Source organism: Eschscholzia californica, unplaced genomic scaffold, assembly GCF_041429995.1.
Source record: "Eschscholzia californica isolate CP2 unplaced genomic scaffold, dmEscCali1.0.p SCAF_5, whole genome shotgun sequence".
Lineage (NCBI taxonomy): Eukaryota > Viridiplantae > Streptophyta > Magnoliopsida > Ranunculales > Papaveraceae > Eschscholzia > Eschscholzia californica.
Genome location: NW_028238472.1, coordinates 43816948 through 43887790, shown reverse-complemented (window position 1 = coordinate 43887790; position 70843 = coordinate 43816948). Strand labels below are relative to the sequence as shown.

Sequence of the window (70843 nt, the reverse complement as noted above, 5' to 3'; positions counted from 1 at the left end):
ATAAATCAAATCATTTAAGAAGACGATGATAAATCAGATTAGTAAAACAATGAAACTACCACAACTCATATAAAAGTCTAGTTTTGGATCATCTCGAATGCAACACTCAACTTAAAAAACTCAAACTGACACATAGGATTACTTGGGATTTTAGCAAAAACACTCTCCAATGCAACACTCAAGTTGAATTTCAATATGACGTGGCAACAATAAATGTTGACTGTTAATTGTAGAGTTTTCTTTTGAGTGTCTCAATTGGCCCACATCATCATTTTATATATTAAAATAAGAAACAAAAGTAAATCTAAAGTAAAAGTTGAGTTTTTTTGGTGTTGCATGGGAGAAGTATTTTGAATACTCCATCTCAATAGTGTCACCTGGAAGAAGGAATTTAAATCTAGACCATCACTTTCGGTAAACTTTTTTTTGACTCCCCTATTTATGTTGATATATTATATGTATTATGTATGGAAAGAACTTAACCTTTATCCCTTAGAGCTTTAAGTAGTTTCATGTAGTAATCAATTCCCTTGGCATTGGGTTCTGTTCCGACACCGTCTGCAAACATAACATTGAAATGGACCCATATATAATTTAACGAAGCAATGAGTATAAAAGAGTATGTCTCAATCTCAAAGATTTTAGCAAAAAAGGAAGAAGGAATTTGAATATGTACCAGGAAATATACGTGGCCATGATATAGAAAAGCGGTAAGCTTCAAACCCAAGTTTGTACATAAGGTCAACATCTTCCTGTGTTATAAAAAGTTGAGTATATTTTCAGTTTGGAAATACTTAGTGTACACAGGATTTTTGACAAAACCTTTGACTTAATGAGTCACGCGGGTAAAAAAAAGATTTAGATGAAAGTCAAACTTTGAAAAACTTCGTCTTTTAGTAAAAGTGAGTCATTAAGTCAAGAATTTTGTCATTGTATCACTCCTCAAGAGAAAGATAATGGCACCATAATTCAAGGATTTTGTAAAAGATTTTTTCTACCCAAGATGATATTTTCATTCAAAAGACATGATTTTCTCTTCCCCCCCTCATAGTTTTGTGACTCATTGACCTATTTCTTTTTTAGTACAAGTACTCCCCCTAAAAAAAGGTCCCTGAAAAATAATTTGAGACGAATCTAATGGTTACTTGGTATTTGTGGTATTGATCAGCTGAAACATCTGCATTGCTTCCATCGCTTATGTTTCCTACAGAAAATCATGACGTCAATAAGTTAAATACATTTAAAAGTGCAGGTTGATTTATCACCTTCACAGTTGACAAAATAATAACTAAAACTTATCGGAAATGCTAAATGTACAAAGAATCTTTGACAAGATTCTTGACAAGATGCTAAGTGAACGGTCCCGATCAAAGTCAAACTATGATCAACTTTTGTTTTCTAGTGAAAATGGGTCATTAAGTTAAGAATTTTGTCAAAGACTTTGTAAATGTAACACTCCTGAAAACTTATTCGCCAAGAACAAAACTCCACACCTATAGACTTAGGCATGGGATGGTAAAAGTGGTCACAATCTCGATAATTGTTAAGGCTTTGGTTGTCACTAAAATACTTTGATTCAACAATATAGCCACTAGCCCATTACATTTTCAGTACTTCTGTCATAGACTCATACATGAACAAATTTTTTGTTTGGAATGTGTATAAATAGAACTATATTAAGATGTAATTTAGTTTTTCTTGAGCCAAATGATTTTTAGCCTTGACAAATTAAGAACTCTACAGACTAATTTAGGTAGTTTGTGTATGTGTTAAGTTCTTAAACATATACTTATGTTATTATGTATGTCTGTGTGCATACCAGGTATACTTGCAAAAGTATCCCAAATACCATCCTCCCTGCCATCCTCGCTTGTAGCACCTTCAACCTGAAAAACAAGAACAAAATTCAGTTCTAATCTCTAACCAACGTCGATTGAAGAAAAGAAGAAAATCTTCTCACCTGATAATTCGAAGTACCAACACCGAAGATAAATCCTGGTGGAAATTTTTTTCGAGAGAAAGGTGTGAACTCCATATATTGATCTGTTTTGATAATTCAAGCAGAGGTGATTAGTTTGTCTGTGTTGTTCAGTTGGGTCCTTTATATATACCCAAGTCGGATTTGTTATTTATAGTAATATTTTCATGACTTCAGATGGTGGGTGCATTAAATTAACATTTAATACTAGTTAAGGCAACTAGCCTACAACACCGGGTCTTTGTAGACTATTTAATTACTGAGGCATACATCATACCCCATGTTGTATTCACTTTTTTTTTTTTTTTTTGATGAAATATGTTGTATTCACTTGGGTGTTTTGATTGGCTTTTCGTATAGGAAGACCACACCATTTATATATAAGTAAAAGCAGTGCGTTAGAAAGGTCAATTTAGATATTTGCTCTTCATTTACCAAATTAGTTTAAGGAGTCCAGGAGGGCGTTATAAGGATCATTTAATAAATAATGTCAAAATATAAGGATTTAGATAAAATTAATAATAAATCTAATATTTTATTCACTTGTAGTTTCTCTCACATAAACAACCAAAACCCTAATATCGTCACTACTATCAACATCACCATTAGTATTAAAAAACTTGCAAAGTTTACCATCACTATAGTCTTAGTTTCGAATTTTTAATGATGCCTCGAGATCTCATGGATGAGAAACCACCGTTAATGAAGGAGGCAACCTACATCAAGAAAGAAGATTCCTTTGACTTAAACGTAGACATCGACTTAAACGAAACCATCGACTTAAACAATGACATCGACTTAAACGAAGTTATCGACTTAAACGAAGATGATATTTCTTGTCTTCCTCTATGGTTGAACAAACGATTTAGGGTTTTAGGTCGTTTTTTTTTTCGTAAAGAATTTTCGGTTGGATCGACTGAAAAGACAACAAATTTCGGTAGGGTCGGCTGAAAAAGACAACAACTTTCGGTCGTAACGGCTGAAAAAGATGACAAATTTCGGTTGGGTCGATTGAAAAAATAACAAATTTCAGCCGGTCCCGCTGAAAATAGCAATAAATTTCGGCTGAGATGGTTGAAATTAGTCTGTTTTTTCAACCGCTCTGGCTGAATTTTTTTTAAAAAATTCAGTTGGTATTCCTGAATTTTTATTTATGCTAAGCGAAATTTCTTTTGATGTAAATGTCACTTATATATTTTTCGAGTTACATCCTTGTTTGTATTCTTCATTGCAACATTGATACTTGAATCTTCAAAAGTTACTTTAATTACTGTTAAAACCCTAATCTACGGAGAAATCAAGCAATAACAAGAATTACAAACTCTCGCTGGAGCATCTAGGGTTTAGGTTTCTATCTCTATATCTCTCTTTTTGATAGAATCAAACAGATTTATGGTTTTTCTCCTTTTCAGGATGTTTATCTCTCTTCTCTCTCTTTGATTTCATCGAAGGTTTTAGGTCGAACAAGACTCTCTCTTCTCTCTCGAAGGTTTTTAGTCGAACATGAGGATACTCTCTTGTCTCTCTTTTGGTCCAAAATAGTTTGATGAGAGTGACCAAAGTATAAATTTGAGATATTTAAAAGAAAAAATGTTTATCCTTCCCTATTCTAATGCACTGTCTTTGCTAAAAATGTTTTTCCTATACCAAAACCCTTTTGATTCCTTTATATTATACCAAGTCCGATTTGTTATCATCTCATAAAAAAGAAGTCGGATTTGTTATTTGTAATAATTTTCATTATTTTATTTGCACGACGGTAGAACATGGAATACAAATTTAAGCATAAAATGTATAACATCATAATGAGAGTGCTTTAGTCAGACCAAATAAATATTTAATACTGGTTAAGGCTACTCGGACTTTGTCGTCTACTTAATTATTTAGACATAAAAATACCCCAAGTTGTATTTAGTTGGGTCATAGTTCCTTTATATAATATCCGTCCGTTTTTTTATTTTTAATATTTTCCATCACATTTTCCAACTTTCCAATTATGTTTTATTGTTTTTTTTACTTCTTTACCTTATCTCTCTCCCTTTCTAACTTTCCATCTTCATCTTTTTTATTTTTATTTAAGTCTAAACTAAAATAAATTATATATTTCAGCCCTCTCTAAAAAACACTATCACAAAAATTTCCTCAAAATAAATTGTGTGTTTTGGTTTTGTTATTGTTGAGAAACTAATATCACTTATTTCGTTTTGGGTCCATGGATATAAGGTCCAAAATAATCTTCTAAAAAGATTTATGATTCAATCTTCTCAAAACATGAATATTTAGTCATTTTGCTTAATGGACGAAATTATCCATACTTTACAAAATACATACCGTCCATGACCCTCGTTCAAAACACGCGGGTGTTAATGAAGTCGGGGGTTAAAGCGTAATTTCCATCTTGTTCCAGCGTGATTTATGGGATTTAAAACAAGCAACGAATCAATATTTTCTCTCTTTTCTCAACCGTTTCAGAATCAAAATCCAGATTCAAATCTTTTCAAAACCGAAACCTTAAACAATCGTACGCACATAAAAAAGGTAACATCGTTTTTTCTTCACCACTCATCATTTATCTTTTATTGAATCTGGTATCAGGTGAAAAGGTAAGTTGCTTCATATAAACGATTTCGTTTCCTGATCTGTTCAAATTCGAATCGTCATTAACTTCAGGTAAAATCTTTAGAAATATGTGTTTGCATATTCATTCTACTTTGTAAAGAATATAGTATTTTATCGTTTTGGTAATGATTTCTCACAAAAAATATTAGGGTTTGATTCGAAAATCTTGATTTTGGTAATTGTTTGTAATATGTAAAAACCTAATTTTTATTTGAAAATCTTACTTTTGTTTGAGATTTAGACAAATTTCAGTAACAAAGTACGCATACTTTATTAAACATGTAATGTAATTTTTGGGGTTTAGGGTTTTATTTGAAAATCTTACTTTTTGTAATTTATATATGATAAAGTATGGATAATTTATATATATTGTATCTAAGTGTTTATGCTTTATGCAACATTTATATTTTGATGTGGTAAAGTTGTATTCCAAAATATAGCTTACATTACAGGTCGGAGCAAGCTCAGCCACCAAGAAAGGGAAAACAAAAGAAAACACTTGTCTAACTGTATATACAGTTTTATTTATAATTTAGAATAAATTATGCAAACTTTACGAAACATAATGAGACATTTATCAAAAATAATAAAATTTTATTCATTAGATTGTCAAAAATAGAACCGGAAGAACATAGTGAATACGGTAACTGAAGAAATAAAATCAATTATGAACATAGATACGCATTTCAATGGTGTCCATCCATGCACTCTCCATTTGCAATCTTCAACAGGACACACAGCAGTAACACGCTTCGAATCATTTTTTAAGAATTTGAAATCATGCCCTGTATCGATACTATATTGCCTGAAACTCCATCTGTAAATATCTTATCTCAACCCTCTGATTTCAGTTTGATTTGCTTATTTTGATTTGATGATTCTGCCTGAAACTCCATCTGTGATAACAAATGGAGAGAGATTAATACATATAGTTTTTATAGAAAAGTATATTATTTACAATAAATCACATGAACATTTATGTAAATTATATATAATATATTTCAAAGTACACTAGATTTTCATATATAAAGCGAAGTTGTTCTAATAATGAAACGAGTACTGTTTTGAGATTAAAGCATACGTAATGTTCTATAAATTACGCATAATTTATGACCAATAATACAATATTCATGATATTCCTGATAAAGTATATATAATTTGTTAGAAAATACATATATCATGTTCTCATTTTGAAAAACCTCGTACGGGAGATGTTTGCATAATTTACTGTAAATTATGATAATTTATGGTAAAGTACATGTAATGTTAATTCTGTTATGAGGAACCGTACGAAAAACGCACGTTTCATAAATCCGTACATATTGAAAACCTGATCTGAAGAAAAAGTGTGAATATCATTAGGCTTAAACTACAAATCTAAAGATATCTGATATGATGATTGATTGCAACAATAAGTATACTCGATTTGTAGGAATCAGTAATGAAGGATTATCTCATCAATATCAAAAACATTAAGGAAATTTTAAGAGAGAGAAAGACAATAATAACATACTTGATTTGAAACAGAATCAGTAAAGAAGAATTTTGTTTACCTGATTTACAATTAAGAAGATGATTTTCATAAGCTCTAATGAATATGAAACAAGTTTTCTGTTTTAATGGAAGATTTTCAGTCGATTAAGATGTAGAGAGAGAAGCAACTATAATAAACTGAAACAGAATCAGAAAACTTATAAATTGATTTGTGTTTTACCTGATTAATAATGATGAAAATGATTTCAGCAACTCAAATGAATATGAAACAAGATTTCTGATTTAATGGAGGATTTTCATTCGATTAAGATGTAGAGAGAGAGAAAAAAACAGAAGGTTTCGGTTAAGATGTAGAGAGAAAGAGAGACAAAACCAGAAGGTTTCGATTACAAAAAGCTAATGAAGATCACGGTTTCTTTGATTAGAAACGTGATTGGAGAGAGAAACAGGGAGATAAAAATGGAAAGATATTTGGTGAATTTGAGCTTAAATGTGTTTTTATATTTAAGGAAGGTTAGTTTAGGTATTAAAATTTTATAGTTATTCTAGGGATTTGTGTTTTCTCTCTAAATGGACCCAAATGGACTAGATATCCATTTAGGATATTATTTTGATTTTCAAACCCTCTATTGGATTAGAGAGGACTAAAAGTCCTATTAGGGTCCGTTTTTTGGGCTAAAAATTCAAAAAAACTTTCGTTTTTGTTGAAAACCTTCTCCCTTAAATCACCTAATAAAATCATATGCATCTTCCCCATAAAAAAAAATTTACACTAATAAACCTTATTTTCTTCAAGATGCCCTTTTTTTTCTACCCCTATCTGTTGTATCTCTCTGTATTATTCTTCTTGCTCAGGTAAGTAATATAATCTCTCACATCGAGCAGATTAGTTAAGTGTTCGGTATAACAAATTCTACTATTAGTTAGTTTCTTATTTCACATGATTTCTGGAGAGTGTTCAGTATAGGGCTAAAGCTAACTTAAAGAGAGAATATCAAATTAATTGCTCGGGTTTATGAAATAAAAGAAATGCTTCTTGATCTTCGACAAAAGCAATCAAGTTTAGTCAGAGGGAAAGAAAGTTAAGCTAATTCCAAAGCTTAACTATCGCGTTATTAGTTTGTGCATGTGATATTGGAAGTAACTTATGTTAGATAGTAAACGTCTGAGATTCTCTTATAACATTAGAATACACCAAATCTCTACAAAAGTCTATGACCATTACTCTCGATTTTAGCATTCAAGGTGATACTAGAGTTTGTCATTTAAACAAATCATTATATGATTTGAAACAAGCTAATAAGGAATGGTGTGCTAAATTTTATTCGGTTTAAAAGTCGATGGTTTTCCCAATCTTCATTAGTATATTCTCTTTCAGTTGTATTAATGGTCCGACTACTTTTTACATTTTTGTCTATGTAAATGACATCATCTTTACGGGCATGACAACAAAGAGATTCACTCCCTTGGACAACGTCTCGAGAGACGATTTTTACGTAAAAAACTTGGACGACTTCAATACTTTATAGGCTAGAAGTTTTTAGGTCTCTTAAACGTATTCCCTCTATCAAAGATGATACACTTTGGACATTATCCGCACTTTCTCGAAGCCAAACCGAGTTTATTTCCTATAGAACGCCATTTGAAATGGTTACCTATGGGTAAAACACTTCCGGACGATCTCACTTCATTCTAAAGTCTCATTGGTCGCCTTTCCTATGCTACTGTAACGAAATTGGTATCACTTTTTCAGTAAATTATTTAAGCCAATCTATGCAGCATCCTCGTTCAACACATATCATCATCAGCGACTTCTACTTATTTTCCACCTTCGGACTTCAATGAATTTGATTGGGATAGTTTCCTGTTACTCATCTTTCCACCACTGGTTACTTCATAATATTTAATGTGAGTCATTTTTCTTGGAAATCTAAGATTACCGACCATTTCCCGTCGGCTGCCTTTGTTATCCTTACTGTCGAGTTCCAATGGTTGAAATATCGGTTTCATGACCTTCTGCCTTCCCTCCCAAAACCTTTTAAGGTTTTCTGAGGTGGCTATGCATATTGCGATCTCATTCATTAATATTCGGTTGATTATGACCAATTCTACCAAATAATTTTTCAGTTAGGCTTGACTCATATTTCTTCCTCATCTCTAACTTGCGCGGGAAGAGGGGTATTGATATAATATTGGAGGTGCCTATAGTAAAAGACACCCCCCTTTCATTGAAAGAAAAGAATAAAAGGAAGATATACAAATATATTACCCTCCAATCTAATTAGAATAGTTGTTGTAATTAGAATTATTATATTTATCTTTGCATTTAGAGTTAACATCTACGAATTTCCATATTATATTATCGTAGAATTCTATAAATACCTGTACATTATCAATGGAAATCACCTTTATTATTGTGCAAGATTTCTTATTTTCAGACATAAATAAATCGGGAGTGCTACATGTACAAAATGTTTGACAAAACTCTTGACTTAATGACTCATTTTTATTAAAAGACAAAAGTTAAATAAGTTTTTCAAAGTTTGGCTTTGATCCGGATCGTTCTTTTAGAAGTTTGTCAAAAATTCTTTGTACACTTAGCATTTCCCTAAATAAATAGATCTATTAGAAAATGAAAATGATAAATTGCACTCAAATTACACCTCCTACTACAAAAACACTTTGAGAATCAAAGGGGGAATGAAAGTTGTAAAAGAAAATATTGCACAATACACGCCATGGCCATATGATGTACATATGACTAAAATATGAAATAAAAGAAGAGAAATGTTGCTTGGCCCGAGTGGCAGTCCGACCTGGGCCCGAAACCTGACGTGGACTGCCAAGTCGGACCAAGCTGGCACTTCTCGTATTAAAATGGATGGATTTTATGCATTCTTATACTTTGGTCCTTCAACTTAATATTAAATTTCGTCTACATCCTTCTCTCTTTTCATCACAACAGGCTAGAGAGAGATAAAACTCACAAAGAAGAGATAGAGCACGAGAGAAAGAGAGCCCGAGCAACTGAGAAGACGGATTTGGGTAGGGGATTAGCTTCCAGCTTCTTTCTCAAGGTAATTGATTCTTTCTTAGGATTTACTCATCTACCTCTAACTTTTGTTATCTGTATAAAATTGTTATGAATTAGGGTTTATGATACTTTAGATTCATAAATTTGTATGATTACTTACTGAAACTTTTAGGGGTTTTGATACCTAAAGTTTATGATTCCATATGTTTTATTGTTAGAACTTAGAATATGAATTTTTATGGTTTAATTCTGTCATAGTTAGGATTCCAACCTAAACCCTAGAGTTTAATTTAGTCAATTGTTTTTCATCTTCTCTGTTAAAGTTCAATTTTTTGGGGTTTATTTTAGTCATTTATATGGTTCCAAACTAAACAAGTTATTCGGGTTATTCATCTTTATTGTTAGGGTTTCAAAAACAAGTCTGCCTCACATACATAGAGATGATATATTCAAGTTCATATGTATGATTTTGTTGATAATTCATGTTTATTGATATATTCATGTTTATTGATATATTCATGTTTATTGATTCATTTGGAAAATAGAAATGCAATCGGAAAATGAAGAATTAGAACTTTCTGAGTCATTGTCAGAGAATGAGAACGAGAACCTGGAAAAAAGAGATGTTGAATCAGAAGTTGAGCACCGAGAGTTGGATTAGAATTCAATGATGTTCAAGAATTGTACCGATATTGTCTGGCGTATGCTAAAAAAGTTGGATTTCCAGTGAGAAAGAGATCGACAAAAAGAATAGACGGACTTTTAAGATATGTTACGATATCATGTGAAAAAAATGGCAAACAAGGAACGGGAGGAAGCAATCCAATGACACCATATCCTTGTAGTAGAACCGGATGTAAGGCTAAAATTGGGGCCAAATTACTAGATAATGGAAAGTGGGAAACAAGTAAAGTCAATTTAGAACATAATCATATCCTAAGTCCGGGGAAAGTTCGTCATTATAGATGTAATAGAAAGATCAAACCATATGTTGCCAGACAACTTCAAATTTGTGATATGGTAGGAACTAAAGTGAGCCAAAGTTATAGACAACAGGTGGTAGTTGCCCCATTACTCGTCGTTCCACCATCGGCTACTTCATAATGCTTGGTGTGAGTCATTTGTCTTGGAAATCTAAGATAACCAGTCATTTTTCGTCTGTTGAGACAGAATATCGTGCCTTTGCTATTCTTATTGTCGAGCTCTAATGGTTGAAATACCTTTTTCAGGATCTTTTAGTTTCCATTCCAAAGCCTTTTTAGGTTTTCTAAGGCGGCTATTGAAGGAGATGTCTTTCGATCAAATAGGACAATTGATGAAGAAGATCATCAAGTCCGGACCATTTAGGGGTCGTAGTGTTAAGCTAGAAACCAACTACGATCGTCGAATTACGAAGTAATTCGCGGCTAACTTCGACCGGATCCTACATCAGGTTACACATAAGAATGTCTATTTGATCGGATGGTATGACCAGTGGGATGAGACATATAATCATGGGAGAGTCCCATAAACATGTCTTATAGGCCTAAAAGAAGTTTAGGCAGAGATAGCACAAAAGACCTGAAAGAAGGGATTTTGGACCGGGGAATTTGGGCCCGAAAAGGGACCGGCCTTGACTGGTCGGTTACCCTAATGAGGCCGGCCAGATCAGCCCAATTGGGCATGGTTTGGGCGGCCACAACTAAGGGAATGAGAAAATAGAAACTATTTTCGAGTATTTCCTTAATCTTATTCAAAGGGGACTTTTTGAGAAACCTAATTAGGGTGAGACTCTAACTTAGGGTTCTATATAATGCCTCTTAGGGGCTTGAATAAGGTGGGAAATTTCTCAAGAAGCTTCAACCTCTACAACATCAAGTAGAGAGAGAAAGCGAGATAATTCCCAAGTTATCTAACTAGTCATAAAGAAGAAGGTGTTCTTCATATCAAACCACCATTTGAGTTCTAGCTAGCTACAAAGTGGGAGGTCAAATTGATTATTCGGGTGTCTTGAGTAGAGGAGCAACACGTGGAGCTCTTGGTCTTCGCATTCGATTGGAAAGGTTCGAGAGAAAACTAGCGATTAAGGTAATCCTAAACTCTTAATTAATTACTAGCTTATGCATGATGATCTTGGGACCTACTAATGTTAGACATGGGATGTCTGAGATTCTGCTTAGAACACTAGGTGACACCACAACCCAACAACTATCGCTGCAGATCACATTCATTAATCGGTTAATTTTCATAAAATCTCTAGAATCAGACCATTTCTACCGGGTAATTTTCGAGTTAGGCTTGACTGATATTTCTTCCTCATCTCCAACATACGGGGATATTCATGTAATCTTGGAGGTGCCTATAGCAACGGGCATCTCCTTTCATTAACGGACAAGAATAGAGGTTGACAAATATATTACCCTCCAATCTAATTAGAATAGTTGTTGTAATCAAAATTATTATTTTTTATCTTTGTATTTAGAATTTTCCATATTTATGTTACTCCCTCCGTCCCATTTAGTTTGGTTGTTATTCCTTTTATGGATGTCCCAAAATGTTTGATCACTTTCCTTTTGTAACATTCATTTAATTACTCCGTATTAAAAATGATGAAACTTCCAAGACTACCCTTTAGGTTGAATACCATTCAAAGGTTCTAATTGGTTCTACGCTTCTACCAATGTTGTATTTAATGAAATACTTCATACTAAATGAGGGTAGTTTAGGAAAAGTCTTTATATTTTTCAACAATAAATACCATTCCTTAATAAGTTGAATTCCCCAAAACTACAATCAAAATGGGACAGAGGGAGTATATTATTGTAAAAGTCTGTAAATATCGGTACATCTTATCAATGAAACTCACATTTGATTTTCAGTTATTATTGTGCAAGGATTTCCGGACATAAATAAATAGGTTTATTTCAAAACGAAAATGATACATTGTACTTAAAATAAAGTTCCTACTCCACACAAGAGAGTCAAATCGAGAATGAAAGTTCCAAAAGGAAATATTGCACGCTACCACCATGGCCATATGATATACAGATGACCAAAATATGAAATAAAGGAAATGTTCTAAGTACCCTCCCGTTAATTCCATCAGTCAATCAGAATTCTCATTCCACGTCTAAATCTGTCATTGAGTTGTAAAGAAAACATTAAAACAATTCAGGGAGACCACTCAAAAAAAAAAAAAAAATTCAGGGAGACTGCGAAAGAATAGAGTACTCATGACGAACTAATTATCAATTCAATATATAAAAAAGAGAAATCAATTAGAGAGAGGAGTTCGAAAAGATACTAACCATAAAGTAGCTAGGGTTTTTTCTTCTCCATGAACTCCTTAACTATGCCATCCCAGATACTAAGATCCGTGTACACTCCTGATGTCCTAGCACTCTCTATGCGAGCCGACACACGAGATATGTACGTGTCCACATCATCTACACAGGAAGCGTAACTATCAAAAATTGTTATATTTGAGCATGGATCATGAGTTGGTTTGTACATAACCCCTGACCATATGAGATTATGAGATGAGGGTTGGGAGGTCGGGCTTATTCAATAATTTTCCCCTCACACATTAGCTCTTAACTTCAATAATTGTTGGGTCTGGATTTGTTATTTCCGGACTCTGATACTAGTGTTGGGTGATCTTGAGCCTCTTGAGCTAGAGCCACTCTCACTCCAAAAAGCTAGTTCAAGAGGTAAGACTTTTTCTGCACTTATAAACTCACTCTCTGCCCCTTCCACAACTAATCTGGGATTATCCCAACAGAATAAGCACAGATGATAATGAATAACTTTGTGTACGCTTACCTGTTTCGAAGAAAAAACGAAACAACAATGCCGAAAATTTAGGATGGCGGCTGAGGTCCTTGTGCTCCAAATAAACCAAACCAAAACGTTTTGTGTAGCCTTGAGTCCATTCCCAGTTATCAATATATGACCATGCAAAGTACCCCTTCACATTTACTCCATCCCTGCTTACATATCCTTCATCAGTATGGAATAAAGCTTATAGATATTATGTTGTTAGGTTGTAGAAGAAGAAGAAGATGACTCACTTCATTGCGTCAACAAGTGCAGCTAGATAATCTCTATAATATTTAACTCTGTTCCAGTCAAGCCAACCATGAGCTGCTGGATTGTTATTGTTTTCGTCCATCCCTATATGTATATTTACAACCCACCACATGCATTTGTATTTCATTAGAACAAGCTAGACTACCCACTAGTTACCAATCAAAATAATTAGAAAAAAAAAAATGAGTTCTCTTTGTTTACTAACCATTCTCAATAACATATATAGGAGGAGGGTTGTCATAACTATCACGTATGTGTTTGAGAAGCTTTTCGAAACCCCAAGGTACTATATAGAGCCAGTCTGATGCGGCCTACGCGGTTGACATAAATAACATTGTAACGACCATGTATTTAATGTCAGTATATGAAACGTGAATAATATAAATTACCCAAAAAGTTGAACTCCTAATATAATGGAAAATGCTAAATATATGGCCCAAAATTTGGGGCAAACCGCGGGTTGAATGGGGATGTAGCCGGTTCAATTAGTGGCGACCATGAGGAGAGAGAAACGACCTGATCAATTGGGGCGGCGACATCACCGTCCAACCTGTGATTAGCCCCAAATTTCAAGCCATGTAGCATTTCTCTAACACAATTTGTTTTGAGGTTGAAGCTTACAATTTAATATTATATATTAGTACTAGGCCCTATATATATATGCATAATGGGTGCCACAGTCACTTGTTATACTTGACCAAGCAAGAGCATCTCCAATGGGACACGCAAACTCTAAAACTTACCTAGGACTTTTAGAGATTTTGTTAAAAAAATTTCTCGAGTAGGACACTCCATGATGATGTAGTAGCATTTATTGTAGAGACACTCTAACACTCTCAACTAGAGTGTCATCTTGAGACTCTAAACGTCACTCTAATTAAAGTTTAAATCATTAGAAACCCTATTGTTTTTAACTATTGTTCTCCTATTGAATTTAAGAGTGATATGTCTATTGAGTAAAGTTATTTTTTAGATCTTTATTGGAAACAAAAAAAAGATTCAAGTGTCTCTTCATTGTCACTTAAGAAAAAGAATCTTTATTGACACATGACAACTAAGACTTTTAGAATTTTTGTTACAGTGTCCCATTGAAGATGCTTTAAGACATGTGAGACTTGCCCGCTATGGGTCCTAGTTTTACGAGGATTCCAGTCTTGTTAAACTTCCAATATATTTCAATCTAAAGACATGGATGTATGGATGGATGGATGGATGGAAGAGATTAACACGATGAGCAAGGCATGAAGATCAAACAATAATCTGCTCAAATCCTTGTCTCTCTCTAGATATTTTTTTGTACTTAGACCACTATTTTTACACATTATAGATATCAACAATGATACACCACGTCCTCTTAACAAAAAAAAAAAAACAATGATACACCACGTATCTCCTTGACAACTACTTAACAAAGGGTATTTTTCTCTTTTCACCTAGAGGAAATACCAAAATGCCCCTTGTCTTATTCACTAGGTAGGCAAAGAGGTCATCAAAACAATACTTTTATCATTTTTGTATAGATACTCGTAAAACCCTAGGATAGTGATCACTTGATCAAAGGGAATTAATGTGATCATATGCTGATTAGTTGTCTAAAGTTCTTTCTTGATCAATTACTAATTTTATATTACTCCCCTTGACCATGCCTAGAATAAAAAAACATTTGCATGTAGCCCAAGTAGAGTGAGATGTGTATACCTTCTCACCAATAACCTTGCCTTCAGAATTTTCAGCTGCCCACAAAACACACAGTAAGAAATTAGAAAGAGTGGGGCTGATAAATAGATAACAAAATATCCTTTAAAGTCAAAAATATTGTAACAATTAACTTACTGTGCTGCTTTATTTGTTGATCTCGAGTGAAAAAATTTGCGTCGGTACTATGTTCGTCATCCGAAACATATCTAGATGTATAATGATTAATACCGAGAAAGTCTACAGGATACTTCGTCAATAATTCTTTTTCAGCATCTGAGAATTTTGGAAGACGGTCTTGAAGTTTTTCACGCATGATTTCAGGATAATCTCCTTTAAGTATTGGATCGAAAAACCTTCAGAAAAATCAGAAAGCAGGTAGAACTTATAGTTATATTTTACTTCCCATTTCATAAGAAAAATACGAAAGCTGCTACTTTCTTTTTTGTTGAAATGACGAAAGCTACTACTTATTATAAATAAAAAGTACGAGACTTGAGTTTAAGAGTAAGTACCACCCAAGTTGAAAACTGAGATTTCTTTGTGCAGCATCGGAATCCTTCTTTTCGTTCGAGAATGGCTCTGCCCATAAGCAATTTGGTGCTATTCCTAGTTGACCACCTTGACGTTCCTAGATTAATATATGTTTAATAAGTTACTGTAATTAAAATAATTTTCTTTGTAGTTTATTTTCTTAACAACACTTTTTTTTTCGAATGCATTTATACTTTGCCATTGAAAAATCATATCGTTTGGTAACTTAATGAAATACCTTATATTTTTCGTTGTATATGGAAACAACTTTCGCATGAGCGAGAATCATATGGTGTCCAACCAAGTATGGGTCAATAAGTGGATTATCATTTTCTCCAGGTGCATTTGTTCCAGTACCATATCCTTTTACAGCAGTATTCAACGGCTCATTAAATGTAATCCAGTGCTTTACCATGTCCCCGAAGTTCTCAAAGCAAGTCTCAGCAAATTTAACGAAGTGCTCACTGGATTGATTAATGTTTCCCAACAAAAAAACATTGTTATTCGTAGCAACTGTCAGCAAATGCTCAAAAGTAACAAATGAAAACAAGTTGGACAAACCATGTAAAAAATGGACCTTGTAGAATAATCGTTGTATTAAAAGTTTTGTCGAAAACAAAATTATCAAATTCACAAATTTTAATGCCCTTGCAGGCAATGGGATTGTTGTAATAGAACAAATAATATTTTTTCAGAAATACCCTTGAGGATAATGGAAATTGTAGGTTCACAAAAATTTTGACAAACTTTATGTTGAATGATGGGTCAAATTTCTTCTCAAAATTTGACTGAATTTAGACTATTCTTTTTATGGTCCTTTCATCCTTTAACGGTCAAGATTTAACGGTCAAGATTCAGTCAAATTCTAAAAAGAAACTTGCCATCGTTAAGACATAAATTTTGTCAAATTATTCTGTGAACCTAACATTATAAGATAACAGAAGATTATTATTACGAGCTTACACAATTTCAGGACATATCCATCCTCCTTTTGTTTGAAGATAATCAGGGAGATCCCAGTGATATAATGTTACGCTGGCTTCCATACCTGTACATAAAAGAATTAAAGTACCGTAAGTACATAAATTTTAGTTAAGAACTTTCATTAGCCTGATTTTGTGAATATATATATTAAGTGTAGCCTTTGCCCACTGCACGAATGAATAAGATGAGTAACAATTATTGATAGGGCCGGTAATTATAAGGCCCAAAATGGGGAAGTTAAAGAGAATCAGGCCCAATACTAAATAATAATGAGGAAAAAACCCAGTAGGTAAAAATACAATTTTACCCTCCAAAATGAAATTTTCCGCCCAAATCAGCGTTCTGAACATTTCTGAACAATTCTTGGTTTGCTCTCGACAATTTTGTAAATTTCGAAACAAATCTTAGTTTGTCTCAACAATTTGTAAATTTTTGAACAAATTCGTTTTTGCATAGACATTGTTTTGCCAAAATATTTCGCATTTTTTTCTTTTGCATTTTACATAGACAAACAAACACAAACATTTTGGCTACAACATTTTTCGATTTGTCTTGTGAAAAAATAAATGGTTTTCGCATTTTCTGTTTTGCTTTCGACATAAATATAAAGACTAAAGCATTTTTTATTTGTCCTTTACAAAAATTAAAATGTTATGCATATTGTCCTTTGTATTTAACAAATCCGTTAACGAACAAATAATATTTTGACTAATACATTATATATGTTGTTAAGAACATAATTATATATGACGCCAACATTTTATAATAAGTCGGGACATTATTATAGATATTGTCAACATTTTATAACAACACAATGATATATGTTGTCAACATATAAGGGTAAAAATGGAATTATGAAAAAAATATGTTGCCTTGTTAACAACATAATTACATATGTTGTGAACATTTTGAAAAATATTAAAAAAATGGATTTTTTTGACATTATTATTTTTGAGTGGTTTTTTTTCTTATTAGGGTCTAGATTTTTGGGTTTTTCACTCATTTTTTCTAAATATTGATATATGCATAAATCAAATCATTTAAGATGGAGATGGTAAGTCAGATTAGTTAACTTAACAAAAAAAGAAGTCAGATTAGTAAAACAATGAAAGGGAAAGTAGTGGGAAAATGGAAGTGTAGTTATTGAACCAGAGATTTATGGGATCTAGAAACTACCACAACTCATATAAAAGTCAAGCTAGTTTTAGGGTTTGAAACTAATATAAAGAAGATTATTTTTTTTTTCAAGTGTGAAGATCGTCGGCCGGTGGCCGAGATTTTTGACCGACCGGCAACCTTATTGGAGAAGATTATGAGGTGGTGAGAGATATGACGTGGGAGAGAAGTGATGAGATGGAGGAACGAGAGTAACGAATATTTAACGGTAACGAGAAAAATGGGACCATCTGGATTTTTTTTATAAAGTAGGGGCTTCGCAAGAAGCTGGTATAAAAGTAGGGGGCCTTTCAGAAAAGAACCCTAAAAATAACTCGTTACATATTTTATAACTATATATATATACACGATTATACAAAAATGCTATAGAGATAAAAGAAATGTGAGCGAAATGTTTGAAAATGTGCACTAAGGACGTTGATGATTTTTTCTTTTTCTCGTGATGGATTTTCGCTCTAAATCTAGACCATCACTTTCGGTGAACTTTTTTAGACTCCCTCATTGCGCTGATATATTTATTATATGTATTATGTATAGAGAGAACCTAACCTTTATCCTTTAGAGCTTTAAGTAGTTTCTTGTAGTAATCAATTCCCTTGACATTAGGTTCTGTTCCAACACCGTCTGCAAACATAACATTGAAATGAGCCCATATATAATTTAGCGAAGCAATGAGTATAAAAGAGTATGTCTCAATCTCAAAGATTTTAGCAAAAAATGAAAGGAATTTGAATATGTACCAGGAAATATACGTGGCCATGATATAGAAAAACGGTAAGCTTCAAACCCAAGTTGGTTCATAAGGTCAACATCTTCCTGCGTTATAAAAAGTTGAGTATATTTTAAGATTGGAAATGTTAGTGTACAAAAGATTTTTGACAAAATCCTTGACTAAATGACTTACACAGGCTAAAAAAAATCTAGATTAAAGTTAAATTTTAAAAAAACTTTGTCTTTTATTAAAAGTAAATCATTAAGTCAAGGATTGTAAAAGATTTTGTCATTGTAGCGCTACCCAAGAGAAAGATAATGGCACCATAAATCAAGAATTTTGTAAAGGATTTGTTTCACCCGAGATGATATTTTTTTTTAAAGAGCCATGCTTTTCTCTTGTGCTCTTAGTTTTTGACTCATTGACCTATTTCTTTTTTTATTATAAGTGCTGCTCTTAGAAAAAAGTCCCTCAAAGAGAATGTGAGAAGAATTGAACTGTTACTTTGTATTTGTGATATTGATCAGCTGAAACATCTGCATTGCTTCCATCACTTATGTTTCCTGTAGAAAATCATGACATCAGTAGTATAACTAAAACTTAATCAAGTCAACATTTCTGGATGAAAAAATATCGATCATTTGGAGATTTCGTTAAGAACAAAACTCTATACCTGTGGACTTAGGCATGAGGTGGTAAAAACAGAAACAATACTGATAACTGCCACGATTTGGGTTTTCACTAAAATACTTTTGATTCAACAATATAGCCACTAGCCCACTACATTCCGAGTATGCGTGTTATACATGAACAAATTTTTTTGTTTAGTGTATAAATAAAACTATATTACGATGTAATTTAGTTTTTGTTTGAGCCAAATAACTTTCAGCCTTGACAAACTAAAAAGTCTACAAATTAATTTGGGTAGGGTCTGTCAAATTCCTAAACATATAGTCATATACTTATGTATGTTTTTGGACATACCAGGTACATCTGCAAAAGTATCCCAAATACCATCCTGCCTTCCATCCGCACTGGTAGCCCCTTCAACCTAAAAAACAAGAACAAAATTCAGTTCTAATCTCTAACCAAACATCGATTGAAGAAAAGAAGAAAATCTTCTTACCTGATAATTGGAAGTACCAACACCAAAGATAAATCCTGGTGGAAATTTTTTTCGAGAGAATGGTGTGAACTCCATATATTGATCTGTTTTGAGAATTCAAGCAGAGGTGATTAGTTTGTCTGTGCTGTTCAGTTGGGTCCTCTGGTTCCTTTATATATACCCAAGCCGGATTTGTTATTTATAGTAATATTTTTCATGACAAATTTATCTGCATGTGGCTAGAACATGGTGTAAGATCTAACAAATACTGTGTATAACTTGGGATTGTGGGTGCATTAAATAAACATTTAATACTAGTCAGTATAACTTGGGATTGTGGGTGCATTAAATAAACATTTAATACTAGTCAAGGCTAGAAGCCTACAACTCCGGGTCTTTGTCGTAATTATTAAGGGGAATATGATTTATCAGATCAAGATATCATATAGTATTGTTCAACAAAAAAAAAGATATCATATAGTATAATGATCAGAAAAGCAGATGGAGTTCGGAAACATCCAAGAAGGTCACTTTTTAATGTGTAAAATCTTGAAAAGACGAGAAAGAGAAATGAGATTCTTCTTAAAAGAAGGGACAAGTAAGGTATTTTTAAGAGTAAAATTATGAAAGAGGAGAATAATGTTACCAATACCAGTTACTGAGGCAGTGTTGCCATTTCCCACCATGACATTTTCAGGTACTGGAGCGTTGGAGCGAGAGATGAGAGAAGCATTATCAGAAGCAATATGAGTTGTAGCTCCTGAGTCCATATACCAATTTGGGTCAGAAGAAACAGAGTCAATACCAAGAGCAGCAAAGGATTGATTGAGATCATTTGATCGATGAAGAAGATAACATTGACGAGCAGAGTGACCTACTCTTCCACAATATTGACAAATAAGAGGTTGTCTTTCAGGTGGAGGACCAAGAACAGAGGATCGGTGATAACCTCCTCTGTTTGAAGAACGACCACGACTACCACCACCTCTGTGAGAGAAACGACCTCTGGACCCTCAAGTAGAATACTGCGTATTTGAACGAAAAGAAGAGGGTGGAGGGTTAGATGAATGAGTGAGAAGGGCTGATGGTGGTGAAGTGGAGTTAGCCACAAATTGGAGGCGAAACTCATGGGTAAGGAGAAGAGAATGAAGCTCTGAATAAGTAGGAGGCAGAGCACGAGTAGTGATTGAAGTTACAAAACTTTCATAATCACTTCCAAGTCCAGCAAGAACAATGAGGACCAGTTCATCATCAGCAATGGGATGCCTAATAGCAGCAAGAGAATCAGAGAGAGATTTCAGACGAAGAAGATAGTCAGAAACAGAGAGAGCCTTTCTTTGATGTTTGAAGTTGAAGTTTGAGATTCATTAACCTAGCTGAGTTAACTGATGAGAAAGTTCTTTCAAGAGACTCCCAGACTGCTCGAAAAGAAGTAAGACCAAGGACTTGGGTGAGAATAGGTTCTGTTAAAGTAGCATTCAGCCATGAAAAGAGCATCTGGTCTACCCTGTACCAATAAACAAAATCAGGGTTAGGGATTGGGGAAGAGGAGCCTTCAGCTAGAGAGGACGAAAGAGTTTCAGGTGGAGGTGGGAATGAGCCATTAACAAATTTAAAGAGATCTTGAGAATGAAGAATGGGAAGCAACTGACTTTTCCAAAGAAGATAGTTGGATGAATCCAAACGAATGGAAATGAGATTATCAATGTTTGTGAGGGAGGGAAGAGTGGAAATGGATGAAGGAGTTGAAGGAGAGGAGATGACAGTAGGTGAGTTGGTATTTTCAATGGAGGCGGCCATGTTTAAGACGAAGAAGAAGAAAGTTAGAGACTGAAAAAGACGAAAGAGAAGAAGGAATATGGCACTGAAAACCAAGAAAATTCTTAGGGATTGATGGCTCTTGATACCATGTGAAGTATTGCATTCAAGATGTCGTATGTATTTATAGAAACAAAGAGAGTAGTACAATTACAATAATGACCTTATGAATATAAACAAAGACAAACATATACACTAGTCTTGACATAACTATGATTTCGGTTATTTCTCATATAGCCCCCAACTTTGTGACCAGCTTCCTGCCTAGCCCCTACTTTATCAAAAATACTCAGATGACTTCTTTTTTCAGTTACCGTTATAACACCGTTAACCAGTCATCTTTTCTCTCTCCTCCATCTCATCACCTCTCTCTGTCACTTCATCTTCTCGCCACCTCATCGTCTTCAGCGGCGAAGGTCGCGGGCCAGCCAATTTTTCGATCGGCGACCTTCAAACATAAAATAAAAAATAAATTTTTTTTCTCTCTCCTTCTCTCAAAAACCTCTCTCTAGATCTGGTTCACCAGAACCAGATCTAGAGAGAGAAAGGATAGTTTTTTTTTAAAAAAAAATGTTTAGAGAGAGATTATGTTTGAAGGTCGTCGGCCAGAAAATTGGCCAGCCAGCGACCTTCGCCGGTGAAGACGATGAGGTGGCGAGAAGATGAAGAGATAGAAAGAGGTGTGAGATGGAGGAGAGAGAAAAGATGATTGGTTAACGGTGTTATAATGGTAATTGAAAAAGGGCGCTATCTGGGTATTTTTTGATAAAGTAGGGGGCTAGGCAGGAAGCTGGTCACAAAGTTGGGGGCTATTTAAGAAATTACTTTTTAGGTTCTTTTGTATATTTTTTGTTCCAAAAATGCCCACGTATGAGTTAACCCAATTGCTTTCTCTCTCCCTCTCGTCCTCTCTCCAACTTGAAGGATATATGTCCTTAAAGTCTAAAGGTATATCCTTCTAAAGGAATGTCCTTCAACCAAGATGGAAATGCTTATGATTTGACTCATAGGATAATGGTGACTTTATTGGAAGATCAGTCAATCTGGTTCAATTAGGAGTCGTAATGCTTAGCTAGAAGCCGCTTACGATTGTCGGATCACTTCGGTTATCCGCGACTAACATAGACCGGATCCTACAAACGGGTTACACATAAGAATTGGTAACTTGAACAGTGAGAATAGACTGATGGGAACTTGTAAATAGATGGATATGATCCAGTCTAAAAGATAGAAAGAATCGGACTCGAAAGAGAAGTCCGGAAAGGTAAAAACCACTTTTAAGGAGCAACCAGGGATTCCCTTAAGGGGAGATCCCTGGCCGGCCTAATTAAAGGGGTGGGGCCGGACAGAGCAAGCCCATTATGGACTGCTCTGGCCGGCCATACCATGGGGAAACCCTAATTAGGGTTTTCCCCATATTAAAGAGTCCCGGTTAGTTTAAACACTAACTTGTACTTATCTTTTCTGAAGGGACTTTCAGGATTCCTTATTTGAGTAGGACTCTACTAAGGTAATGCCTATATAAAGCCCCATTATGAGTTTAGAAAAGGTGTGAGTTTTCTTAGAAGAAAATCATCTCTCTCACACATCTTAGAGAGAAGAAGATTTTAGAGAAAAGTTCTCATTCTTTCTATAAGTCTAGAAAAAGCATTTCTTCATCTCAACCTTCAAGAAGGTCCTAGCTGACTTAAAAGAAGGGAGTTCGAGTTATACAATTCGGTGTCTCAAGTTGAGGAGCTCCACTTGAAGCTCTTTATCTTCCGAATATTGGTCGGAATTTAGTTCCTGGGAAAGCGAATCCAAGTATTCTTCTACATTCTAGTTCATTGATATGTTCATGTATAGATCTTGGACAACCTAGTGTTAATCATATGATGATTGAGATTCTGCTACCAACACTAGTAACATGATTAGGTTATGTATTAGATACGTGTAATTCCCAACACAACTCTCTCTCTCTCCAAAACCCCTATCTCTCTCCAAAACCTATCTCTCTCCAACGCATATAAATCAGAGTTTTTTCCAAGGGATTCAGAATTTGATTGTTTCATCCCGATGTGTTTTGATTGATTTGCTAAACGAATATCATTGTGTCTGTATGTGTCTTTGGTTTGTGGATTTTTTTTGGTTTCTGCTTTGAAAACAAAATCTGGTTCACATCGAATGCACCAGATCTGGTTCAGATGTGTTTAGTCGATCGTCAACGTTAGAAAATTTCTCCTCAATAATAGATTTTAGAAGGTAATTCATTTTATGCTCACTGATACATCTCACCTACACTAATTCTTGGTTGATAAAACCTTGTTTCTCTCACTATAATCAAATAAGTAGCATTGTATTTGTAGAAGTTTGAGTCAAGACACCCTCAACAGTAGGGTAGCCATTAGTATTTATAGGAGAAATGTACTTATGAAGAATTACATGAATAACCTCACACAAAAGATAAACTACACAAGTGTATACTCCCACACTATACTAAACACTATCACTTAACATCCCCCCTCAAGCCGAGCATCTCTTTAGAAGTGAGAGCTTGAATTTGAGTTCATTGAACCTTGAGGTCGAGAGTCCTTTTGTTAAAATGTCAGCAACTTGTTCACTTCCAGGTAGATATTTGACCACCAACTTCCTTGTAGCTACTTGTTCCCTTACAAAGTGAAAATCAATTGAAGCATGTCTTGTCTTTGAGTGTAGAATTGGATTGACAGCAAGGTATGTGGCACTAATGTTGTCACAGTGCACAATTGGAGTTGATGGGGTTGGAATTCCTAATTCTTGAAGAAGATTCTTTAACCAAATGACATCTGCACTTGTATGGGAAACTGCTCTGTATTCTGCTTCAGCTGATGATCTTGCCACAGTTTGTTGAGTCTTTGAAGACCATAAGATTAAATTTGGACCAAGAAAAACACAAGAGCCTGATGTTGATCTTCTGTCATCAGGAGATCCTGCCCAATCTGCATCAGAGAAGCCTAAGATTGGAAGTGATAGAGACTTTCTAATGCAAATTCCTTCATTGAGTGATCCTTTTAAGTATCTCAAGATTCTCTTTGCAGCTATAAGATGAATTGAAGTGGGAGAGTTCATGAATTTGGAAACTTGGTTGACAGCATAACAGATATCAGGTCTTGTCATGGTTAAGTATTGAAGTGCACCAACAAGACTCCTGAATATATGTGGATCAGATAGTGGGATTCCATCATGTTTTGATAACTTCTTTCCTGATAAAACAGGTGTTGTAACTGGTTTTGAGTGTGTCATACCAAATTTGTTTAATAGGTCCTTGATGTATTTCTGTTGAGTTAAGAGAATTGATGTGGTATCACGAAAAGCTTCCATTCCTAGGAAGTATTTGAGATCCCCCAAATCAGACATATCAAATGTGACTTTTAAGTTGTGAATTAACTTTTGTAACCCAGAGGAAGAGGCACCAGTGACTATAATGTCATCAACATATAGGAGAAGAATGATGGAGCCCAAATGAGAATTGTGATAAAACATAGAAGGATCAGATATTGATTGTTTGAATCCCATGGTGGTTAGGAAAGAAGTAAACTTTGAATACCATGCTCTAGGAGCCTGTTTGAGGCCATATAGAGCTTTATGTAACTTGCAAACATGATTAGGAAACTTGGGATCAATGAAACCTTTGGGTTGATTCATGAATACACACTCAGATAATTCCCCATTTAAAAATGCATTCTTAACATCTAATTGTCTAATATTCAAATTTCCAGCCATAGCTAAAGATAAAACAGTTCTAATGGTAGCAGGTCTTACCACAGGACTAAATGTTTCCTCATAGTCAATGCCTTGTTGTTGGGAGTAGCCTCTTGCAACTAATCTAGCTTTGTATCTTGCAATCGAACCATCAGCATGCTTTTTAATTCGAAAAATCCACTTACAGTCCACCACATTCATTGTTGAATCTCTTGGAACAAGAGACCAAGTTTTGTTTTTATGGATAGCATTCATTTCTGCATCCATTGCTTGTAACCACTGTTTGTGTTTTGAAGCTTGAAGAAATGATGATGGTTCTTCAAGCTCAAAATCAGTGGCAGGTATAGGTGATTTGGGGGAAACAGAGGTAAGGAATATTTTAGGTTTCCTAGTGCCAACTTTACTTCTCGTTACCATAGGATGAGTAGAGGTGTTGGAAGAAGAAGGTGGAAGAATGGAGGGGGCAGCAGGTATGATGCTCTGTTCTGAAACTGTTGTTTGAGGTGCAGTCTGAAAAGGTAGTGGAGGTGAAGAAGGAAGAAGACGGTCGTTATTGGTAGTTTGTGAAGGTGGGACCACAAGAGGTGGAGTGTCCAAATGGACATCAGTCTGGTGAAGTGGAGCAGATTGGTCGGGTGGAGACAAATCATGTGAAGATGACGTGCGAGATGGTGAGTGACGCTGACCATGGTTTTGAGTCGTTGGATTGTTAGGCAAGCTATTGAGATTAGAAGAAGGATTTTGTATAGCTGGACAACGACCTGCGTGCATAGGGACAAGTGGAACAGCTTGATGTGGTACCGTCCATGTCAGCGAGAGAGGTGGGAAATTAGGGTTTTTAATTTGGGGATTTTTCAAAGAGGACGTTGAAGGAGAAGATGAGAAAGGGAATTGATCTTCATAAAAAATTACGCTTCTGGAAATGTAAATTCGAGATGAATTTATATCCAGACATCTATAACCCTTATGATTGGTACTATAACCAATGAATATACATGGTTTCGATTTGAAATCGAGTTTAGAGGATCTATATGGTGTTAGTAATGGAAAACAGAGGCAACCGAAGGTACGAAGAAGATTGTAATCTGGTTTCTTGTGAAACAATTTTTCAAAAGGAGAGAGTCCTTTATGAACAGAAGATGGAAGTTGATTAATGGTGAAGATAGCTGTCTGAAAAGCATCTGGCCAATATTTCATTGGTGCAGAAGATTGATGAAGAAGACAAAGTGCAGACTCAACTAAATGGCGTATTTTACGCTCGGCCACGCCGTTTTGCTGTGGCGTGTGGGGACAGGTTCTGCGATGGAGAATGCCATTTTGAGTAAGAAAAGCAGAGAATTCATTGCTGATGTACTCTCCACCCCCATCTGTTTGCAGAGTTTTAATGGGTTTTGAAAATTGGTTTTCAACCATGGTTTTGAACAGTTTGAAATGATGAAAGACTTCTGATTTGTGTTTTAAAAAGTAAAGCCAGGTAAATCGGCTATAATCATCAACAAATAAAAGCACAAATCGAAAGCCTAAGTTAGATAACTCAGGGGAAGGACCCCATAAGTCAGAATGAATGATCTCATTTGGGAATTTTGTTTGATGATTAACAGAATGAAATGGAAATTGATGATGTTTACCCAAAACACAACTATCACATTTAAGTTTTGTCATTACAGCATTAAACAATGGTAACAACTTTTGATTAACTAATAACTTGAAATTAGAAAGATTAACATGGGCAAGACGACGATGCCAGACTTCTGAAGAGGTTCGAGAACCAGGAGGCAGAGATTGAGCAAACAAGGTGAGAGGCTGAGCTTTGTGGCAGATTGGAGAAGATGATAGGCGAAACAGACCATCAGACATCGTTCCTACGAGTATTGTCTTCCCTGTGGGAAGATCCTGAACCATAAAACCATTTCGATGAAATATAGCAATACAATTTAGATCATGAAGAAGTCGAGACAGAGAAATGAGGTTTTTCTTAAAAGAAGGAACTACTAATGTATTTTTAAGAATGATATTTGAGAAGGGTAGAAGAAGATTACCAGCTCCAGACACAGATGCAACATTTCCATTTCCAACCATGACACTTTCAGGTACAGAAGTATCTGCTCGAGATATGATAGAAGAAGCATCTGAAGCTATGTGTGATGTCGCTCCTGAGTCCATATACCAATTTGGATCAGAGGCTATTGAATCAATACCAAGAGCAGCAAAGGACTGATTAATATCAGTAGTTCGATTGAGATAATAGCATTGACGAGCAGTGTGTCCATATTTCCCACAGTATTGACATATGAGTGGTGGTCGAGATGGTGGTGGCCCAAGAACTGATTGCCTTTGGTAACCACCTCTACTAAAATTTCGACCTCGACCACCACCTCTATTGTAGGATCTTCCCCTTGTGCCTCTGTTGAAGTTTTGATTTGGATTGTAAGAACGAGAGATAGGGGGTGAAGGTGATTGAGTGATAAGAGCAGAGGGAGTGGGAACAGAGCTTGCTACAAACTGAAGTCTGAATTCATGAGTTAACAAGAGAGAATGAAGTTCAGAGGAGGTAGGAGGTAAGGTTCGAGTAGTAATGGAGGTGACAAATCCTTCATATTCATTACCAAGACCAGCAAGCACAATAAGAACCAGTTCATCATCTGCAACTGGATGGCCAATGGCAGCTAGGGAGTCAGACAAGGTTTTGAGTTTTAGAAAGTATTCAGAGATAGAGAAAGATCCTTTCTTTGATGTTTGAAGCTGAAGCTTTAAGTTCATTAGCCTAGCTGAGTTGAGAGAGGAGAAGGTTCTTTCAAGAGATTCCCATACTGCTCTTGATGATGTGAGACCAAGAACTTGAGTTAAAATAGGCTCTGTTAAAGTTGCATTCAGCCATGAGAGTAGCATTTGATCTACTCTGTACCAATATACATATTCAGGGTTTGGTGTGGAAGAAGAAGAAGAATCAGAGGAGGAGGTAGAAATGGTTGGAGGAGGAGGAGGAAGAGAGCCATCAACAAATTTGTAAAGGTCTTGTGAATGAAGAATAGGGAGTAGTTGGCTTTTCCAGAGTAGATAGTTAGTGTTATCCAGACGGATTGAGATGAGATTGGCTATGTTTGTGAGAGTGGGAAGGGTAGTGATGGTAGAAGAAGAAGAAGGAGAAGAGATAAGAGTGGGTTCCATTGTTTGTTGAGCTGTTGGAGTATCCATTTCGAGAAAAAGAAAGCACTGAAAGCAAGGTGAAGAAGAAGAAGAAGATTGGCACTAGAAAAAAAAAAATTCTAAGGTTTAGTGGCTCTTGATACCATGTAGAAGTTTGAGTCAAGACACCCTCAACAGTAGGGTAGCCATTAGTATTTATAGGAGAAATGTACTTATGAAGAATTACATGAATAACCTCACACAAAAGATTGTTGGAATCGGAGCCTATTTTGGCTCGAGCCGACTCGTCAAACTCAGAAACGGAACGCGCCATTGCGTTCGTCTCGTCGAGCTCTACAATTTAGAGCCAAGAATCACTCAAATCCGATTCCGGATGAATGAGAAATTCAAGGTTAAAGTTTGAACGAAAAATCGGTTGAAATAGGTACTAAATTGTCAAAGAGGACAAATCAAGCTGGGGGGCATTCGCGCAAAGAGAACGCGATCCGATCTGGACGGTGGGCGTTCCTTCCGCGGATTTGCACAAGATCTAACGGTCCCGCTCATCTCCGCGACGGGCACCGAGCGGGACACGAGAGACGTTTTAATCTAGCCGTTCTTTTTCTGATCCAACGGCCAGATTAAATCCCGGGCGGGACAAGATGCGGGATTTCAATCCCCATCCAACGGATGGCGTTCTATCCGCGCGTTTGAGTCAGATCCGACGTCCCTAGATGAACCGACCCTATAAAATTCAGTTATAGCCCCTGGTTTCGAACAGCTATGTCTTTTGAACCCAAAAGACATTATACACCTATTCAATTCCTATATAAACCCATCAAACCCACTTCATTTTTCATCAATTCAATTCATTCTCTTCTTCTCTTCCCTTCTAACAATTAGAGGTTCTGGTTGGCCTAGAATATCTAATTAAAGAAGTTTTTTCTAGAGGTTCTGGATAGACTAGAATATCTAGAAAAGGAAGAAAGAAGTCTCGAGTGAACTTGAATTTCAGAAGCGTCTAGAAGATCATTCGCATTAGTCCAAGAGCTCATAATACTGACACAGGTTCGTCCGCTTTCAGAATATAGAAGTACCATCTTAAAATTCTGAAAGGTTAGTCGTTGTATCCCGAAGGCATTCACCCTAACGTTTGGTACTGTTACGGGGGTGTAAAATGTCTTAAGGAAAGAGAATTTATTCTTGCCTCGACTAAATTAACACCTATCACGGTTAGCCCGAAAGAAGGAATATTAATTATTCTTTATTAGTTTATCTCTCTATAAGTTAGAGAAAGGAAACTCTGTCTAAATCAAGCCAAGACAGAGAGAAATCGACTTATCGATTAATAACCAGAGAACAACAATCTTAAGACATTTTATTATTATTTCTCTGGTTATAAGATATTAATTTGGTATACTTTCTGTGTGTTTCAGAAAAGGAAATGGCACGAACAAGAACCACTCTGCGAGTTATTCCGCCTAACACAAATAATGGGGAAAAACCAGAGAAGTTCAAAGGAACTGACTTCAACCGATGGAAGTTGAAGATGATGTTCTACCTAACGACATTGGGTCTGGTTAAATACTTAACCGAGGAGAAACCCACCCATGCAGAAATAGAGGATGAGGCACAGCGTACCGCTGAAATAGAGGCATGGAAACAAGAAGACTTCTTGTGCAAGAATTATATCCTGAACAGTCTAGATGACGGACTCTATAATCTATATTCGGTTATAGAAACGTCTAAACAACTGTGGGACACCCTTATCAATAAGTATAAGACTGAGAAGGCGGGTGTCAAGAAGTTCATCGTAGGACGATTCTTGGACTACAAGATGACTGATTCAAAACCAGTTATGATCCAGGTCCAAGAACTGCAGAGTCTCCTACAGGAACTACAGGCAGAGAACATGATAACGAATGAACCTTTCCAGGTCCGAGCCCTAATTGAAAAATTACCCACGGGGTGGAAAGACTTCAAAAATTATCTCCGCCACAAGAATAAGGATATGAGCCTTGAAGAACTCATCCTAAAGCTTCGAATCGAAGAGGACAGTCGCATTGCCGAGAAGAACTCTGAAAGACTCTCGAATGTGAACGTCGTAGAGACCGGTCCGAGTAAGAAGCGTAAGCATCTGTCTAAAGACGGAGGAAAGCCGAAGAAAAAGACGAGGTTCGGCCTATGCTACAACTGTGGCAAACGAGGTCATATGGCAAAGGATTGTCGTTCCAAAACCGGCAACAGACAAAAGAAGCCGAATGACCAAGCCTCGCTGATAGAAGATACCGAAACTCAGAACCTGTGTGCTATGGTTACTGAAGCCGAAGAAGTGACTGAGAAACTTCAGAACTTGAACCTCTGTGCAGTGGTATCTGAAGTCAACCTGGTTAACAACCAGAGAGAGTGGTGGGTCGACACCGGAGCTACTCGTCACATTTGTGGTGACAAAGGCCTCTTCTCCTCTTATAACGAAATAAGTGAAGGAGAAACCCTGTTCATGGGAAACGACTCAACCACCCAGGTCAGAGGAAAAGGGAAGATCATTCTGAAGTTCACTTCAGGAAAGGAAGTAACTTTGAACGATGTACTTCATGCTCCAGATATCCGAAAGAATCTGGTTTCTGGTTCTCTTCTAAGTAAGAATGGGTTCAAACTAGTCTTTGAGTCAAACAACTTCGTCCTGTCTAAGAATGGGATGTATGTTGGGAAGGGCTACTTATGTGGGGGGTTATTTAAACTAAATGTAACCTCTGTAACGCCAAAGGCGTCTATTATTAATAAAGTTAATAATTCAGTTTATATTGGTGAGTCCTTTAATATTTGGCATGAAAGACTAGGACATGTGAATAACAAGTCATTAAAGAAATTAATGAACTTAGAGTTAATTCCAAAAGTCGAAATTGATTCAAAACAAACATGTCAAACATGTGTAGAATCAAAGATGACCAAGACATCGTTTAAATCTGTAGAACGAGATACAGAACCTCTAGACTTAATTCATAGTGACATTTGTGACTTAAAGATGGTTCAAACCAGAGGAGGTAAAAAGTACTTCATCACTTTTATCGATGACTCCACTCGGTTTTGCTATGTCTACTTACTAAGAAGTAAGGATGAAGCAGTCGATAAGTTCGAACTTTATAAAACCGAAGTGGAAACTCAACTTAATAAAAAGATTAAGGCTTTGAGAAGTGATCGAGGTGGAGAATATGAATCTCCTTTCGCCGAGATATGTGCGAAGAATGGCATAGTTCATCAAACAACGGCTCCTTATACACCTCAACAAAATGGTGTAGCAGAGCGGAAAAACAGAACCTTAAAGGAAATGATGAACGCTTTCTTGATAAGTTCTGGTTTACCTCAGAACTTGTGGGGGGAAGCGATATTATCGGCGAATCACTTATTAAATAAGTTACCCCATAGAAAGACCGGTAAAATTCCATATGAGTTATGGAAAGGAAGGATGCCATCCTTTAAGTACACGAAAGTGTGGGGGTGTCTGGCGAAGGTATTAGTCCCTCCTCCTAAACGGGTCAAGATAGGACCTAAAACTGTGGACTGTGTATACATAGGGCCCGCAATAAATAGTGGCGCCTATAGATTTCTAGTACAGAAGTCTGAAATCGAAGATATACACGTAAACACCATTCTGGAATCGAGAGATGCTAAGTTCTTTGAACACATCTTTCCTTTCAAACAGAATTCAGAAGTCTCATCTGAAAGTAGAAAACGTGTAAGAGATGAGGAAGAGGAAAGTCTAGAAACATCTAAAGAAGATGATATGGAAATCGAGGAAACAACACTCGAACCTCGAAGAGGGAAAAGGACAAAGAAAGCTAAGACATTTGGTCCTGATTTTCTAACCTATATGGTAGAAAATGAACCTCGGACTTTCACAGAAGCAATGGCTACTCCAGAAGCTCCATTCTGGAAAGAAGCTGTTAATAGTGAAATAGAATCCATCATGGGAAATCATACATGGGAGCTAGTAGACCTCCCACCAGGTTGCAAGCCTCTAGGCTGCAAATGGATTTTCAAAAGGAAATTGAAAACAGATGGATCTATAGACAAGTATAAAGCAAGACTTGTCGCACAGGGATTCCGACAAAAAGAAGGGTTAGATTATTTCGACACCTATTCTCCAGTTAGTCGAATCACCTCAATAAGAGTGTTAGTAGCTATAGCATCCTTATATAATCTGGAAATTCATCAGATGGATGTGAAAACCGCTTTCTTAAACGGACAACTCGAAGAAGAGATATATATGAACCAACCAGAAGGGTTCATAGCTCCGGGACAAGAAAAGAAAGTGTGTAGGTTAGTGAAATCACTATACGGGCTAAAGCAAGCTCCGAAGCAGTGGCACTTAAAGTTTGATGACACATTATTATCAAACGGATTTAAGATCAACGAATGTGATAAATGTGTCTATACAAAGGTAACTGCTAAAGGATGTGTTATTCTATGTTTGTATGTAGATGACATGCTAATTATGGGAAATAATTTAGATGTCATTAATACAACTAAAAAGATGCTTTCGAAAACTTTCGATATGAAAGATTTAGGGAAAGCAGAGGTCATTCTTGGAATTAAGGTTTCCAAGACGGCTGAAGGGATAAGTCTATCTCAAACGCATTACGTTGAGAAAATCTTAGAAAAATTCAGCAAAGATGACCTCAAAGTGGCGAATACTCCGATAGATCCAAGTATTCACTTAATGAAGAATACAGGGAGCGCAGTAAGACAATTAGAGTACTCTCGGATTATTGGAAGTCTGATGTACCTAATGAACTGTACTCGACCAGACATAGCCTACTCAGTTAGTAAGCTAAGTAGATTTACGAGTAACCCGAATAACACACATTGGAACGCCATAACGAGAGTGTTACGGTATCTAAGAAAGACGAAGGAGTACGGACTCCATTATACCACATATCCCGCAGTCTTAGAGGGATATGCAGATGCAAATTGGATATCAGATACCGACGACACTAAGTCAACCAGTGGTTATGTGTTTACACTGGGAGGGGCTGCCATATCATGGAAATCTTCGAAGCAAACGTGCATTGCTCGATCCACAATGGATTCAGAATTCATTGCTCTAGATAAAGCAGGGGAAGAAGCAGAATGGCTGCGACAATTCCTTGAAGATATTCCAATATGGCCAAAGCCGGTGCCTGCAATCAACATACACTGCGATAACCAAGCAGCGATTGCACTGGCACAAAGCAAGATGTACAACGGTAAGTCTCGACACATTCGTCGGAGACATAATACCGTTAAGCAACTTCTCTCTGAAGGGATCATAACTATAAATTATATAAGATCCAAAGATAACCTAGCGGATCCATTTACAAAAGGGTTATCTAGAGAGTTAGTAGTTGCATCATCAAAGGGAATGGGGCTAACGCCTAAGTAAATGAGTAAAGGCATAGTGAAACCCTACCTAGATGACTGGAGATCCCACGATCTAGGTTCAAAGGGCAACTGAAGCTATATCCTGACTCGACAGTAACACTGTAAGAGATCTCTATCTCTTACCCATTCCTAGGATGACAACAGTGTTACCTGCGTTGAGAGGTTAAGCATTAAGCTTTTAATTAATCCGAAAACTTAGAACTTGATTCTAACGTGAGGTATAGCAGGATACCTTAGTACGGATAACCTATATGTGTGTGAATTGATGCCGGTTCCGTGAGAAGGTCGTTTAGGCAGACTTCTCTAAAGCACACACGAAATCGGGAATGTTCAGGGCCGAAATGAACACAACCGAGAACCTAAGTTAGTAAGGGATTAGCTGTGTGATAACTATTTTGGATTACAATTCCCAGGACCCAGTTCAAGACGTAAAGTTCACTGCCGTCCTTGTAGACCTTGTAGTTATTCACTAGGAAAGGTTCAAAGTCGAAAGACTACCTTCTTCCGATGCAGCGAAGTTCCGCTTATGAGCTCTGTCAGTGTCAGTCTGTCAGTATAGTATGTCTGCATATATCATAGCATAAAACCTCAAATTTTCATTCATGTGGGGGATTGTTGGAATCGGAGCCTATTTTGGCTCGAGCCGACTCGTCAAACTCAGAAACGGAACGCGCCATTGCGTTCGTCTCGTCGAGCTCTACAATTTAGAGCCAAGAATCACTCAAATCCGATTCCGGATGAATGAGAAATTCAAGGTTAAAGTTTGAACGAAAAATCGGTTGAAATAGGTACTAAATTGTCAAAGAGGACAAATCAAGCTGGGGGGCATTCGCGCAAAGAGAACGCGATCCGATCTGGACGGTGGGCGTTCCTTCCGCGGATTTGCACAAGATCTAACGGTCCCGCTCATCTCCGCGACGGGCACCGAGCGGGACACGAGAGACGTTTTAATCTAGCCGTTCTTTTTCTGATCCAACGGCCAGATTAAATCCCGGGCGGGACAAGATGCGGGATTTCAATCCCCATCCAACGGATGGCGTTCTATCCGCGCGTTTGAGTCAGATCCGACGTCCCTAGATGAACCGACCCTATAAAATTCAGTTATAGCCCCTGGTTTCGAACAGCTATGTCTTTTGAACCCAAAAGACATTATACACCTATTCAATTCCTATATAAACCCATCAAACCCACTTCATTTTTCATCAATTCAATTCATTCTCTTCTTCTCTTCCCTTCTAACAATTAGAGGTTCTGGTTGGCCTAGAATATCTAATTAAAGAAGTTTTTTCTAGAGGTTCTGGATAGACTAGAATATCTAGAAAAGGAAGAAAGAAGTCTCGAGTGAACTTGAATTTCAGAAGCGTCTAGAAGATCATTCGCATTAGTCCAAGAGCTCATAATACTGACACAGGTTCGTCCGCTTTCAGAATATAGAAGTACCATCTTAAAATTCTGAAAGGTTAGTCGTTGTATCCCGAAGGCATTCACCCTAACGTTTGGTACTGTTACGGGGGTGTAAAATGTCTTAAGGAAAGAGAATTTATTCTTGCCTCGACTAAATTAACACCTATCACGGTTAGCCCGAAAGAAGGAATATTAATTATTCTTTATTAGTTTATCTCTCTATAAGTTAGAGAAAGGAAACTCTGTCTAAATCAAGCCAAGACAGAGAGAAATCGACTTATCGATTAATAACCAGAGAACAACAAAGATAAACTACACAAGTGTACACTCCCACACTATACTAAACACTATCACTTAACAGTATTATGGAAGCACTTAGAACAACAACTTGACAGTGTTATTGGACAGAGCGACAGAGCTCCATGCCGAACTAGGCAATTGGAAGGAAAACTCGTCAAGAAGTGATTATAGGTTACCAAAGAAGAGATCTACTGTATATGAGGAAGCTTGTTTGGAAAGTATTAGAAACAGAAATGAAGAAAGAGCACATTGGCCTACTCCATAAGCACATGGCAGTAGCAACCAGACTTGGTGCCAGAAGCGGATCCGTTTAAGAAAGAGTGACATGGGAAGTGAGAATAATAAAAAGAATAAAGTTGGAATATGATTCTCTGTTTTCATGTCATTACTGAGCCTTAAAATGATTTTTTTTCAGAAATTTCTTCTTTGAAATGCCAACAATTTCCATGCTTGTTGTAACTTCATTTCTTTGAAAGAAATTGAAACATTGGGTAGTGATCTTGATGAATCAAGAGACAAAGGCAAGAACGGAGAACAAGAAATAGATTGGCATAAGTTATATTACAAGGGTCAAAAGTACGAGAGAAAATTTTATTAACGGAATACATTTTTGTTCTTTTTTTTGTGTGTTTGATCTTTTACTTCTTAGTCTTCTTCTTCTCGAAAGAACCCCAAAACCAGATATAATTATAACCTGGACAAACTCAATTTGCAAATCACAAATTCAAACTGAGTTTGCATTATGGCAATTGCAAACGGAGTTTGCACAAGAAACACTGCAAACGTTGTTTGCAAAAGAAACATTGCAAACCCTGTTTGCAAAAGAAACATGGCAAACCCAAGTCTGCACAAAAACGGTCATAAAAACACCATATTTTTCAGAATTTTTTTTGAACAAAAAGTATTGAATATGGATCTTGTTCGAAAGCTAATGAAAAATCATTTCTAAATATATAACTTTTATATCTCAGACAAAAATTATATCGATTTAAAGTTTAAAGAAAAATAAAAGAATTTAGTTACACAAAATAACAAAAAAAAAAGTATTTTAGTATTTGTATACTTTTTTGACCTGAATAATAATTTTCAAATGTTCCATGTTTTTTTTTACTTATTTCTATATTATTTTGACCTATATAGAGATTACCCCATTATTAAGACATACATATATGATAAACCCCAAGTTGTTACGTTGTATTCAGTTGGGTGTTTTAATTTTGCACGTTGGTAGAACATGGAATACAAATATAAACATAACATGTGTAACTTGAGAACGGGCGTGCATTAGTCGGGCTAAATATATATATATTTAATACTGGGTAAGGCTTCAACTCCGGGTCTTTGTCGTCTACTTAATTATTTAGACATACAAATACCCCAAGTTGGATTTCGTTTGGGTCTTTTAATTCCTTTAAAGCATCTCCAATGCAAAACTAAAAGAATAAATTAATTGGCTTGTGTGTTGAGTCTCAATTCAGATTCTCTTTCCTATGTGGCTAACTTGAGTGTCTCTAATTCAAGTCCTTCTCCATTGCAACACTCTAAAAAACTCTAACAGAGACACATGTCACACATACATTTAATAGGAAAAAGTAGTAGAGAAAGAAGGACTTTTTATTAGTCCAAAAATTAAATTTGATGACATTGTGTAAGAAGATTTCAGGTTAAATATGTTTGTCCTCGAGACGAAGAAATCGGTTTACTTTGTTTTGTGTACTTTTTTTCCAAATTCTTTTGGGGGTTCGGTAAATCCTAATTTTATGTTTTCTTTTGTTTCTCTTTTAGGTCAGTGATACATCTCTAGCCGATTACGGCATGGTTAATGCATCAAAGTGTGCTACCTATGCCCCCCATACATGTTATGAGACTCGCTTATGATGCACGACTACGACTGGAACAACAAAAGGAAGCCAAGGATTGTGCGGATTGCTAAGCGTGCAATGGATGTCAATCAGCTTCTACTGAAACAAGAAACTAAATTATTTACATTTATTTGTTTTTTCTACACATTCCTATGACTCTATAGTGGGCCAAGGCGACACTACAAGAACTGGTTCTCCTGATGTGGTAAGACGTCTAGCTGTTGATGTCTCTTTTGAGAAGAATATGAATCAGACAATATATTCCTCACCACTGCAGCTGGAGAAAGTATTTTTACAAACCTCAAAGTCGTTGTTGAATGCCTTTCTAATTAGATTATTATAGTAGCGAAGGGTTCTTCAAACAAGATAATGTTTAGTGACCTCAAAGTGCGAGGTACTTGTCGGTACTGAAGAAGGTAGATGCATTCTCTGTTTTTCTGATTTAATGTTTTATGTTTAATGACAAGGTTCTGGAACTATTTTTGAAATTAAATTCTCTTTAGTAACACAATTAATAATTATCTCATAAAAAAACACAATTAGTATATAGTTATTTGCATTCGAAAAATGGCAAACATCATTTTATTTTTCCAATAAGATTGATTTTATATTGTCTTCGTCATTACAAGTTTTGTGTTGTACATATTTTTTAATTTCAATTGTCACTTTTATCAAGTTTACATATTTTTTATTTAGGTCATTAATTAGTTAAAAAAATGTTAATTAAATGTGTTCTGAAAACTTTTAAGGTCGTATTTTGTATGTCTATTCTTTTGTCGTGCGTAAATGGCATCCACCCACCCGTAAGGTGGGGGTTCTAGTATATTTACAAAAGGACAATAATGGGAGAAAATAACTGACTTGATGTTTGGGTCCACCAAAAAGTGAATTTTTGGACTTATTTTCTATTTTCTGGTTATTTTGGTTTTATACTATGGGTTATTTCCCAAATGGCCCCCAACTTTGTGACCAGCTTCCTGCCTGGCCCCCTACTTTAGCAATAATTCCCATATGGCTCCCTTTTTCCGTTACCTTTAACGGTCCGTTACCTTTAACGGTCCGTTACTCTCTTTCCTCCATCTCAGTTTCTCTCTCTGCCAAGTCACCTATCACGCCACATCATCATCTTCTCCGGCATAAGTCCTCGGCCGGCCAAATTTCTGGCCGGAAACCTTCATTTTTTTTTTATTCTCTCCCTCTAAAAAAAAAATTCTAGAGAGAGAATAAAAAAAAAAAAAACTTGAAGGTCGCCGGCCGGAAATTTGGCCGGCCGACGACCTATGCCGGAGAAGATGATGATGTAGCGTGATAGGTGACTTGGCAGAGAGAGAGAGAAAATGAGACGGAGGAGAGAGAGTAACAGACCGTTAAAGATAACGGAAAAAGGGGGCGATACGGAAATTATTGGTAAAGTAGGGGGTCAGGCAGGAAGCTGGTCACAAAGTTGGGGACCAGTGAGAGGCGAAATACTTGAGGATCTCTATTTACGCCGATTAAACATGAAAATCCCAATTAAAACTTGACGCATAAGATAAGCAGAAAAATTTTTTCAGTTTTTGCGTCAAAGATGCTCTAACGCTTAGGATTTTTAAAAATTCCCTAAAGTATTGCATTGGAGACGCTCTTATGTTTGGTCTGTTTACAAAATAACTTGATAAGATGATATGGTTGTTAAGTTTGTGGTCATCCAACTCAAAACCAATTGGTTATGAGTGGAGAGGGCTCAGACCTTATTCTTGGTTGCTAGATATTCATTCTCCTATGTGCGACTATTCTCACACGCCCCTCACGTGTGGCGTTCTTTGAGCATAGCACGTGTGTTTTTTCTTTCAGGTGACGTAGAGCACGTGTGACTTTTAAGCCTATGACGTGTGGACCTAGCTCCCATACCATGTTAAGTTTGTGGTCATCCAACTCAAAACCAATTGGCTATGAGTGGAGAGGACCTAAACATTATAACGACAATATCGAATTAGCCGAGGATCAATAGTTCAATACCATTGGACTCGTCTTCAGATTAATAGCATCTCCAATGCAACACTCAACAAAAACTCAACTAATCCAATATGTCAAGTATGAATTGAGATTCTCTTTCGTAGTTGGCACTATTGAGATTCTCTTTCGTAGTTAGCACTATTGAGATCTTCAATTCAAAATACTTCTCCAATACAACACTAAAAAAATTCAACAGTTACTTTAGATCTACTTTTGTTATTTGTATTAATATATAAAATGATGATGTGGGTCAATTGAGATACAACAACAAATGTTTAGAGCATCTCCAATGCAAGACTCAAGAAAAACTCTAAAAATCCTATGTGTCAAGTGTTAAAAATGAATCTCTAAATAGTTTCTTTCCTATTTGGCCATTTTGAGACACTCTATTGCAAAACCTTCGCCAATGCAACACTCAAGAGAAACTCCAAAAACCTATATTTTGATTTAAAACTAATTGATTTGCTTATGTGGCACTTATAGATCCTCAAGAGGGCACTCTAATTTAGAGCATCTCCAATATTGCAAGACTCAAGAAAAACTCTAAAAATTTTATGTGTCAAGTGTGAAAAATGGATTTCTAAATGGTCTATTTCCTATTAGAGAAGGTTTTGCAATAGAGTGTCTCTAAATGACCAAATAGGAAAGAGACCATTTAGAGATCCATTTTTCACACTTGACACATGGGCCATGTTTGTCGCGCGGGAATGGAATTTGATTTTGGGAATCACATTCCCATAACGTGATTCCTGGGAATCAGATTACTGTAGTTTGATATTTGGTTCGACCAGGAATGAGAATTTGATTCATGACATATTCCTAATTAGGTGTTTGATTCGTATAGGAATAGAAATGTAAATATTTGTAAAAGTTCACTTTTACCCTTACTTAAACTACATAAAATACACATCAACTTTTTTTTAGCATAAAATATACACATCAATTTTGTAATATATTAAAATCAGTATTATTTTTTCAAATTCGTAGATATGAAACAATAACATGATACGTCAAAGAGTTAGAATTTAAAGATAATAAATAAATATCTTAATAAAAATGTATCTAAAATAAAATTTTATTCGTAAACCTAAATAGAAATTTATCAAAAAATAAATTTTGTTTATAAACATAAATAGTACTTATTAATACCAAATCCTACAAATAAATAAAATTGGTAATTCAATATTTTGTTAAGGATATATTTGTCGATAAATATTAATATATGTGATTCCGGGTGAATGAGAATCACAAACCACCCCCCGGATTTGCTATTACCCTTTTTTTAGGGAATCACATTCTCGGGCTCACACCATTCCCGCAAGTCAAATAATGATCTGGAATGTGATTTCCGGGAATCACATTCCATTCCCACGCCATTCCTGCGCGCCAAACATGACAATAGAGTTTTTCTTGAGTCTTGCATTGGCGATGCTTTTAGAGTGTCCTCTTGAGGATCTCTAAAATAAATATTGGTCCAATTAAAAAAAGACACTTAAACTATCTTCTTTTAAATTTGCCCATCGAGCTGCTTTAACTCCCACTATTTCGCATCCTCTCTCTCTCTCTCTTAAATCAACGGGAAGAGAACAAGGGAGCTCATGCTGAAATATACACTGGTGAGAAATCTAGGGCATCCAATTGTAACTTTCATAATTCATCAACATCCTCTTTCTAATTCACTTTTGATCTCTTCTGTTTCAACAGTTGAGCTGAGTATCAATTATAGCCCTGAATTTCAACTACTCTGGTACAACTCTATACCTTATTCTTCATGTTCACTAGGGCTTTAATTTGCTTCATTTTCTTGCTTATTCTGAGTTCTTATTCTTATATAGTCTTTTCTAATTGCAAGAAGTTTCAATTTGAACAAAATTAGGGTTAGATTGATTTGGGGGTGTTTTCATAACATAATCTGGAATAATAACACTATTATCTGAATGGGGATTAGGGCATTCAATCATTTAGGAGCAATAAAGATTACTGAAATTTTGACTTAATCACCTCATTTTCATCACTGTCTTTTTCATGGAAATGATCAAAGTGTTGATTTTCGCATAGATTATCTAGTAATCATGCTTAATGAAGATAATTATTAGGTTTGGCCGTTTGGGTTCCTAAGTTTTAGAAAGATATGACTTTTTTACGTGTGGGTTGTGTTAAAAATTATGTGGATGATCTAGTTGCTTCTGCTTTCACTTTTCCTATATTTGGGCCTTGGGTTTTTCGGGTACACGATAACGAGTTTCGACATGATAATATTTGCTAACTTCTTTCTAGTTAGCTTGTTGTGTGATCTTGAAATTGTTACAAATTGGATTGACAGTATAAAAGACCAATATTTGTTTTATGTTTCTATATGCCCCATGAGATTTGATGAATGCATAACGAAACGAAGATGTTTATCTTTTAATGGGGCCCTAATGGCAAGCACATCCGATCGAGGAATAGAGTTGAATAGAAGTGATAGAGGTTGGGAAGCCGAAACATCCAACGACAATGAACCATTGAGTAGGAGCACTGAGAAGGTACAAGTTTCAAATGCAGTGCCAACACGAGAGATGGAAATCGTAGAACCAATTGTTGGTATGGAGTTCAAATCTGTGGAGTCAGCTAGGATGTTTTATGAAACGTACGGAAGACGTAACGGCTTCACAATAAGGAATGGTCATATACGTCGTTCACAAAAAGATAAATCAATTATTGGTAGAGAATTTGTTTGTTCGAAAGAAGGTCACCGTGTGAGGAATAACCCCGAAAGAGAAAAGAAAGGTCTTCCACCAAGACGAGTAAGTGGAGAACGATGCAATGCAAGGATGAGGGTAGCTCAAAAGGAAGGGACAAGATGGGTTATTATGGGTTTCGTCAAAGAACATTCTCATGCATTAAACCCTAGCAGAATACCGATTACAGGGTTTCAAATGGACGATGAACCCAGCGATGAAATCGACATTGGCGAGGTATTTTTTTTTTTCTAAAATTGGGTTAATGTTTGTAAGATGTTATTAGAATTTTGTCAATCCGTCGAAACAATTAGCTTTTCATGCAATTTGACATGAAATGGTTTCGTTTTTTCTCTTTTTTCTATTTACAGGGTGATAAGGATAAAAGGATCCGATCGCTCTTGAGAGAGCTATCACATGAGAGAAAGCTACATGCTGCATGTAGACAACAACTTAATATGACGTTGAAATACATCGAAGAACATAATCAAAATCTATCTTTGAAAGTTGAAAGCATTGTAAACAAAGTAAAAGAAGTCGAATCTAAAGATTATTAACCTTACTGTTATAAACAACTTGTATTTATGCCTTAGTTGAATCAGTTGTATTCTTGTTCATTGTTCATAAGGATAAACTTTTTTTTACTTTTTTCAAGCACTGTCATTATTAGTTTAATGTATTAAATGTTGAAAGTTAAATCTGATTTTGGTTATAAACACTGTTCTTAGATTTTTGATGTGATAAGATGATTATTTGTAGTTTTTCTTCTTTGTGAAAAGATTGGAACTTTAGTTTCCAGATCTCGGAGACATGTTATCAGTCAATTGAAGTGAATTTCGCAATGGTTATTGGTAGTTATGATATGATATGTACTTGTTTTCTGCTTTAAATCATTAGTGGGGGTGCCAACCGTGGTTGTGGCCAGGTCATGCTCAGTCATATTGGTCGAATAACGTGGTTACAAAACTTTTGCTCAAAACCTGCTATCTCCGGACTTTTGGAGTAGTTACACAATCAACAGGCCAAGCAGTTATTCACTTTTTAACCTTTGGTCACACTATCTTTCCCGAGAAAACATTTTTTTGGATAGTGAAGCGATAGGTTTTTTGTAGTTCCATTTCACTTTATTTTGTAGAGAAATGAACAAAGATTAGAAACATGAGTAAACGAAAAAAAAGTGAGAAATCAGAATGTGTTTCTTTGCAAAACCGATCGAAAAGATGAACAATTAACATCATCAACAAATCGAAGTATCACATCACATCCTTCAATCGTATCAGACCCTCATAAACAAAAAACCACATTTTCATATATCAAAACAATTTGTAGGATACCCCCATAGAATTCAAATTCTTCTTCTTTCCTCCCGGTCTAAAAAATAATTACATCCTACAACCCATTTCAACTCAAAGCAGCAAATCCACCTCCTCTCATCATTTGCTTAAACTCCTTGTAGTTAACCATTCCATCACCATCAACATCAACTTGCTTAATCATCCTTCTACAATCCTCTACTGTTCTTCCTTGTTTAAGCCCTAGCGAAGATAAAACAGATCGTAATTCTTCAACAGTTATAAAACCGTCACCATTCTGATCGAACACGTTGAATGCTTCTCTCATATCCTCCTCTTCATCTCGCTCGTCCATTATTGTTTGGTATAACGCTCCGAATTCATCTATATCCACAAACCCATCTCCATTTACATCGATTTTCTCAATCATTTGAATTAAATCTTTGTCGGGGATAAAAATACCCAAATTCTCTAACGAATCGCTTAGTTCTTTCTTTGTTATTCGTCCGTCGCCATTTCGATCAAACATTTGAAAAACCCTCTTAAGTTCCACAGGATCCATCTATTCTTGATAGATTGACCACAAAGAAAAAGGATGCAACTTAGGAAAAACAATAGAAGAAGAAATAAATTAAGATGGTTGAAAATGTTTGAATTCCTTTAGAAAATTTTGGCATTGAAGGGCTAACAAATGGGTATTTGTAGGTTAGGTGAGAAATTTATGGGAGGAGGTATCCTTAATAAAGACATTTACCAATTTAGGGTTCCCTACATGAACGTTTCCACCAATGAATCCACATTCTTGAATAAATTATCTAAAAGGCCAAAAACGCGTTTTTGACTTACTATATTTAGGTATAAACTTCGATATTATGTCGTTAACGAAAACCTAATCTTGTGGAATAAGCAAATCTTGGCCGTGGGATATTATTAGACTTTGTTTTTCTAGTTCAAACTTGGTGATATTTTGGATGATGAGTACTAATGAGAGGTGTTCATGAAGTATTGTATTTTTGGTAACCAGATATTGTGAGAAATAGTCGTTTGAGCAAAAACAAAGGAAAGTTTGAAATGGTTGGATTTCAACGGCTATGAAACTTTATGATGTGTGATGGTGACAAGTGGTTGGTGTCTAAGAGAGGGATAGCATGAACTCTAACGCGGAATGAAAGCTGTCTGTTTTTAGGTTGGAGAAAGAAGATCCGTTTACCCGAGTGCTCCGTGGATCATACCCGCAACATGCTTCCGAACGTCTCGAACGGGTTTAATTGGACGCCCAATGCCCGCTCTCGACTGGTGTGTCCGGATAATACCCAATCTCTTATACATAATACAAATCTTAAGAGCATCTCCAATGCCACACTCAATCTTAGAAATCTTTAGTGTACCACATAAGATTTTTAGAGTTTTTTTAGTAAACTCGTTTCCAATTCAAAATTCAATTTGTATCTCTAGGATGATGTCCTAGTTAAATAAAAATATTTCAAGATGACACAATATTTCTAGAGTGTCCTCTTGAGATATCTCTAATTCAACTCATCATTTTTTTTTAGTTTAGGTCAATAGAAATAAAATATAATTTTTAGGTTCTTAATCAAAAAATCTACATCTAAACACACATTTAGTCCACTATAATATTAAAGCCAAAATAATAATTATAATGGATATTTTGTCCAAATTGACCCATCTCTATAACAGATCTCTATCAGTTATATTTAATCATAAAACCCATTATAACCTTTTATATAAGAAAAAACCCACTTTTGAAAATCAATCCCCAAAATTCTCTTTTTTTTTCTCAGATTTTTTCGATTGATTTCAAACTTACTATCTGTTTCGCAATATACACGTTATTTAGTATCAATTACGTATATTTCTACAAAAAACCACATTTAGTATAGTTCAAGTATGTCTAGATGTCAAATTTACTGTGTTTTTCTGTTTATTGGTTCTTGTTTTGTTTCATAAATAACGTGTTATTTATTGTTAAAATTTCATACTTTATTTCATTTTCTTATATGTGTCATACATAACACATTATGTATCAACAATGTTTCTTTCAAAAGGAAAAAAGACTAAAATCCTATTTTCTGGGAAGATTGGACCTTAATCCCTTTTTGAATTTTATTTTGGGCCTAAAACCCGTGAACCCAATAAAATATTCATATATCTTCGAAATTTACAGATTTGCACTGGAGAGACACAAATTTTGAGAACCTCTATTTTGCCATATAGGAATAATAATTTTTATTGAAACATGACACATAATACTACTGGACTTGACCAGTCCGAGGTACTAAAAAAAGATTCAGAGTGACCAGTCCAAAAGCGTAAACATGCTCTATGGCTGACAAATCTAAAAGTTTGTTTATACTCTCGACAAGAGATTCCAAAAACAAAATCACTATAGGGTGCTAATAGAATCCGGTAGGCAAAGTTAATCAACCCGAGTCGAAGGATATGTTAGCTTGCTTATAGCACTTTGGCCTAGTACCCACAACAACCTCCTTGAGAAAAATGATGGCTTTTAAAAGGAGAATAGCTTGAGATGGATCTCAAAAGCAATAAACACGACACCCAAGAACTTGAATAGATTCATTCTAGTGGTTACAGGACCATACTGAACGTGTGAATTCGTAACAAGTTTCATTGAGTGTTTAGTACGAGAGTACATAACAAGTTTTTTTTTGTTGAAACGAGTACATATCAAGTTAATAGATAACTTACGTATTTGAGTAAGGGAAGTTTTATAGGGGGCTCCATTCTTGTTAAAAGGGCCCCTCTTTGTGAGTTCGGTACGAGTCCGTCAAATTCACAAGAGACCACTCGGTACGAGTCCACCAAAATTCACTCTTGTAGCCTATTTTTGTGAATTTGGTGGACTCATACCGAATTCACGAGAGGGACCCTTTTGACAGGAATGGGGGACCCTATAAAACTTCCGTTTGAGTAATGATATGAAGGCTAAAAGACACATCCTACCACAAATTTAAAAAGAATCAATAGTTATTTTTGGATTAATTCTTTTTCTTTTTTGATGGACATTTGGACTTTTTCACTCTAATTATCCTGTAGAACAAGAGCCAGCTTGCTTTTCTTTTAATATTTTCCAAAAAAATTGTATGTGTGGACGAGATTTAGATAGAAAAATAAATTAAAAGAAAAGTGATACTATACCCCGCCTCTCCCCTAATGAATCTCAGGTGTGTGGACGAGATTTAGACAGAAAAATAAAAGCCACCTCACCCGGCAATGATTTACCCGGGGGAGTGGCCAGATATAATACTAACATTTTCTTTAAGAAAAAATACAAAACTTAGATGAGTCTGTAAGTGTATGTATAAAATAGGGAACAAGTTCTTCCTAATGTAAATTATTTTATCTTCCCGAAGACAGCATGAAAAAGGTTGAGACTATCCAAAAGAATCATCACAAAATGCATCAACATTAGTCGTAACTTTGGTGATATGATGCTGGTGTTGATGATGGTTGTGGACCTAGTGGTGGTGAGAGGCAACGTTGTTGTAGTATTATCGTACCAACCGAAGGCAGAACTAGAAATTAGTGCTAGGGATATGCTAATGTGAGATCTAACGCGTTAGATTTAGACATGTCGATCAGAATGGATAGTGATAATCACTTCTTTTGAATCAGAATTATTGTTAAATTGTCAAATTCTTATAAACCAATTTTGTATATTGTTCGGAAAAATAACTTAATTAACTTGTTCAAGAATATGAAGATAAAATATGTGAATGTAAAAGCAGAGACACCAAAATAATTTAACGTGGTAAAAACCCCCTCCAAGATAGAAGGTAAAAAATCATGAGACCTAGTCCAGAAATCTTACACTATGATTAAATCACGGGTAACACAATTCCTCACCAAACCTATGGTGGATAAACCAATTCTTCAAGATGTGTAAAAACACTCTTGGATAACAATTTTTCGCTAAATAAATAGAGAATTAACCAACTCTTCAAGATGTGTGGAAACACTCTTGGATAACAACTCTTCCCTAAACAAATAGATGATAAACCAATTCTTCACCAAACCTATGGTGGATAAACCAAACAAGAAAGGGGATACAAAGATTTCTTACTCTGTGGGATTTGAACAAATCCTAGATGACCTAAGGCTGAAGAAGATAACCACAAACTAAATTGTTTTACAAGATTAATAATCTTCTTTTCTTCAGACCAATATTCTTCTCTTTCAATCTCTCTTGAAAGAACCGCTTCAGAAATCTCTCTTTCTCTGACCTCTTTCTGTTCTCATCTCTCTGATCTCTATCCCTCTCTAATCTGAGAGGATATAATCTAAAAGAATTCACTGATAACTCTCCCAACTGGGAGGATACTTTATGACTTGAAAGTATGATACTCTCACTACAAAAACATGGGTTATTTGTGAAGGCTTTTTTCCCACGGAACTCTTAGAGCCATCGCAAATACCCATGATATTCTGACGGCAGGAAGAAAAGCCGTCAGAAATGTGCTTTTGTACGACGAGTTATTGACGAAAATGATATGTATTAATGACGGTTTCTTACTTAAAAATCGACGTAAGTACACAAGTTTCTATTTGCATAATGTTTTTTTTCGGACGGCTCTCTCTACCCTCGAAAAAAGTCCAAATGGTTTCCTGGACTATTTTCGTCGGTCGAAAATAGTTGTCCTAAAATCTAATTTCCACTTCCTCAAAAAAAAAAAAAAAAAAAAAATCTAATTTCCACCAATTCCTTCTATCTCTCGCGCGTATTTTCTCTCCAAAACTTTCACCATTTACACCGAAGTCTCCAAAACTTTCAGCTAGGGTTTACCCCATTGATTCGTTCCAGACATTTTAGGGCAGGAATTTGAACTTGATTGCTGTGATTTGATGCTCGGTTTCACCTAAGGCTCATCTGATCAAGGTAAGGTTCAAAGATCTTTCTCTTTCTATCTCTCTTGTGGTGAAATCATTGCTGTGATTTGAAGGTTTGAAGCTCGGTTTCTCTCTAACTCTCAAATTTCTAACTCTCAATTTCTTCTTCTAACTCTCAAATTTGATAGGATTTTGTAATATTTGATTTTTACCTATCTTATTTCCCACTGACCCAAACAATATAGTATAAATCACAAATATTAACTTTGGTGATGTTAAGACTGAGATATCTAATTGGGGTTTTCAGATATACACTTGGAGGTTTCTTTCTTGCTCATTATGATGATAGCCCAGCAGGAAAAGTTTGATAAGGTTAGACTATTTGATTGTAAATCTTATCTCCTATTTAAATTTCAACAAGTATGAGTTTGGTTTCTTTCACGTAATCTGGATAGGTGACTAACAAACAAGCCATGTTCATTGACAACTCGTGGTGATTGCAGGTATTGTTTGGAACCCTCCAACTTCTTGCGCGTAAGTTTTTCTTTCTATTGTGATTCATATTTAGTGAAACAAATGTTTATTTTTATGCAATAGAAAAAACTAGGTTCTTTTTTCCTGTTCATGTTCAGAGCTCCGTTGTTCATACAAGTATCTCGTTTCATGTTGAATTGCGACCTAGTAGAAGCTCAAAAGCAAGGAAAACCTAGCTTGTATTTGACTATCTCTTATGAAACTAGGGTTTGTTTTGGATTTTTGGGTGTTGTGATAGATGAGTGATATTTGCTCATCTTCATTTTAAGAAGATGCCAGTTTCCAGTCCTAGGAGCTGCCCTAAAAGAATTGCAATAGTTGGAGATTTGGGTCTTACGTATAACACAACGTCCACTATCAGTCACGTAAAAAGTAACGGCCCTGATCTTCTTCTATTGGTTGGCGGCGTAAGCTATGCAAATCTTTATCTTACCAATGGAACTGGTTTCGATTGCTATTCGTGCTCATTTCCGGATACTCCTATCCATGAAACATATCAACCTCGTTAGGATTACTGGGGGAGGTAAATAATATGAACATAGTTGCATTTTGGTTGCTTTGTATGCTTGGTGGAAAAACCTCGTTTTTTTTCTATAGGTCGCATATAACGATTGGCATGTTTCTCACAGGTTTATGCAGCCTCTGCTATCGAAAGTTCCAATATTGGTAGTAGAAGGGAATCATGAAATAGAGGCACAAGCTGAAAATAAGATATTTGCAGCTTATAGTTCTCGATTTGCTATTCTGAATAAGGAAAGTGGATCTTCATCCACTTTTTACTATTCGTTCAATGCAGGAGGAATACTTGTAATGCTTGGTGCCTACATTTCCTACTCCAAAACAGGTAATATTGGGCTCCCGCGGTCCCTTTTTTCAACATCTAGCATTAGTTAATTTACAGAGACTTAGTACCTCTCACATCTTATGATCCTATTGCCTGTCTTTGTTTAGCTGGTATATAACCCATTTGATATTGGATATACCCTAAAAAATAAAAGAATTGCTGATGATTATTTTAACTTAGTGTGCGTAAGTTTTTCTTTCTATTGTGATTCATATTTAGTGAAACAAATGATTATTTTATGCAAGAGAAAAAAAAAATAAAAGAATTGATGGTGCAGATACTTGAACACTAGTACTGCTGGTGCCCATAAAGTACTTAGCCAGCAACTAAGACCATTACTTCTGTTGTCGGCATACCACTAGCTTCCTACATATTTGAAAAAGATCCGCCATGACTATAGCCCGTGTTGCCCATCCCATGGGTCTGCCCTGCCTCCAACAATGATGGCAGTGACGGTTGTGGTGATGGTGGTTGTTGGTACTGCTGTTGCGGTGCTAGTTGTCCAAAGGGTTGCAGCAGTGGAAGGTACAGCTGGTGCGATGCTAGTTGTTGAAACGATTGCACTCGTTGTGGTGCCAGGTATTGTTGTTGCTGTGCTAGTTGTCCGAACGATTGGAGCGGTGTTGCTTGCAGGTACTGCTGTTGCAGTGTTGGTGGAAGGTACTGTTGTTGAGCTGTTGGTGGTAGGTACTGCTGTTGCAGTGTTGGTGACAGGTACTGTTGTTGCGGTGCTGGTTGTTCGAACAATTCCAGTGGTGGTGATGCTGCATGTAGTAGTGACTCGTCTACCATCGATGATGAACTTGATGCCATTAGAAAAGCAGGATCATGACTACGATCAAGAGCCAAAGGAGGAGGAGCAGTCGGAGCAGCAACACTCTTATTCATCTTTTTCCTTATCTTACAAAATACATATTCTGCCTGCATCCTCATCAAACAAAATTAGAATCAATAAGTTGACTCATTCGAAGATGACTTTTTTTTTATTTATTCTATACAAAAATATCTGTGACAAAAACATGCATGTAACCCTAGATTTTTCTAATAAAATAACCAACATAATGAAAGAACAAAAGTGTTTAAATTACGTCCAAATTACCAACGTGTATATAATATATATTGATACGTACCTTGTTTGGGTCATTCTGGTAGGTTTCCGGAGGTAACGAGTATTCATGCATAATCCAGCTCACAGCTCGAGACATACACGAAAATTTTCTCTTGACGCCAGATTTTTTCTCCAAACTAAATTTGAAAGTTCTCTTTACTCCAATCAAATTTCCTTTATACTCAATATTCTTCAAACTTTGACCATCCCAAGTCCCTTCTCCTGCTGTTCTAGCATTCCTACTCCCCCCGTTCTTCTTAGAAATAGGAGAGAAAAAATATCTGATCTCATCACCATCTTCTTCCGTGTAGTCTTCTTCATTGACATTGAGATTTTTACGATTTATGTCTTCGAATATTTTCCATGGTTCTTCGGTGTTATAAAGATTGTATTCGAAAATAACACTATCGTAATCCCGTGGCTGAGGTTCTTGTTCGACTTTTCTTGGCAAGAGGTATGTTAATATCTGTGTATCGGTGGGGGCGAAACGAAAACCAATGGGTATGTCTTGAGAATCGCCCATTTGATTTGTATAGATGTAAAAATCTATTTGTCAAGGGTGGTCTAATTAAGAGTATTATTTATATATAGGGATGAGAGAAAGATAGTTAGCCAAGGAAACAGGAAACGGGGGGAGAGGAGATAATTTCATCCTATTTCTAATCAAACTCGGCCTTCATGGGGAGTTCTGTAGTTTTCAAAAATTTAAATGGGGAGTTCTATAGGCGCCCCAAATATTGCTATAACCACCGGACCTCCATCAACATCAATATCATTCGTCCATTTTGCTTCTACAAGGGTACCAAACTACCTATACAACTTCTGTTGGGTCCGAGCTGATTTGTCTTATTTTTTGGAATTTTGAGAGCATAACGGTGGGGTCCGCTTTTATTTGGAATCGAACTTGAAACCTCCAGAAGTTCGGACTTTATATCAACATATTAATATTACTGCAGGCACCCTGCTCAAAGAAAATACCAAAATTGATCCTTCATCTGTCCTTTTGTCCGACTATATTTTCTTTGAGAAATCGAATACAATCTACGTTTGTCCGACTTAATGATGCGACGTACTTTGTTACTCCGATTTTTTGTTCTCAGTTTCTTTTTTCTTGAGAAATAAACTACAATCTACGTTAGTCGTTACAAGGCAATATTGATACATCATGAAAATGTGCTAAGCAAGATAACCACCTAAGTAAAACCAATAACGAAAGAGGTCTAAAACCCAACAACATGAAAGAGACCTAAAACCAACAAATTTATTATATTATTTATTCCTTTAATAAACCCAAATCAATAACCATGAATTCCACCTCTTATGAGAATCGACCCCGGGGCCTACAAAGTTTTGGAGTTAATGTCAACACTATCAACCACTTGGGCAACCAAGTGTGGACTCAATTTTTTATTGTAATATTGAAGAAAGAGAAAACTTCACGTACCATGTTTTCTTCCATTGATCCTTATTCATCTTCATCTTCATCTCCATCTCCATTGCGAACTGATGGGCCTAGAAAGTTTCCTAAATAGGTCACCACCCGCAAGTATACGGGCGTCAAGTGATAATTTTTCCGGTAAGACCGGTTCGTTCCTCAGAGACTAAGTGAAACCTATTCTAAAACTTGGAAGTAAGACGGTTTTTGTTTTTGAAAATTTGTTTTGGTGATAAAATATTTAAATAAAATAACGAAAATCAAAATGAACTCAAATGGGAGAAGATGACCTAGGGTTTTTGGAATCCATCTTAACATGTATTAATGATGATCTAATCAAGCATATCTTCTTTATCACTCAAGTTTTGGTAACCGAATGTACCAAACCCCGGAAAATGTTCTAGTTAAAGCCGAATAACACTAAAGTCTAAACTCGAAGTTTTAAAATAAAAAGTCGCAACTATTAACTATCAATTTATAAGCATGACTCATTAAAGGACTTAACCTAAACATGAGCCATCAAATCAAAAGCATAGCTAATGAAGAAATCTCCCTACGTCAACACTAAGAATTTAATATTATAACGATGAAGACATTTAAGATATAAAGCCATGAAAAGGAACATCATCAAAATATTTTAAGACTTCGTCAAGAACCCTAAGTCAAAGAGAGTTAGCTAATCATGCTTGAACTGAAATCAAGGTTCGAAACTAAATGTAAAAAAGGCACACATGATTTAGAATACTCAAAAACTTACTGAAAATTATTTTCCCTGGTTCCACCAAACAGGTCCTTGGGAAAATAATTTTCCTGCAAAAAACCCCTTTTACCAAACAGTCAAACAGATCCTTCTTCTTAACACAAGCCTTCTCTGTTTTAACCAAGATGAAAGTAATGAAGATGATGGTTCAAGTGAGATGATTAACAATAGCTTCTGACAAACAATAACAATTCATCGAATATCTCTGTTTCTCTCTTTCTCTAACTTCAGAAATCACTCACTCTCTCTCTCTCTCTCTCTCTCTCTCTCTCTGTTTTCTCCCTTTCTCTCACTAAAAGAAATACAACAGAAAAGAAGAAGAAAGATAATCACTGATTTTATTGGATTTCTCTCTCAATCTCTCTACAATCACTCTTTCTCTCTCTATTAATCTCTCTTTTCTCTCACAAAAAAGACAGAATTAAAGAAGGAAGAAGAATTGGAAAATAGAAGATGATGATGATGCTCTGTTTTGTTTAACTGTGTGGAGATGCTCTCTCTCTCTCTCTCTGATCTTGCTATTTTATTTGAGCTCCAGAGAGGCTCCTCCCAAGAGAAGATAGATCAATGGCTGCTCTCTGTGATACATATATAGAGAAGAAGAAGCAAACAGTTGCAGTCCCCCTCTAAATCTCTTTCTTTCCTTCTGAAAAATATTTCTTTCTTCTATATTGTTTATCTCCCAACCGAGCTCTGAATCCATCTGAAAATTCTAAATATCTTTGTATCAAAATCTTCTCCTCTCTCTTTCTACTATAAACAGTACATTTAGAAAGATGTGAGAGAAAATAGAGAGAGAAGATTTCTGTTAAATCTCTATATATGCCTTCTCCCTCTCTAAATATTTAATCAGAACCGAATCCTTCACTAGTAAAAATCTCTCCAACCCATTTATCAGCAAGAAATCTATCTCTCTCTACAGAAATCAATTATCTTCATCTCTCTCTTCAAGATTGTCAAAGAAATTGCCTCCTCTCTGTCCTCTTTCTATATATGGTTCCAATCACTTTCTCTCTCTACCAATCTGTTTTCTTAGTGAAGATAGAAAGAAATGAGAGAAAGAAGGAAAGGGATATGTTAAAGAGAATGGGTATTGGTTGGCAAGTTGGTTATTTCCATTTGGTTTCACATTACCAAGAGAAAATCACGTTGCTGACTGGTGAGTGCTTGATTCTCTATGGTAGGGGCTACCGAGTTCATGCGTGTCTCACTATGGATGACCGTCCGACGAGAGCTGACCCACATGTATGCAACAGATTCCGTTGGATTAGGTCAGGGAGTACTAGACAATTGATGTGCAAAGCACTGAATCATTATTCAAGATAAATCCCGAATGCAGTTCTGTAAGGCCCACCACTGTACCGAAAATTCACACTCGCTGCCACGTGCCATCTAGAAGATTTGATCAACCGACATAAACTCCAATCTTTGACTTGGTCAAACTCTCTCATCCGGACTCCGATTCGACTTCTGTTTTCGCCTACTGATTCATCTTGGACTCTACTTTCACATGAGCACTAATATTGACCAGAATACCCTTGTCATTAAAATGACCAAAATGCCCCTCAACTATGTCTTTATCACAATATTTCGCATTGAACTCCGTAAATGAGACCTGAGAAAGAAAATCAAACAAATCATCAGAGTAACCGCTCGAACTGGACTAACTAACCCTAGTTAAAAGATTCAGATGAGCCATTTTCATGACTCATCAAACATCCCCAAACTTAGATTTTGCTAGTCCTCGAGCAAAACAGAAAAATAAAACTAAACCACTTTCACCACTTTCGTAGGGAATCACGATTGCACTTAGCACGTGCAACAAGCCGTTAAACCTCTAGGTCACCCTAGAGGACGAGTTTTGTCTCGTGAGGGTTTGCAGTGAATATACCCACAAAATTCTAAAATTTCAAAAACCCAGTAGGGTCTAAATATGACATGGACTAAAAATGTTAAGCCCGTAGAAATTTTTAAAAGCTAATAGGAACAAAATCCAAGTCAACCAGACCATACAAAAGCTAAAAATCCCTTCACTAGTAATCAAGACCTAAAGTGCACGTGACCAGCCAATATGAGTATCATTTCGGTTCAAAACAGACAAGACCTTGATTACCTTCTCGATACATTTCGCCTCGACTGTTGCCTCACGGTCATACACTCAAAAATTAAAGTCACTCAGAACTGGTTCACTCAATGTGTGAGTATGAGTATGAAGGAAAAACTCAACACATTACAAAAAGACAGACTAAAATTTTGTGGACGACTGATCTCAAAGAAGGAAACAACCACTAATATGGAATGGGGAATCTAACCAACTCTTCTCACCTGATCTACTTTCTAACAATGCTTCCTAGAGGTCGATAGACACTAAAGATGAGGTGACTAGAACTCCTGAGAACTCGACGTCTTCAAATCGTCAAGAATTTCTTCAAAGAATAAACACTTAAAAACAACTAAACAAACATTTTTTTTTTGATTTTTCTATTTCTTTGTTTTTTTCTTCTTCTTTTTTTTTTTTTTTTTTTTTTTTTTTTTCATACGACTCATAATACAAATACTACTTTCTACACATTATTCTTTCCTTGGTAATATTCTCTCCACTTTGCTTCATGCCTTATTCTCAGGGTTCTAACAAATGGATTTCTATCTTCCTCTAGTTGACACTGTTTTCAAGTTTCTCAGACTACAAGAGAAAGGTTTACTTCCTGATGACATCCCTAGTGGTTGTAAAATTTGAACTCAAGAGATCAAATGAGTTCTTCTTTCAATATTGCGAGGTTGAGTAGCTCTTCATTCTACTCAGAATTAGCTCAGAAGAGATCACTCAAAACAACAAGAAAGGCTCAGAATCTCACATAGGTTAAGTCTCCACTAATGATCGATTAAGTTCTCTCAGAAAAGTCAACTCTTCACCTATCTAACACTCACATGGCTAGTGCACAGACAACCTCAAAACTCGAAATTCGTGGAAAAACTTTTAGCAAAAGCATAGCACGACCAACTAGACTCTATAACTGTTAACAAGCAAAAACAACTAGACTCACATTTTCAGTCCAAAAATTTAAAAATTTTAAACCCTTTTGAATTTTTGAAATAAGGACTTAGCAAAAATTCATTCCCCTATCCCCAAACTTAAACCGAACATTGTCCTCAATGTTTTGAAAACTATGCAAAAATAACAGGGTGAAGGGAGAGATATTACCCGGTTCAGCGTCCTCTGCATGGGTTGCCTCCCAGAAAGCGCTAAGTTTAACGTCTTCAGCCAGACGAAACAGATGATTCGAAAAATGGAAAAAATTATACCTACTGGATTACAGAATTGTAACTAACTGTAAACCAATATTCGATACATCTGTGGGTCCACCCAAAACACAAAGTTTTCAGTGAACGATAGTCTCACATTTTTGTGAATTGGTGATAGTGTAAGTGAGACTATCAAGTAAGAAGGGCAATCCCCAAACTTAGACGACAATAAGGTCGTTAAGTTTGGCATCACACTAGAGAGAGTATATAACGGATAGAAGGGGTCATTATATTGATGATAGACATAGGGAGAGAGTGTTTCAAAATCTACACATGGTTTTGAGGGACAAAATGCAAAGTAGTCTAGAGGACTATCAACGACACCTGGACTTAAATTGGAGGTCTCTAAAACAAGTACTTCGGGTTCCTTCAATGGAGAAACCCTAATATCAGACTCACACTCCCTAGAAGTCGGTTTAGATAAACCTTTTATACTCTCTTTGATCGCGATGTACTCAGGGTCCTTAAAGAATTCTATATCCTCACCAAAGTCAAGCGAGACAATGGCCTCATTTAACACATTTATCAACCATGATTCATCGTCCTTAAGCGAGTCAGACGACTTCAAATCAACAACCTCTCCATGTTGGGACCACGATCTATCCATCTCTCATTCAATTTTTTTTTTTTTTTTTTTTTTTTTTTAATGCGAAAACCGGGGAAGCACTACGAAGATCTTATAAAAAGTACCCACTAACAAGGGATTCGTGGGTGATTAGAAAAATTACCTCCCGTTCAAGACGGGCGACGACCTTTGTAGACGACCCGGGCCACTCTTCCCTTAAGTGTCCGAACCCGAGGCTTCGTTTGATTTTCGGTTACAATTTACAAGCCCTCTAATTTAGGGTCAAAACTTTAAAACATAAGAAGAAAGTCTAAAAAGTCTAAAGTCTCTCTTTCTCACCAAAATAAATACAAAAAATAAAAACTGTAAATTTCTCCTTTTGAGGTCCTCCTCCTTGTTGCGCCTCCTCTTCAGCTCCTTAGTGTTCTGCACACCAAAAACAGAGAAGCAAGTCAAAGTATCCAAAATTCAAAACTTACTAAAAATAAAAACTATCCAAGATTAGAATAAATTTAAAACATAGTCCCCGGCAGCGGCGCCAAAACGAACTTTTCATCTTTCTTGTCCAGCACATCTCTTCATATCTCTCTTTTCTTTTTCAAATAATTAGAATGTAAATAGGAGAGAATAACCAAATCTGGTTTCGGAAAATCCTCAAACCATGTAGTCTGTCTCGCCCGAGAATCTTGTGTTTCGACTCGGTTTTCGAAGCTCTCCCGGAACGAGACTCGGCCGAAAAACTGAGTTAGGGTGTTGTCGAATTTCTCGTCTATCTCAGCCGATCCAGTCCGAGACCGAGACAAACCTACCTGACTCGGTCGAACAACAGATTTATGTTTTTTGGACTTCTTTTTTAGTAACTTTAAATCCTTGTTACTTACCAATTATTTTATTACCTTCTTAACTACTTAATATATTCCCAATCAATCTAAGATAATCATCGATGATATAATATAGATATTTTAGGCCTTTTGATCGACTTATAGAAACTTTGAAAGCTCTGGTAGATTAAAAATGCAAAAAAATTATAAGGCCTTTGGTATAGGAAGAGCAATTTTTAGCAAAGGCTGCATTAGATAGGGATAACATTCTTTTTAGAATGGGGGGAGATAAACACTATTTTCTAAAATATCTCAACTTTAAACTTTGGTCCCTCCCCTCAAACTATTTTCGACCAAAAGATAGAGAAGAGAGAAAAATCATGTTTGAGCAAAAACCTGTTCGTCGATCAAAGGGACAGAATAGAGATAAACACCCTTAAAACCTGTTCAACCAAATGAGATAAAAAAAAAACCTAAATCTGTTTTTCGATCAAAGAGAGAGATATAAAGATGGAAGCCTAAACCTTAGATGACTAACACAACACTCATCTCCGTAGGGCGGTTTGTAATTTTTGCTATTACTTGATTTCTCTGTAGATTTTTAGGATTTTAACATTGATTAAAGTAACTTTTGAAGATTCATATAAGAAATTTCGCTTAGCATAAATAAATATTCATTAATAAAAATAGTGAAAATTTTCATCCAGAATAACTAAAAATTTAAACAAATTTAGTCCTGAGCGAATGAAAAAACAAAACAATTTCAGCCGGTTCGGCCAAAATTTATTATTTTTTCAGCGGACCCGACCGAAATTTGTTGTTTTTTCAACCATCCGATTGAAATTTGTTGTTTTTTTCAACCATCCCGATTGAAATTTGTTGTCTTTTTCAGTCGACCCAACCGAAAATCCTTTACGAAACAAAAACGACCTAAAACCCTAAAACGTTTGTTCAACCATAGAGGAAGACAAGAAAGTGATTTTTTCTTTACATGAGACATTATCTTCATTATATATGTCTTTGTTTAAGTCGATATCTTCGTTTAAGTCGATGCCCTCATTTAAGTCGATGGTTTCGTTTAAGTCGATGTCTTCGTTTAAGTCAAAGGACTCTTCTTTCTTGATGTAGGTGGCCACCTTCTTCATTAATGGTGGTTCCTCATCCACGAGATCTTGAGACATCATTAAAAGCTTGAACCTAAGACTACAGTAATGGTAAACTTTGCAAGTTTTTTAATACTCATGGTGATGTTGTTAGTAGTGACGATATTAGGGTTGGGTTGTTTATGTGAGAGAAAACTACAAGTGAGTAGAATATTAGATTTATTAGTAATTTTTATCAAAGTCCTTACATTTTAGCACTATTTATTAAATGATCCTTATAACGCCCTCCTTAAACTAGTTTGGTAAAGGAAGATCAAATGCATAAACTTATCTTTCTAACGAACTGCCTTTACTAAACATTGTTCTTCCTATACCAAAGGTCATTTATAAAAAGTTAGAGTAACTTATACCAGGATCTTAAGTTTTAAGCCGGGAGAATTTTTAGGCAACGAGGAGCCAGGTAATCTTAAGTTTTAAGTGAAGAGAATTTTTTAGTTTGGTGCAGGTAATAATGTAACATTAATAACATGATTATAAGAGATTGGTGTAGGTAACTAATAACAGGAGATTGGTGTAGGAAAATATTATACTTGTTATCTCGGCCGAGACCGAGACCTACTACACAGTCTTCAAACCAGTTTGTCTGGTTGGAGTACTTTCCCTAAAACCAGACTGGTTTGGTAAAGTGTCCCTAAATCAGACTAGTTTGGGGAACTTCTCCAAACCAGATCGATTTGTTAATTTGGTTTAGGGAAGTTCTCCGAAGCTAGATCAACTCGTCTGGTTGGGGAAGTTTTCCCAAACTAAATCTAGTTTGGGTACTTCCTCAAACTTATTTGTTTAAAAAAAAATGAGGAGGGCGGTGAAGATGTGCCGAAAGAAATGAAATGATGAAGAGATGAGGGTGGAGATGAAGATGAAGCGATAATATTGGTGGAGAAAGAGAGGGTGAAGTTTTTTTTTCTCTTAGGAAAGTTCAACAATTTAATATCTTAACAAGGAAATGACATCTCCTAAAAGATCGTGCAGTTGTGGCTATGGAAGCGACACACGAGATTTCGAAGATATCTATATTCTAATTTCGAAGATATCTATATTCTAATTTGGAATGTTTGGATGTTTGAATTTATTGGTTTAAGATTATTTTCACTTTGTAGCTTTCATTTTGAATTTCAGTTAAAGTTTACTTTGTGCTCGATTTTGGGAGTTTGTAAATCGAATTGTGTTAAGCTAAAATCGTATTTTTCTAACATGTTGACTAAATATTTTAGGTTAAATCTATTTTCACATACGCACTTCAGGTAACGCATTTGATAGAACTGTACGTGTCCGGCGAAGCACGGGTTATGTCTTTGTGTATACATATATATATATATATATATATATATATATATATATATATATATATATATATATATATATATATATATATATATATATTATACTCATATATAATTTGTATAATAAGGAAGGAGATTATCTTTTTTTTTAAATATACTATCATTTTCGGTGATTAAGATTACACTTCTCAAACTTATCCTCAAGGGATGAGATCATATCTCCTAAACTTTCTCCATAGGTTGAGATTACATCTCCTAACTCACCACCAAGGGTTGAGATTATATTTCCCACACTTATCTTCATTGTTTAAGATTATACCTCGTACATAATAACAGTGGCGAGGCCAGAAAATTTTATGAGTGGGGGCACTTTTTTTGTTATAGTTAGTGAAAGAATTTCATAGTATACGATCAGGCTAGAATCAAAAAACAAATTTTGAACAAAATTTTATTTATAGTTTAGATATTCCATGGTAATTTTGATGTACAACAAGCAATAATTTTCTCATCAATATGGTTTGGGGATCTTTCCCCCAACTGCATTCCCAAAAAATATTAAAATAAAAAACAAAGGAAGGGATGAAGAGATAGTGGTGAAGATTACGAAAACGATGGTGGAGATGATGAAGAGCAAGTGATCGTAATGGAAAAAAAATAAAGATAAACTTTTCTTTCTAATAACATGTTTACTAAACGTGTAAAAAAATAATCTTGAAGTCCAAAATACAAGTCACTAGAAAATCAAACAGAATCAAAATTAAGGGAGTTATTTAGAAAATTCATTATCTCTACGAAGTCGTGTTATTAAGTTGGTCTCTTTGAGGAGGCCAAAATTGAATTAGTTGAATTCATAAGAATCAATTTTAGACCAAACATGCACTTTATAAAGTATTTTCAATAAGTAGTCATCTTAAACCAAACAATACTTTCAACTAATGTAAATAGTAGACATTCTACGAAAAAAATGTAAGTAGTGGAAATTCAAGAAAAAAATGTGTTGTGTGTGGGTCGATCCCAAGACCTCCACAATGAAATCCAAGCATTTCACCACCTGAGCTACAGACGAATTCTGTTTAAAATGTGGAACTATAGAATAATATAATGACAAGTGTAACTTAAAACATACGAGTCACATTAGGGTCGTGGGGGCACGTGCCCCCACGGGCCCCTATGTGGGCTCGCCCCTGCATAATAATATAGATTATCGTACATAGTGAGGTGGTGGACTCTAGATGTGATGGTTGTATGGTGGTGGTGACGAAAGTGACGAAATACGATAGTAACCTGGTAAAAAAAATGTATAATAATGTTAGACAAAATGTACTTTGACATTCATATATATATTGGTGCTCGAGGTGCCCTTTTCTTAAATAGTGAACATTTGATATCCGATCATCAGATACGATAAATTCGTAAGATTTGACGGACTTTGACTGATTTTAGAAATAAACGTCAAAATCTGCACAATAATCTTAGTACACATAGAATTTCAAAACCCGACCCACCCTACCTAACCTGATAAGAGAATAAGCCCACACGTCAAGAGACGGGGACCCTAGCAATTTTGGAATTTATGTCAACTCTATAGATCACTTTTTTTTTTTTTTCTTCTTTCTGATGAAGCTACTCTATGGACCACTTGGGCAACCAAGTTTTGACAAATTAACATTTTTAATATGCTGTAATAAACTTGCCATCGTCTATTAACGACCTCTTATTTCCTCCGTTACACCGTTTTTTTCCCATCTGCTCTTTAATTTTTTGGAGAGAGCCCTAAAAATATTCCTTTCTCTCTCTCTCTCTCATTGTTATCAAACCCTTAGAATCACAGCAAGAAGAGAAGTAGAAAGAGATCTAACAGAATTTCAACAGCAAAAAGCAAAATCGGATCACGAAAAGGTATTTTTTACTTTCAAATTGATTATGATTTGGGGATCTTGTTTCAATTTAGAGAGAGATTGTTACTTGATCTATGTCTTATTATAGGTCAATTTTTTTTTTATTCAATTGATCGTTATCATGTGATTTTATAATCTTAGTCTTCACTTGTTCATCGATTGCAACATAAACACAGAAGTTGAGAAAGAAATTCTAGAGATGAGATTTCTTTTCAATTTAGGGTTATCTGTTGATTGTTATTAAGATTTTCTTAGCTATTTTCGGTGTTGGGATTATTGTGGATGTTGAATTCTTGAAGGAAGGAAGGAAAGAACAAAATTTTCGTATTTCTGGCTTCTAGTTTGGATTTGGTTGGAATGTCTTATTTAAAAAATCTTAATTTGAATGTTATGGCATGATTTCAATATGGTGAGGTTTTAGACTTAGCACTAGTTGAGAGTCAAGCAATTAAAGGACTTATTAATACTTAGAGCAATATTTATGTTTCTTTTGAATTTTGTGTTGTTATAATGAAATGAAGTAATGATAGCTTTAGCCCCATGGAGTCGTGGGTTTGGTACGTTTGAGTGCAAAATCGAACCGTAACTCTTAAAAATACATTTTGTTCGTCGCCAGTTCACTGAATACTTTTATCTGATAGCATTTTGATGTTGGTAGAATCTTGAAATACATAATTTATTTTGCTTCATTGTCCGTGGGAATACAGTGTGTTGTTTTTTGTGAAAAAGGAGATAGAATGTTTTAGACCCGTAGCTTTTCTGTGTGCTGCAAATTTGTCCCAGGGTCATTTGTTTAGTGCTAGGCGGCAACCCCTCCTCATGTCATTGGTAGTTGGGAACACAAAAACAGGCTATAATACTTCCATTTTGAGGAAACTGAATATAATAGATAAGGGTTCCTATTCTTGTCAAGTTAAACCTAACCTAAATTTGTACAGAGACATGATTATGGTAATGGTGGATGATGTTACTACTGTAGTACTTGTTCCCATTCTGCTTGTTGCCTCACCGGATTATGACATGATCCAATTATTTTTCGTCTCGGCATAGGTGGTGATTTTCATTTTATATTCTCAAGATGGTGAAGTTGACACTTATAGCTCGTGTTACGGATGGTCTTCCATTGGCTGAAGGATTAGATGATGGTCGTGATCTTAAAGATGCTGAATTTTACAAGCAACAGGCTAAGGCTTTATTCAAGAATCTATCTAAAGGTCACAATGAAGCTTCAAGGATGTCCGTGGAAACTGGTCCTTATGTTTTCCAGTATCCTTAAGTTTCGGTTTCTTATGTTTCCATGCATTTATATTTGTTTTCTATTATTTCTCTGAAAAATTGTTTTAGTGGTTTTCATATGCTATACATTGTTATTCCAAACTATTGTAACCTTGACCAAGTGGTACAGCTACATCATTGAAGGTCGTGTTTGCTACTTAACAATGTGTGATCGTTCTTATCCTAAGAAACTTGCCTTTCAGTACCTTGAGGACCTCAAAAATGAATTCGAAAGAGTCAACGGGAATCAAATTGAAACTGCTGCCAGACCCTATGCTTTTATTAAATTTGGTTAGTCTGTGCATTTTGCTACTCGTTCTTACTTTACCCTGATTTTTTAATGAAAATGTGATTTGGTTGCATCTACTCATCTTTCATGCTTAACTTGCTCCACTTTTTTGTTTGAAAGACACATTCATTCAGAAGACCAGGAAACTCTACTTGGACACCCATACTCAGCGAAACATTGCAAAGTTGAATGATGAACTTTATGAAGTCCACCAAATAATGACTCGTAATGTGCAAGAAGTTCTTGGTGTTGGAGAAAAATTGGACCGTATGTTCCTTGTACTCTTACTGGCTCATTTATTTAATATTTCATACAATTGGTTTTTTATAGAAAAGCTTATGTTTTGTTTTGCCTCCTGGAAAAGTGAAACTAATTTCTGTTCCCATGCACAAAACAAGTTTTACGTAGAGTTGAAATACACAATCAGAAAAACTAAGATTGTAGTTTATTTGTGGTTGGTAGGATTTGAGACGAGAAGGAAAATAAAAGGAAATTATAGAGAATAGATTATCACATTCAATGGATTAAGGAAATCAGGGTCATGGTTTCGGTGTTCACACGCACCAGTCCCCCATGCATCTTTTGGAAGGGTGCTCTAAAATCAAATTATGTTACCTATCGACCGTAAGGACGTGAACATGATATGGTCATTAGGAATTCTTATCTAATATTGTAAAGCACTTTATATTGTTGGCAAGAGTGATACTTTTGTCATTAGTGACAACTCGATATCACTACGGGGGTTGGTCAGTAAAGCACCTACACCGAGGCTGGCTATACGTTTTGTTGTGCTTTTTATGTGCATTTTTTCATGGCATTTCGAAATATTTTAGTGCTATTTGAGTTTCTATACCATATATAGGAATATTAACATGTCTTCCGGTTTTCAATTTTGTAGAGGTCAGTCAAATGTCGAGCCGGTTGACCTCCGAGTCTCGTATATATGCAGATAAAGCAAGGGATCTAAATCGACAGGTTAGTTATGTCTGATCCCATATGATTTATTGTGGAAAATGTTAGTTTCTTTATTCGACTAAATCTTTTCTATAGCCTTGTGTTTGGTCGTTTTGACTCTGGCTACTTGATATTTCTCATACAATCGTATGATCTTATCACTATGTAACTCTAATTACTTAATTAATCCACAAACCTACTTATGGTGTTAATATTTCTTCCTTTATATTGGGTCCATCTTCTCTAATACTTCTATCGAACTTTTCGTAAGATACATTTATATCTATCAGACATGAATATCTCATGGACTGGGGATACTTCATATCCTAAAAGATGTTGCAATCAGCACTTGATGTGGTTATAGATATCCCGTGGAAAAATTTCTTCAGTTCTATACATGAATTTTCTCGCAGGATGTAAGCTTTCATCCTGTGTTCCTCTTTACCAAGCCTTGCTTCTAAAATTTTCAGACTAAATGAAAGCGAACACTTGTAATTGTTCTTGAATAAAAATTTGACCTTGAAATTTCACTGAGTTTTGCTACTAACAACCTATAGTCTATTACCCGATTATTTCTTAAACAGCATATCCTACTCTAAACCCAACCAGACAAACATAGACTCATATAACATGCTGATAATGAACTACTTCAACCTCACTGATGGAGTGATGGTGAAGAAATGGTTATATAACTAGGACATAAATTGTAAAAAGGAAATATTGAAGAAGAAAAGAACACACTTAGGAAGATGGATTAAATCAAAGTTTCTTCACCACTATCTGCATGCCAGTTACAACTTTTGGAATAGTTATTGTGTATGTTGTCAAAGCAGAACACCTAGCTAGCTAGCTACGCAATCTTAGTCAATGTCTGTCGAATCTTGAATGTTGTGTTGACTATTTCGTTTAGTGATGATCACTATCTGCATAGATTGAGGTACAAAAGTAAGTCCCATGAATCTTCATGAAAAAAACTTTGAATCTCATCATCTAGCCTCGCCTATCCTCACACAATGAATTATTTTGACAAAACAATGGATGGCGAGAGGCCTCATAATCTGTCACGGTTCCGGGCCGCCAAGTTTTGACAAAACTTGTCCTTCGATTTTAAATGTTGTATTCTTATAAATTACCCCAATTTGCTGCATCAAAGGATCATCACCCTTTCGCAATAGCTTGTGACTGAATGCATCTTTCTTAGTTTGATTCTGTAAATATTTCTCATCTTCGCCAAAGCTCATGTAATATGCTGAATTCTGCTTGTTATGTGATTATATGCTCATTTTTCTGCAGGCTTTAATCCGAAAATGGGCTCCTGTTGCAATTGTACTTGGAGTGGTCTTCCTCCTCTTCTGGGTCAGAAAAAATATTTGGTGATTTTGCAGAAACTGTGCCGTTTCGCGACATTTCATCATTCACAGTTATTCGGCAGTATTTCCATTCCATCGACCAGAAAGCTCACCTTGGACCCCCCACCATCATCGGACATTTTAACACCCTGGTTCTATAAGTTTTTTCTTCTCTTCGTTAAGCATATTGAAACTATAAACATGACTGGGTGAATTCCGTGTTACAATAGTAGTAATTAAACTCCATGAAATATATAGTTGAGTTGTAGGGTTTTTTCATCTGGATTTAGGTAAACTTAGAAGAAAGCAGATTTCTGACTTGGAAATTAATGAAGTAGATTTCTTTTAATGAACTTAATGATCGAGAAGAAGAAAATGGAGTACTATATTACCCATTATTGACGTGATTGCTATCTGATTTTGGGTTGGGATGGGTAGTGCACTAGTGCTTGACTTAAAATTCAAACTCCTAATAACTCTTCAGATCCAGTTTCGGTTAGTTTTCGACTGAGTGTCCTTGAGATGTTTCAGGGAGTTTTGGAGGGAATGTCCTTGAGATGTTGGCTTCTTCATAAAAATAAAAGGCCGGTGCTTTGTGGAGATAAAAAAATTTCTGCGATACAAAGACTTAGCTAAAAATTGGTGAACAATTTTGAGTTAAATATGTTTGCTTTGCCTTTTTGTTTTCAACAGGTTTACCACCATTTTTATCCATTCGGGTAATGATCGCCGTAAACAGCCATTACTGGCAACCTTCAAATATTTTTATAATCTTTCTTCTCTTCCGTCCATCCTGACCGCCATAATTTTTCTCTCTTCATTCCTCACCCTCTTTCTATTTTCTCCCGCTTCTCTCTTTTTTTTCTAGCCATTTTTCGGTGAGAAAGTGTCGTCAGAAAACGATGTTGGTTTCGAGATCAGTTTTTCACCAGATCGGTTTTTCGGTGAAGGGGGTCTTCTCCATTGCCGGATTAGATGAAGGGAGGGGGGACTGAGAAGAGGAGAGGGGTTTTTCGGTGAAGGGGGTCTTCTCCTTTGCCGGATTAGATGAAGGGAGGGGGGACTGAGAAGAGGAGAGTAGAGAGAAATGGAAGAGTGGTTGACGGAGAGGAGAAAAAAGATGGGAGGGGGGAATGGTGATGGTAGTGGCCGGGTTTGGTGGTGGTGGTCTAAGAATTTAGTGTTGGTGGTAGGAGATTACGAATTTGTTTTCTCTTTAAAAATGTACACTCCAAAAAGTAGTCAAAATTCACATTTTCTCTGTAAAAATTTGTACTCCAAAAAGTTTTCTTATTTCCCCGACCCCCGTCAAGTAAAAGTATTGTTCTCTGTGATCAAAACCTCCACCGAAAAGGATCTCTTTCGTTGACGGGGTTATTCCATTTTATGTAGTAATTTATTTTTTGAACTTCTACTAGTGGAGTTTCTACCAATAAAATCATTTCGGCTAAGCAGAGTCCCCACTCACAGGGAAAGTAAATCATCCTCCCTTATCCGCCATGTCTCGAACCCTAGACCGGTGGAAACCAACTTGGTAACCACTTCAACTAAATTGTTGAAAATTATTGTGGCATTGTTGAGGTTGAGGCTGTTGAGCTAGTAATGTGAGATTGATAGATTTATTCTAAGTCAATTTCAAGGTCTAACCTTGATGATCAAGGCTAAAACACCATAAGTTGGATAGAAATAATCAAATATGAACAAGAACCTTATTTAGCATTCATGGAGGGTTCCTGTCTCCGACTCACTCGAACATGCATAAGTATATGAAACTTAAACATACAAACATACATACATACGTATGTAGACATGGTAGTATGAGTACTGTTTATTATGTATGTCTTTATGAACTGAGGTACTTAACCAAGATCAGGGACAGTGAACAAGTTGTCTTCATCATCATTTGAGATTTCAATTCTTGGTCTCTTGTTCGGCGTGTTTGAATATGGTTTGATAGACCTATTAAATGTAGTAGGATGAAAATTGAATTGTTGTGAAGATGATGAGATATGGAGTTGAGGAACTTCTGCTGCTGCCATGGGTTCTCTAGGGAGTTCATTATTGAATAAACCAATGCCCGTAAACCATTCCAGCTCTCCAAACTCCATTGTTTCTTTCTGCACAATTTGGACAAAAAGCAAAACAAAGAATCATGTTCTTTTCAAGAGAAATGTGGTAGCTTTAACTTTTTCGACTTGTTTAGCTTAATCTTCAGTATTTTGGTAAGCTCAAACTTTTACTGTTATTCCCACATGGTTTGGGGGATGTGAGGCTTTCGGAGCTAGCTAGCCTAGACTATAGGTGAGAGCTTAAGTTTAATAAGTGACGAGGCCTATTTGATGGCCAGCGAAGTCTTTCTCAGAAAGAGGTCTCTATGGCCATTAGGCTCTAACTTGACAACTTGGGGTTGAACTACAAAAGTGGAGACAATATCAGTAACTGCTAATTCTTACCTTGTCACCAGATTGAAAATTCGACAACTTCAGTAAGTCATCGACAGCCCAGGATGAAGAATTTGCAAAGACAGAAGAAGGTTGTGGTGAAGGCACTTTCATAGCAAAGGGTTGCAAATTTTGATTATTTGGTGGCTCTGGGAATTGTTTTTCGGTGTCTTTAGCGCAGCAGCAGTTAGAGGTCAAAGAAACACGAATGCCCGTCGCCAGAAGTCGCTGGTGGTTGCTAGAAAGGGTACCGACTGAGTGGACCGAGTCATCACAGTCTCGACAGAAGAGAGCTCTGTCTTCAACACAAAAGATGAATGCTGTTTTATCCTGTAACTCATATCAAGCAAAAAACGTAAAATAAGGTTTTATCTTTAGTTTTTCTAATGTATGTACACACACACACGTATACTAATAACACCGTCGAACAAGACTTGTTAAAAAATTTAGCCCTCAAAACTTGTACCTTTATCAAATTTTGCTGATAATATTTTAGATTTTTCGTTGCTCTAGACCAAAATCACATACTTTATCTTTTCATTAACCAACATCTTTTTTTTTTTTTTGGAAGTCGACTACGATCTACGTATGTCGTTACATTTGGCACTTGATACATCATAGATGTGATAAGCTCGATAACCGCCCACTCAAACACTAACCGAACCGGGCCTATAGCCCAACAAGACATGGCCTAAAGCCCAACAACATTATTTACACCCTAATAATCCCAATTCAAATAACCAAAGATTCCACCTTCTCTGGGATTCGAACCTGGGACCTCCAGGGATTTCTGGAGTTTATGTCAACACCTTGGAACCACTTGGGCTACCAACTGTTGACATTAACCAACATCTTAAACCATAACTTCCATATATCTAAACCAGGAAAAAAATTAAAACAGCTAAATCATATGGAAGTGATTAAAAGGAGTGAGTAAAAGATTTAGGGTTTACTTGGCAGATGTCACATTTGGGGAGTTTATTAGAAAGAGAATCAAGAAAAAGCCTTTGATGTTTACTTGCAAGCTTGTTTGCTTGATGAACTTCAATATCACATTTTGCACACAAAGCTGCTTCATCTGCACAACATATAATAGTTGCTGGACCTTTCTCACACACATCACATTGAATTTTCATTTTTCTTTTTTCAATTTATCTTCTCAAACTTTCAATCTTTCTTTTTTCATGAGTTTCAAATCATACCCATGTTCCAAAACTACCAAAAATTGATGATTTTCAAGCTTAATTATGATTTCCAAGTTTTTAAGATCCTCCATATCAAAATTCTATAGGTTGACGTTTTAGTTGCTACTTTTTGGTAGGGCCTGTAATAATAGTGAAATTTGTGGTTGTGCTAAGAGCTAAATAAACTAGTGGTCACCCGGCCCCTTAGTGTGGAGAAAATAATTTTATTCCTACTTCTCAACTACTGACTTAAACTCAATTATTCGAATATTTGGATTTATGTGAGAATTCAAACAAAATCGTCATTTTGAATCAAATAATCGAAATTCGCTTGTCATGTAGGCGCGAGACAGTTGGAGGTATGAAGGGTTGCCGCTCTAGGGGACCAGCTGGGCATGGTACGGACTGGGGCGGACTTTTCTCTTCTTACTTTTCTTTAGTCTCCTGTTTCTTTTCTACTAAAAGAAAACTGACCATACAAGTCATGTTAGTCGCATAGGAAATGTGATTACCAAGATTAGCAAACTTATGAGAGATTTGATTCAATTAGCTCAATCTCATAAAAGAAATTATGAGCTTGAGCTCCTATTGGTTAATTTTTGCCTACATGTACAAAATCCTTAACAAGATTTTTGACAAGATCCTTGACATTTTCACTGAAAGACAAAAAAAATTCAAAGCTTTTCAAAGTTCATACCTCCGGGGATGATAGCTGTCCTCCTTTAATCCAAAGAAACATCTCACGGTAATAGTGTCTTATCCTGACCGTTGAATTCGATGTGTTTAGTTCGTAGGTGAAATAGAAAGTGGTAGAACTATGAGCAATAGGGGAACTCACCCAATCAAGAGTTGATGAACTAGCCAGTGTCAATAAAGTGGAGGAAGAGAGAAAGATCCCATGATTAAAGATACCTTTCAAATAATGTTGAACTAGTGTTGCCGCATCAATGTGGTTTGTGGATGTTTGATAAAGATAGTTTCCCTAGAAATGAAATATTTGATTGTATAATAGTGACATAAAGAAGTCGACCAATCAGATGACAGAACTGAGTCGGGTCATCCAATGATGTGTCATCCATTGGTAACAGCTTTAAGTGATAATCCACAGTAAAAATAATCAGGTTTGGCCCTAAATAGACCAAAATCACGAAGAATGTTGAAGGTTTATATTCTTTACAAAAAAAAATACGCTTGGGGGATTGGGAAACCTAGAGTTCAAGAAAATATTGAAGTCGTTCAAGACTTCGAAAAAAATGTTGTTTCTTAAGGCGTTGTCATAAGAAAAGAATTTCCTTGACGTCATTGTAAATAATGAATCAATGAACACTGCATAAACCCTTCGGCTTTAAACCAGAAGAAATGTTTTTAAGCCATGCCTAGTCACTTATTATAATCCATAGAGGGATTTATTCAAGCGACAAACTTTATGGTTGTCTTGTTTGTAAAAATCAAGTGAAATGATCATATATACTTCCTTATGTAAATCACATTTGAGGAATATCACTTTGACGAGCTAAATTCAAGTGGGTACTACTCGACCTGAGCTTCGGGCTCAATGTTAGACCATCGGACTCGGACATTTCAGGCCTGGTATCGTGTTGTTGGGCTAAATTCCCATCCCTACTTGAGTCTTGCTCTAACTAAAGCTAAAGTAGGGAGGTTGTAGCAGTCAGTTCAGCACCGCGAACTCTGACTCGCTCTGTCTTAATAGAACGAC

At 35.9% G+C, this 70843-nt stretch overlaps 6 protein-coding genes and 1 pseudogene across 10 annotated transcripts in view; 3 read left to right on the top strand and 4 right to left on the bottom strand.

The window, feature by feature from the left end:
• Nucleotides 1-2103, bottom strand: part of LOC147539503 (beta-glucosidase 42-like) — an 8084-nt gene extending 5981 nt beyond the window's left edge. Inside the window, exons 1-5 of the mRNA XM_086639227.1 lie at nt 1961-2103; nt 1820-1886; nt 1146-1204; nt 677-752; nt 484-558 (exon numbers count right to left, since the gene is read on the bottom strand). Of these exons, the coding sequence (XP_086495353.1) occupies nt 484-558; nt 677-752; nt 1146-1204; nt 1820-1886; nt 1961-2035 (352 nt within the window). The 5' untranslated portion in view covers nt 2036-2103. The remainder of the gene's footprint in view (nt 1-483; nt 559-676; nt 753-1145; nt 1205-1819; nt 1887-1960) is intronic.
• A 9897-nt stretch (nt 2104-12000) lies between these two features.
• On the bottom strand, nt 12001-19669 carry LOC147539502 (beta-glucosidase 42-like). Its single transcript, XM_086639226.1, has 15 exons — nt 19421-19669; nt 19279-19345; nt 18799-18857; nt 18323-18398; nt 18132-18206; nt 16386-16470; nt 15661-15886; nt 15404-15519; nt 15027-15244; nt 14892-14926; nt 13399-13504; nt 13175-13277; nt 12927-13090; nt 12413-12550; nt 12001-12240 (listed from the first exon to the last, which is right to left on the bottom strand). The coding sequence occupies exons 1-14, from the start codon at nt 19493-19495 to the stop codon at nt 12423-12425; spliced, it is 1533 nt and encodes a 510-aa protein (XP_086495352.1). The 5' UTR covers nt 19496-19669; the 3' UTR covers nt 12001-12240; nt 12413-12422.
• A 20901-nt stretch (nt 19670-40570) lies between these two features.
• LOC147539501 (uncharacterized) lies at nt 40571-42481 on the top strand. Of its 3 annotated transcripts, none has more exons than XM_086644166.1 (4): nt 40571-40661; nt 40750-40792; nt 41441-42002; nt 42137-42481. In XM_086644166.1, exons 3-4 carry the CDS (start codon nt 41466-41468, stop codon nt 42320-42322), a joined length of 723 nt encoding a protein of 240 aa, XP_086500292.1. In that variant the 5' UTR covers nt 40571-40661; nt 40750-40792; nt 41441-41465; the 3' UTR covers nt 42323-42481. The 3 variants fall into 3 exon arrangements, with proteins under 3 accessions (XP_086500292.1, XP_086500291.1, XP_086500289.1); XM_086644165.1 differs by having other exon boundaries at nt 41414-42002; XM_086644163.1 differs by having other exon boundaries at nt 40750-42002.
• Nucleotides 42482-42943: 462 nt separating this feature from the next.
• LOC147539500 (calmodulin-like protein 3) lies at nt 42944-43776 on the bottom strand. The gene has a single exon (XM_086644162.1). It carries the CDS (start codon nt 43617-43619, stop codon nt 43167-43169), a length of 453 nt encoding a protein of 150 aa, XP_086500288.1. The 5' UTR covers nt 43620-43776; the 3' UTR covers nt 42944-43166.
• A 4489-nt stretch (nt 43777-48265) lies between these two features.
• On the top strand, nt 48266-50521 carry LOC147539499 (uncharacterized; annotated as a pseudogene). The gene is made up of 5 exons (XR_015225902.1): nt 48266-48295; nt 48427-48457; nt 48701-48980; nt 49087-49301; nt 49935-50521. The product of XR_015225902.1 is annotated as an uncharacterized LOC147539499 (transcript).
• Nucleotides 50522-61403: 10882 nt separating this feature from the next.
• On the top strand, nt 61404-65850 carry SEC22 (Synaptobrevin family protein). Its single transcript, XM_086641116.1, has 6 exons — nt 61404-61635; nt 62685-62900; nt 63040-63200; nt 63319-63465; nt 64097-64173; nt 65446-65850. The coding sequence occupies exons 2-6, from the start codon at nt 62713-62715 to the stop codon at nt 65527-65529; spliced, it is 657 nt and encodes a 218-aa protein (XP_086497242.1). The 5' UTR covers nt 61404-61635; nt 62685-62712; the 3' UTR covers nt 65530-65850.
• A 1327-nt stretch (nt 65851-67177) lies between these two features.
• On the bottom strand, nt 67178-69376 carry LOC147539497 (B-box zinc finger protein 25-like). Of its 2 annotated transcripts, none has more exons than XM_086641114.1 (3): nt 68896-69376; nt 67955-68272; nt 67178-67618 (listed from the first exon to the last, which is right to left on the bottom strand). In XM_086641114.1, the coding sequence occupies exons 1-3, from the start codon at nt 69076-69078 to the stop codon at nt 67361-67363; spliced, it is 759 nt and encodes a 252-aa protein (XP_086497240.1). In that variant the 5' UTR covers nt 69079-69376; the 3' UTR covers nt 67178-67360. The 2 variants fall into 2 exon arrangements, with proteins under 2 accessions (XP_086497240.1, XP_086497241.1); XM_086641115.1 differs by having other exon boundaries at nt 68961-69216.
• Between the last annotated feature and the right edge of the window lie 1467 nt (nt 69377-70843).

What these genes read in the sequence shown, in the direction of transcription:
- LOC147539502 (XM_086639226.1), bottom strand. Translation starts at nt 19,495, where the DNA reads ATGGAGTTCACACCATTCTCTCGAAAAAAATTTCCACCAGGATTTATC. An exon ending in ATCAATATCACAAATACAAA is followed by an intron (nt 18,399 to 18,798) that starts GTAACAGTTCAA and finishes TTTATAACGCAG; the next exon opens with GAAGATGTTGACCTTATGAA. An exon ending in TATATATGTTATTGAGAATG is followed by an intron (nt 13,278 to 13,398) that starts GTTAGTAAACAA and finishes ATATACATATAG; the next exon opens with GGATGGACGAAAACAATAAC.
- LOC147539501 (XM_086644163.1), top strand. Translation starts at nt 41,295, where the DNA reads ATGATAATATTTGCTAACTTCTTTCTAGTTAGCTTGTTGTGTGATCTT. An exon ending in ATGAAATCGACATTGGCGAG is followed by an intron (nt 42,003 to 42,136) that starts GTATTTTTTTTT and finishes TTCTATTTACAG; the next exon opens with GGTGATAAGGATAAAAGGAT.
- LOC147539500 (XM_086644162.1), bottom strand. Translation starts at nt 43,619, where the DNA reads ATGGATCCTGTGGAACTTAAGAGGGTTTTTCAAATGTTTGATCGAAAT.
- LOC147539497 (XM_086641114.1), bottom strand. Translation starts at nt 69,078, where the DNA reads ATGAAAATTCAATGTGATGTGTGTGAGAAAGGTCCAGCAACTATTATA. An exon ending in CCAAATGTGACATCTGCCAA is followed by an intron (nt 68,273 to 68,895) that starts GTAAACCCTAAA and finishes TATGAGTTACAG; the next exon opens with GATAAAACAGCATTCATCTT. An exon ending in ATTTTCAATCTGGTGACAAG is followed by an intron (nt 67,619 to 67,954) that starts GTAAGAATTAGC and finishes CAAATTGTGCAG; the next exon opens with AAAGAAACAATGGAGTTTGG.
- SEC22 (XM_086641116.1), top strand. Translation starts at nt 62,713, where the DNA reads ATGGTGAAGTTGACACTTATAGCTCGTGTTACGGATGGTCTTCCATTG. An exon ending in CTATGCTTTTATTAAATTTG is followed by an intron (nt 63,201 to 63,318) that starts GTTAGTCTGTGC and finishes TTTGTTTGAAAG; the next exon opens with ACACATTCATTCAGAAGACC. An exon ending in TGTTGGAGAAAAATTGGACC is followed by an intron (nt 63,466 to 64,096) that starts GTATGTTCCTTG and finishes TCAATTTTGTAG; the next exon opens with AGGTCAGTCAAATGTCGAGC.